Genomic DNA, 72,089 nt, shown 5'->3' on the forward strand with positions numbered 1-72,089 from the left:
AGACTGCCCTGCGCAGCTCCGATCCCACCCTGCAGGACCGAGTCCTCAGGTGGGCTGAGGAGGTAGCGGAGGCCTACCACGACTGGTAGGCGGACGTCTGGCCGCAGAAGGTGCTAAGACTGGAGCACACAGGCCTCCCTCTCTCCCCCCCGGCCCCTCCCCTTTCTTAAAAAGGGAAATAAAAGTTCATTCATTCATTCATTCATTCATTCATTCATTCATTCATTCATTCACAGAGCCACTACTTCGTAACCTACGGCCTAAACATTGCTTTGCACAAAAGCTGAATGGTGTAAGGGGACTTTATATTAGAAGGTCCGTTCAAATGCAACTAAGATGCCCAACAATCTCAGATAGTAAATGAATTCAAGACATTCTAAAACATACCAAGTCATACGCCAGGACAAGTTGCTCCAAATACTTTGCTGTGTCCCGACACATGGACGTATACTGAGGCCACGATGCTGCAAGATGAACGTGAACTCGATTCAGGAAAGTGCATAGATGACGTGACACACGCACAGAGTGACAACAGTCAAACCCGGGATTCAGCACACGAGACGTGCAAAGATAAGTATGGCACACGAATTAGACAAGAAGTGCGCAAAAATACAAATGGTGGAAGGCAGTATAGTGCTCGCCTAACTGCATACCCACTGTGGTACATAGGTGTCTTAGTCTTCATAGTGTTTATGAAGTTCCTACTGAGAGCAAGTACTCTGATGTCACATTCGCTAGCCCCTTTATTTGCTCCATATTTAGTTTTCTATAAAGTTTTTCAGTTCAACGTTTTCAGAAAGTATGCAAAGTATACAGTACGCATGAGTTAGAGGTATAATATTGTTACGAGGAAAGACCTTCGGGGATAGACCTTCGCTACGGGTGCTGGCAGATAGCAGTTGACGACATGGACCGTAAAAAGACCACATTTATTACTCCTGACGGCCTCTATCACTTTAAAGTGATGCCGTTCGGCTTATATAATGCCCAGGCTACATTTGAACGTATAATTGACGCTCTCCTTCACGGTTTTAAGTGTTCAATCTGCCTGTGCTACCTCGGTGATGTTATTGTCTTTTCACCAACTTTTACAACGCACCTCCATCCAAAATGTTACGAGGAAAGAGGTTTAAAATATACTTACAGGATATGTACAATGCGGTTACTTGCACACGAAGCAAAAAAGATGGAAAACAATTCTTGCGACATCAGAGAGCGTCGTCGTCTTCCGTACTGTACTCAGCTTCGTCTCGAGCAGCGCTTGGTAACAATACGATCATGCCCCAAAACGCATCTGTCACTGAGAAAAGCCGAGCGGTTGGGTAGACCACCGCTTGGCCTCGCCACAGTCATGCAGGCAGACATGCAGGCAGGTAGAAAGTAAGGAAGATAGACAGGCAGGCAGACGAGAAGCGTTCTAGAATCCACATGCAGCTGTCACTCTAAAAGCTTCCTGCAACCATTGTTGTTGACAGTTTTACTCCGCCGTTCAAATCCCCACCATTTAAGCGAACTCTGCGACAAAAGAAAAAAGTACATTTCTTTCCGTTGGCAAATATGCATGACTACCTTCCGGTTTTGCTTCTCTTTTTGTGTGTGTATGTGTGTGTGTCGAAGAAGCGGAAGCCATCCCCCCTAAGCAAATTATAACAAGCAAAAAGACAAGCTTCGCATAAATGCATGCTAAAAGCATGCCCCGAAGAAAGTTTTGGAAAGCTTTAGTCGATTCGTATCAGGAAATTTTTATTTTCTAGTTTTATTTCTGCGACCCTGTATAAACAGGAGTCGTTCATCGCCGGCACACTTTGGTTAAAAGCGATGGGCATGCGTGCGTCCGGGCTTCATGCACTTGCGTTTGCTGAATTTTTTCCTCGTGGTTGATCCGAGTGCACTCAGACGTGAAGAGCAAGTCGAACATGTGGTGCTTTCTGTGACAGCCGTATTCTCGCCATCAGTCAATAAAGCGTTTCCATGCAGAAGCCACTCAGGTAATGATGATGCGAAACCTTCACGAAACCTTTGTAAGCTTGGTCTCGTAATAACGCTCTAAAAATTAGCAGCTCCAAATCAAAGGCGATCTTATTCAAGGCAAGAGGCAGGCAGTCTTATTTAAACCAAGAATTATTCTTGGACGGCGCGCCCACTGAAACGTTGAGCAAATAGAAAGTATTGGGCGTAACAGTTTCAGAAGATATGAACTGGGCATATCACATTGAACTAGTTATGAAATCACTGTTGTAGTTATTATCCTGTTATCGTCATTTTTTTTTCAGAGAAAGTGAAGTTGAAAATATATCATGCCTTGTTCGAATCGCATCTGAATTAGTGTGCGCTTGTGTGGGCTACCACCATGAAGCACAATCTTCGTGCACTTCAACCTCAGAAACGAGCACTTTGACATTAAGCCAAGCTACCTTATTTCCATTCTACTGCGCATATCTTTATAAATATAACATAATACGAGAAACTAACCAAATGAATACCGGCTACTGCATTCTTTTCCTTCGGCTCCCAAAATTGTAGAACCTTTTGAAAACATACGTCACGACTTGAACGCGAAAAAAGTGACGCCCCTACCCGCAGCCAAGATGGGTGGTTAGTACCGTACAGGCGCACAAATGATCTCCTGCAGTCACTAAGACACACCCTACCAGCACTGTTAAATAAATTAGGGAAATAAAATGTTTTCGTAAGTACCTTGACTGGAAAACAAATTAGAGCGTATTTTTGTGAACTGGACTGAATACACAATAAATAAAGAAAATAGTGATTTCTATTTTACGTTCGTTACTGTATGTAATATTCATTTGCACTCAGTGTTTCATAATTCAATGTACCATAATATGATGCATCCTAGACATGTTGACTGTTGTGCTTATTTTTGAAATTTGATAGAGATCATTTGAGATGTATAATACAATATGCATCTTAGCTTTGTTGTTCACTCAGCGTAATTGATTTTTTTATAGAAGCTATATAATTGTTTGAAAAGATGAATGTTGCTTTACATGTTCCATTTTTGTTCTGCTACACTGTAATTGTATATGCGAATAAATGAGTGCTTGGTATGTTGTACGTATGCCGATAGGAGACTTACTGCTGCCATGTGAGGGCCTTCAGGCACATTCAAGCTGTATGTTGCTACTTTTCGCCTGGAGGACGCCAAAATGTTTGTTAGAAATTAAGTCATTGTCTTTCTCCTTTAAAAGGTGTGTATGAATTGCGTACGCAGCTGAGAAAAACAATGAGAGAACAGGGCAGCAGGGACACAGCTTGTGCCCCAACCACTTTTTATAAAACATCATTGTTGCACATATTTCAGTAGCGATGGTTAGCGTAATTTTGTGGAATCATTGAAAGAAGTTACACTGGAGCAAAAGAAACACTCCCCCCTTGCATATGATCTCATGAGCAGAACTCATAGTGCGTGTGATAGCATGTGTGTGTTATGTTCTATGCAGCTCGCAATAATGCCGCCCGAACAGTTCCATCTTCTGAAGATTATGCTTATTCTTCTCCTGACCATTCATGCTCGATACAAGCGTGCTAAGAGAGGAAGAAAAAAATGACTGCAAAGCTTCACTTGCGTAATATTGCTGAGAATACTATGTTTAAATTCTGCGGCCTTGTAGGAGCTTCCATCCAACTTGGAGCTTTTACTTTTTGGCTTTGATCAGACTCCACCTGCCAGAGCTACTGGTATTTTCTTGCTTTTGTTCTTAATTGAATTATGCCGTTTCTAAACGTCGTAACAAAATTCAGCTACAACTATTTGCCTAGTCAAGTTTCACTAGTTTGCCTATGAACTGTAGTTTGACAACTAGACGCCCTTGAGGCGGAGGAGACAGCTATTGCTCTATCCATCACTAACGACCTCGTTCATACCATCGTTAGCAATTCTAAAATCGCGATCTTAAATTACAGTAAGGGCACTGTTAACAATACTACGTAACAAATCCTAAACAATTATTACCACACTTCTTATCAAGCGGACAGACTTATTAATCTAGTATGCGTCCCCGCCCACTCCGGAAATCCTGGGAACGAGGAGGCGCACCGCATCGTCCGAGGTTTACCAAGCCGGGAGGCGCGCCGCTCCGACTCGGATTCTCTGAGTGTGGCGGTGACCACATATAATGAAATAAGAAACTTGTATAAAGAAAGCAGGCACACTTACCCGGGGCCTCATCGGGACCTTACCAGAGCGCAGGCCACCGTCCTTCGCCAGCTTCAGACAGACTCTTTTCTCACTCCACACAGATTGGCGATTATCACAAATGGGGAATTTAACCCCATATGTCAAAATTGTAACATGATCGAATTGGCAATACATGACCACATCCACTGGGGATGTAGGAGTTTTCCTCCCCCAAATACGCTCTTGCCAGCCCCCTCCAAACTTACCTGGGAGGCCTTACTGAGGACTACCGCCGATCTCGGGGAACAGCTGAAAATCGTCACTTGGGCCTAGGGAGTCGCCCCCAACAGGGGCCACCCTGAGACCCCCCATGATTTTCAATTAAAATGTTGTAATCACCACCAGAATTCATAGTCACAGTAACACTATGAATTAGAGCACTCCACGGGCTCGGGCTTACCCGAAAGCCCGGGCCCGGCCCGGCCCGTGGGCCGGGCCGGGCCGGGTAGAGGAGTTTTTTCACGGGCTCGGGCCGGGCTCGGGCACGGCGTGTGCTTTTTGACCCGGGCCCGGGCCGGGCTCGGGTTTTCTGACGCGGGCCCGGGCCGGGCTCGGGCTTTCTGCGAGTTATTCTCGGGCTTCTCAAGTCTGAAAAACATGTATTTTTCGGTCTCGGGCCGGGTTCGGGCCGGTTTCGAGTCGGGCTCGGGCCGGGCTCGGGCTTAAGGTAAAGGGGTGGCGAGCCGGGCCGGGCGGGTAACGTAGATTATTTCCGGGCCCGGGCTGGGCCCGGGTCTCGCCATAAATGTTTTGATCGGGCTCGGGCGGGCCGCCCAATGTGAAAACGGGCCCGGGCCGGGCCCGGGCCGCAAAAATCGGCCCGTGCAGTGCTCTACTATGAATATCCTACTTCCAATCCTGTTGACCAATATTTTACTGGGAAACAAATACTCAGTCACGCTACATTCTCCTTTAGTCTTAGTTCGTTAAGGCCATGCGACGAAGAGCCCGAGAAAATGAGCAAACTGCGTTCAAGTGTTCAATATCGCACAAAAATCCTGTTATCGTTATGGCACGCTGTCAGAATGAGCTTCATTTAGTTAGTTCATTGCCCGAAATTGATTTAGGTTGGCAAGGAAGTATTTATATTGAATGGCTTTATACACTTTTTAATATTCATTGATTTTAAACATCGCGCTTATCAATTGTTGTGAATGTTCCTGTCCCAATTTTCTGTTTTCGCGGATGGTAGACTTAGTCCTCCAAAGTAAATAGCTTGGCTTAGTGTTTAAAGAGATACAAACGTGTTTATGAAGTTTCCTAATAATATGTAATTGTCTTCTAAAATGATGCACATAAGTTGTCGGCAAGGCAGTATGGTGGTTCGTAAGGGAGTTCGCGAGCACGCGAATAAATAAGTATATTCTGTAAGCTCTATAAGACAAACTCAATACCTTCGACAAGTTTCGAAGCTGTTTGCTTATACCGGGTCATCTATTTTAATAGAAACAGATTTCTTAAATACCATTTTTCATTGCAATGATGTTGTCCTTCCTATTCGATCGTCCCTTGACCACGGCTGACACTGGGTAGTCGAGCACCTGTAGCAGTGCGTTCACGAATTACCTAAAATTTGTTAATTGACTTCTTGAGTAGCGGTTGTAATGCCCAGGTTGCAATGACAGCACTGAAGTGGGAGGCCCACACGATGCTATCAACTTACGCAATTTTAAAAACGTCACCCGTTGTTTACGTATTTGTCGACACAAATATACGCCTTCTTTTTTTTTTTTTTTGCTGCGATTCCAAAACAGGGCGAACAAACCGAACCGGAAGCATTCCCGACGCTTTCGCGTCATAGCTGCCCACTGCGGTGACCTGCTGAGGTCACAGCGCGGAATCATTGATGTAACGAAACCAAACCAGGCGGGAATTAACTTACACGCAGGATGTACTTCCATCGCTCTACGTGCACCCACTCTGGTTACGGAATTGGAAAAAGATGAATTTGTATTGTCGAATTAAAAAAAAAAAACGCGGGCTCTTAAAATTCCAGAACTTACTTCAGCCTGCTGTGACGTCCTTCTCAAAAATTGTCATTGCCATGTTGATATCAACGCAGTAATTGAAAAGGGAATGCGTTTCGAAAAGCACGCCAGCGCCACCTGGCGCCGTGCTACATCAATGCCGCCACAGTGCGCCTGTGCGTTCCCATATTATTTGTCCAAATGGCTTTGGCACATCCTTACTGCGCCGGAAGAGAATCGTCATCAAAGTCTTGTTCAGTGTTTTAACATTTAAAATGGCCATCTAGGTCGAAATAATTGGCATGAAATTATTCATTCAATTTACCTGACCACGTACGTGGATCCGCTAAGCGCGGTACAACCCCCCAGTAGAGCGACGTAAAATAGTTTCGCCATACTACGCAATAATGCGGTCTGTCTCTTGCCGGCTGCTAACGTGACTTTGAGTTGGATCGGGAGCTGCGCGATGCACCAATCGGCATCAAGTCTGAAGAAGAAGGAACCACAACTTCAGCCTAATTGATGGAGGCGAAATGTGAGAACAGTCGTAAACGTAGATTTAGTAGCACGTTAAAGGACCCCACGTATTCCGAGGTCCCCCCCTACGGCGTGCCTCTTAATCAGAGCACTGTTATGGCACGTAAAGCCCCATAATTTAGTTTTATTCGAGGTAAGTTGAAGCGTTCTGATGCAGGTAAAGCTTACACGCGTGGGAATTTTTAATAATGACAATTTGTGACATAATTGGTTGTCAGAAAAGCGCAGCTCAATTTTCCAAATAACCTGTCCGCGCAGCATCTTCCTTTAGTGCATTCGAAGGGCGGGCTCACAGTCATTTTCACTCCATCGTCTATGTACTGTACAGAATGCATACATGTGGTAGTAGCGGCCTGGACATGCCCACCTAAAACATGTGAGGGTTCAATTTATATTGAGCTTTGCAAGACCTGTAGGCTATCATATATAACACTGAGCTCGTAGCTAATCGCACATAGCACACAGCTTTTTTTTTTAACACGACAGTGTTTCATGCCGGGTTTCACGAATCACTTCCTACAGTGTGTGTAACGGATGTGACGTCGGCTCCGGCGCTGCCATCTTGGCGCGGTGAGGCGACGTCCGGCACCATGACACTAATGAGCGCCGAAAGGGAGCGCTTCAGTAGACACATTTCAGCGAACTCTTCAACGCGGTGTAGCCATATAATAAAGAACGAAGGGTAAACGGCTTCGTGACTTTGTAAACTCATCATTTTCAACGAAGTATTGTGTAATAAATAGTAAACATTATTAAAAGTGCCCGACGGCAGGATTCGAAACCAGGACCTCTAGCATGGAAACGCGATATTGAAACCATTACGCTACAAACGCATGCACCGGCCCGCGGCCCCTTATCAATTTCTAGGGGACAAGTCAGCGCGCTGAGACCTGCGCGTTTCAACGCCGCTGGCCAACAGGACGCCGCGCGCGAAGCAAGAATGCAACACGGTCGCCGTCCCGCAAATCGTGTGCCTTTCGTTGCAGTGGACCGTTAGTTCATGAAGCAAACATGCAACACCTTCTGTGAAGACATATTTCACTTTCGTGTTCTATCGATTCCTATGAAAGGGGGATCAACGCTAATTTTTTACAGCGAAGCTGTGAAGGGCTCACTCTTCGCTGGTCGCGTCCGGCAATAGAAAAAAAAACTCCCATTGGCCGTATGCTGTATGTGTGAGTGAAAGCGCGCGTCCCTCGTCCTCGCGTGCTTTCACGGGGAGCGAACGCACGGCGGAGAGCAAACGCGACTTGCCACTGGAAGTGGAGCAGTGGGCGAGGAGAGCATCGAGGCACCCTAGACTGTGCGTGTGGATGGATAGAAACTTTTATTGAGCGATGGTAAGTATCGCGGTGAGTCTTCGAAGATCGGAGGCTCTTGGTCTCGCGGTGGGGGGGGCCCTCAGTCCAGGGCTCCGCTCGCCGTCGCCGCCCTGCGTGCCCTGTCAATCAGGCTAAGCTGATCGTCCAAGGCCTCGCTGGCCAACAGCGACTCCCACCGCTCCGCGCTCGGGTGTTGGATGGGGGGTAAGGCAGTAATTGCACGACACGCCCATGTAATGTGGAATAGAGTGGCTTTCTCGGAACACCACGGGCAGCGTGAAGGGTATGCCGTGGGGTGGATTTTGCTGAGGAGGTGGAGGTTGGGGTAGGTACCTGCCTGGATAAGTCTCCAGCTGGTAGCCTCCTCTTTGGTGAGTGAGCGATGGGGGGGAGAGTATTTTCTTCGGGTACCCTTATAATAATTTAGAATGGACGAATAGTCACACGGTACTGGAACGGGTGCCTCAGGGGCAGGGTGATCGGGTGCTCGGCTTGTATACCCTCGAGCGACCCTGTCCGCCGCCTGGTTTCCCTCCAGCCCCGCGTGGCCAGGTGTCCATATGATCTTATGCCTGATCGGAGGTGTTCGAATGTGCAGCTGTTCGCCAGCGTCATGTGCCCTTAGGAGGATATTGAGCGCAGGTTGAGAAATGCGTCCTTTCAGGTAATTGCGGCAGGCGGCCTGGGAGTCCGTGAGAACGTGAAACGACCGTCCTAGCTTGTTGCCCTGAGCGATGGCAAGTGCGATGGCAACTTCTTCAGCCTCCGTGATGTTCTGGCAGTGGAGGGAGGCACTGGCTAGCTCCCTGTGGTGGTGGTCGAGGACGACCGCTACTGCTCGAGTGCGGGTGGTGTGATACAGTGCTGCGTCGGTGTAGCAAGTGGTGTTGTTCTCACGGTACCTGAGGGTTAAGGCCTCAACTCGTGCTTCCCGTCGACCCTGGTGCAGTAGGGGGTCCATGTTGCGGGGGATAGGCGCAACGGTGAGTGTTGAGCGGACATGATCTGGGACTAGGTGGAGTCGGGCTGCCTCCCGAAGGGTACCAGTGTGTCCGAGGAGCTGCAGGAGGGCGCGGCCTGTGGGTGTGAGCGTTAAACGTTGGAGCTGAGTGGCCATTTGTGCTTCACATAGCTCCGTGAAGGTGTTATGTACCCCCATGGCAAGGAGTTTGCTTGTTGGGGCACCAGGGGGGAGCTTTAAGGCCACCCGATAGGCCCGACGCATCATGGCGTCAATTTGGTCGCGTTCTTGCTGATTTAGGTGATGGTAGGGGAGGCCGTAGACGATTCGACTCACTATCAGACTTCGAACGAGCTTGAGAGTATCTTCTTCCCGCATTCCATGGCGGCGGGTGGTGACACGGGCAATCATGCGGGCCACTTGTAGCGTTGTGTTGCGCAAGAGTGTGAGGGTATGTGTGGCGCGACGGTTGGATTGCAGCCACGCACCTAGCACTCTGATGATGGAGCGTTCGGGGACGACTTTGCCAGCGAGGAGGACCCGGATGGGATTTTCCTGGGCAGTCTGGCGGGGCTGGGTTGTGGAGTGGCGAACTCGGAGCAGCTCGGATTTTTCGGTGGAGCAGGCCAGCCCGCGGGCATGCGCATATTGCTCGACACAAGTGGCGGCTTGCTGGAGGTTGTATTCTTTTTCGCCGAGGGAGCCCTGGGTAGCCCAGACCGTAATATCGTCCGAATACATGGCATGGCGAACGCCCTCGATGTGTTGGAGTTGATGTGCCAGGCCCACCATGGCAACGTTGAAAAGGAGGGGGGAGATGACCGAACCCTGCGGCGTACCCTTATTAGGGACTACGAGGGTGTCTGATCGAATCGTCCCCATCCCTACAGTGGCAGTGCGATCGGTCAGGAATGCTTTGACGTAGTTGAAGACACGGTGGCCGCAGTTCAGGGCTGCAAGGCCTTCGAGAATGGCTGGGTGGCTAACGTTGTCAAATGCTCTCTTGATATCAAGCGCCATGATGACGTTTTCACCATAGCGGGGTACGGGTTCAATGACTTCCTCTTTTAGTTGGAGGAGGACGTCTTGAGTGGACAGATGCGCACGGAACCCGAACATCGTGTGTGGGAGCAGGTTGCCATCTTCGAGGTAGGTCTGAAGGCGGAAGGTGATCACGCGTTCGAAAAGCTTGCCCAGACATGAAGTAAGGGAGATTGGACGCAGGTTCTCGATTTGCAACTTCTTGCCTGGTTTCGGGATAAGGATCACTTCGGCATGCTTCCACTCCGGGGGGATGGTGCCGTTCTGCCAGTGGGTGTTCAAGAACGCCGTGAGATCTTGCAGGGCAGTGTCATTGAGGTTACGGATAAGCGAATATGTAATGCGGTCAGCTCCGGCAGCAGTGTTGCGTGTGCTTGCGCGGACGGCCGCATACACTTCCTCGATCGTTATGGGGCGGTCCAGGAGGGCGTTTGGGGAGCCTTGATAGACAGTGTTGGCAGGGGGTGGATTGTGATCGCCAAAGCATTTTCTCTGGAGCTGGTCGAGAAGGTCGTCATCAGTACCGTCAAATGTGTGAATGAGGCGATGGACGGCCTTGTTCGTTTCAGTTTTGCTGCGGGTGGGGTCGTTGAGAGCCCGCAAAATGCGCCACGTGCGCGCCGTCCCCAAAGAGCCCTTAAGGGTGTCCGTGAATTGCGCCCAGTTGAGTTGGGCTAGGCTGGCGGCGTATTCCTCTGCTTGGGTGGTGAGCAAGGCAATTTTGACCTTAAGTTTTCGATTATGTTTTTGAGTCTTCCAGCGGCGGAGTAGACTACGACGTGCGTCCCATAGGTGGAGCAGGTGGCCGTCTACCTCGGGGGTCTGGGTGGTGCGGGTGATGTGTTTTGTATGGCGATCTTGGGTGCGGCGAAGCTGTTCGCACCAGTCTGTAAGGCTGGTGTTAGCGTCGAGGGTTTGCTCGCTATCGCATCGGAATGCATCCCAATCCGTGATTTTGGCTTTCCCGATGGGACGCCGCAGAGCATCCTCAGTGAGTTGAGTGCGAATGATATAGTGGTCACTACCCAGGATTTCCATGAGATTTTCCCTAGTGTACGTGGAGCTGCCTCTGATGAAGGTAAGGTCAGGGCAGGTATCACGACAAACACTGTTTCCGATGCGGGTGGGTGTGGTAGGATCGGTCAGGAGCTCGAGCCGGTAAGTGTCGACGGCAGCGGCAATTTGCTTGCCTTTGTGGTCAGAATTCCTGTAGCCCCAGCTTGTGTCTTGGGCATTGAAATCCCCGAGTAGGATCAGATCCTTGCCCTTGGCCAGTGTACAAGCACCTCGGATGAGGGTATAAAAGTCTGTGTGGCGTTGACGGGGGGACTATAGGCATTGAGGATGAAAAGGCTGTGCTTGCTGGTCTTTTTCCGGCGCCGGAGCATGATCTCTACAATGACATGCTCAATATGAGTGTCTGGGATGACGTCATGGGCAATGACAGTGAGCGCCTTGCTGACGAGAATGGCCGCTTTGCCCTCGGTCGGGCTGTCATAGGCCTCGTAACCTGACAGGGTTGGCGAGACACCTGGCTCCTGTAGGGCGATGACGTCTGGCGGTTCAAGCTGGGTGTTTATGTATTGTTGAAGGAGGCTCCGCTTACGACGGTAGCCTCGGCAGTTCCATTGCCAGATTTCTAAACGTTTTTGCTGAGATGCGGTGGTGCTGCCCATGTTAGTTCCGAGAGGTGGGGGGTAGGGTGAGTTGGGGGGCCTTGAGGATAACTCCGGGGCCGGTAGCTGTCTGCGCGGGGGTGACCGGGTTGAGCTGAATCGGGGGGTTGGAGGTAGGAGTGGGCGTTCGTTTCTTGCGGAGGGAGCCGCCTATTTCCGCAAAGCGGGCTTCAAGGTGTGTTTCGACATCCGCGATGCGTGTGCCCAGTTGGGAGAGTTGGCCAGAGAAGCTCTGCGTAAGTTGGTGGTGTTGGTTCTGTTGTTGTTGCGTGAGTTGTTTCGTGAGTTCTCGCAACATTTCGTGTAGTACGGTATATGTAATGGGGGGTTCCTGGGGGGATGCAGGAGGATCCGCGCAGGGAGGGGCCTGGTGTGTGGGGTGGAGTGGGGGGGTGGCGGCTTGGGTGATAAGGGCGCGTAGTTCAGCCATTTCACGGGCGTGTTCGGCTTTAAGTTGTGAGAGTTCTTTCTTAAGCTGCTGGTTCTCTTGGGCCAGTGCTTCATATTGAAGTGTGGGGGGGGGGGGGGGGGTTTGAGCGCGGAGCGACGGGGGTCTTTGCCACAGTCGACCAGCTTACCTTGGCAGCCCTGTCGGGCGGCGGGGCTGCAGGCCGGCCGGCTGGTGCAGCGGAGCCTTTCTTTTGCAGGCCGGTGCGTTGGTCCTGGGTGGCGTGGCGTTCCGGCTGGGCGAGGGAGCTGCGTTGCTCGGGCTGGGAGGGTTGAAGCTGGTCCAGACCGGCTGGTGGGAGCGGCGGAAAGGACTGTGATCGGGAGCGGGACCGGGAAGGGGTCTTTGAGGAGTCGTCATCGTTACTGAACCACCGGCGGCGCGCGCTTGGCGGCTGGCGTTGAGGGGTTCTGCTACGGCGAAGAGTTTTGAGACGTTGAGGACACTCCTTGGCCCCTGAGAGGTGTCCCTCCCCACAGAACTTGCACTGAGGAGTGCAGGGGTGGTTCTCAGTGGGGTTCAAAATGCCACACTGGCGGCACACAGCAGCGTCCGCAGTGGGGCAAACGTCCGAGCGATGACCAGGCTGGTAGCACACCTGGCACACTTGTCGGGTTGGACGGTACGGGTGGCACGCTACCTCCCCGCCGTAGTAGAGAACGTAGCGGGGAACAAGGGAGCCTTCGAAAGTTATAACGGCCGTCTTCGATGTCCCAAGCATGCGGGCGCTATGGATAGTAACGCCCTGCGTCCGCACTCGCAGGTTAGCTTTTAGTTCATCTGGAGAAGTTCCAGGGTCCAAACCATGTATAACGCCCCGTAGAGTGTTGTCAGGGGCCGCCACGTAGGTGTTGAAGTCATAATTGCTCCCACCGAAGGCGACCGCGGACACTCGACGAAGGAGCTCAGCTTTTTCGATGTGTGAAGTGCTTGCGATAATAATGCTCGACCCTGTACGGATCCGCACAATAAAGTCGTTGCCGGTGCACTTGGGGTGGTAGTTGCAGGCTGCCACCACAGCCCGAGACACCTGGTGAGTTGTGAGTGTCTTGATATTTAGGCCCTTTTTGGGGCGCAGAATAATCTTGAAGTCGTTCCGAGGTAGCGGCGGTAGCCGGCGACGCGGCCGACGCGTCTCTCCGGGCGAGCTCTTGGCGTTCGCTGCGGACGCGTCGGGCGTCGCTGCCGTTTGCGTGGTAGGAGGCGAGTTGTTTACCTGGGCGTTGCTGGCAGAGCCTGGCGGTGACTGAATTCCGGCCGGCCCGGTAGCCTGGCCTTCCAGTTCTCGTGCTCGGTCCTGGCGCTTTTGTTTTTGCTTCTGGCGCCGGGAGAGCGCCAGCTCCCAGTTTGTGTCGGACTGTATCCATTGTTGTTGGGCAGCCTGCGAGAGCAGCGGGGAGGACGCTCGGTCGTCGTCACTGGCCGAGGTAAGTTCCTCCATCTCCTGTAGGTCCACGAGCTGAGGCGTCGGGGGGGCTTGAAGGGGCTGCATGGCCGGAGATTGTCCGGCTTGCAGACCCGACGTCGTAGGTGGTGTATCCATGGGGCTAAGGAGGCTAGCAGGTCATCGCTCGCCGAGTGCGAGCTAGGCCTACTTGCGAGTCTTAGCGGGTCAGCGCCCGCTTCGTTCTTCTCGAACCGATAGGAGAAGGTGGGATGGTCCTACCGGTTGAGAGTGGGGTCCTCAGGGTCCCACTGATAAGGGCTCGAATCTCCGGCACAGTGCCTGGGGCGGTAGCGAGGTGGACCGGTCAGAACGGGCAAATGTAGCGGAGCCGAGGTGACGTGCGACCGCTCAGCCCGGCGGCCATGTTGATCTCTGTGCGTGTGCGTGCCCGCTCTCCCACAGTGGCGCATGCGTGCAGCCCTGCCTAGGGACGTGTTTATGAAGAACGTGCCGACCTCTGCCGTACACCATATGGCGGCGCACAGTAGCGACCATAAGGCCATAGTTCCTGTGGTCACTAAATCACTGAAACCCACCGGAACGTGCATATTTCTCATTCTTTAATAGTTAAAATAACAAATTACACCATCACATCAAATAGTCATATTTGGAAATACATAATTCCCACAATAGTACAGCTACGCCTGTCTTCCATCTGCACCCCAGTGGAAGGGCTGACATTTTTTTTCTTTTTCTTCTTTATTTCAGAATTCCTGGTAAACTGGTCACGATGGTGAGACCACCGAGCTGCTCGCAGTAGCGCCAACAAGAGTCCTGTCCTGGCCATTTGAGCGAAATGTCAAGCCAGGGCTGCGGCGGGCGCGGCTTAGGCGGCGTGCCTCTGCCAGGAGCGTTGGCGTCTCCCACCAACAATGACTCCGCAAACGCAACCGCCGTAATGGTCTTCCCAGACTCCGCGGTGTGGGACGGTCCTTTGGTGCAGCGCGTGGCCACACTGTCGGTCATCATGCTCTTCACGCTGGCCGGCAACGCCGCCATTGTGGCGGTGCTGGCGCGGCCACGCGCAGCGTTGCGTTCGTCTTCACGCGTCAACCTCTTCATCCTGCACCTTGCTGTTGGGGACCTTGCCGTGGGACTCTTCACACAAACGTCGGAGATTCTCTTCGAGGTGAGAAAAGTTGGTTCGTTAGCACAGCAGCTAACGAACTTCCTAATCGTGGAATGTATAGGCGCTTGTGTACGTTCATCGCAAGTGTGAAAACAGTGCAAAAGGAGATGAACAGACAGACACACAGACAGACAGACAGACAGACAGACAGACAGACAGATAACTTTATTTCGGTCCTGAGGAGCGCTACCGCTCAAGGCGGTAGAGCAGCGGGCCGCTCCCACGTCGGGACGGGTAGGCCGAGCCTCACCGCCGCGTCGCGGGCCCTCTGGACGGCCCTGAGTTGATGTGGAAGTTCTGAGCTCCTGAGCATGGAGCTCCATTCCTCTTCGGTTGTGCGTTGAGGACCCTGTAATGAGGGTCACTACCAGATCATGTGGTCTGACGTACAAGCGGCGCCACAATCCGGGCATGCTGGATCAAGGGGTTCGATGAACTGGCTGTGGGTATAAAGACTAGGATATGACCTGGTATGAAGCATGTGGAGGGTATAGGCCTGTGCTCTAGAGAGCTTCGCGTGAGGAAGGGGGAAGACCCTCCTGCCCAACTGATAATGCTTGATGATTTCATTAAAAGTGAGGAGAACGTCCCTAAAGACTGCTTGATTGGAGTCTGAAGATCCCCCAGGTTGCCCAGCGCGGTAAGTCAGTTCGCGCGCTCGGGCGTGGGCGATCTCGTTCAAGTTGACCATGGAGGCCAGATGTGATCCGAGGTGAGCCGGAAACCAAATGATTCTATGAGGAGAAATATCCCTATGACCTAAAATGCGAGTTGCTTCAGCTGATACCGATCGGGACGCAAAGGCCCTGACCGCCGCTCGTGAGTCTGTGTAAATCTGTTGCTTAGAATCGTCAAGAAGAGCGAGGGCAATAGCTACCTGCTCAGCCTTATCGGGAGTGGCGTTCCTGATAGAAGCAGAGTGGAGAACAGAACCTGTATGATGAACCGTGATGGCCGAGAAGTTGGCCGATCGGCCGTACTGCGCCGCGTCTGCAAAGCATGCAGAATGTGGCTTTGCACAAACGTCTTTGAGCAGGGCTTCTCCCCTGGCCCTCCGTCTCCCCGCATTGTGCTGCGGGTGCACGTTGCGGGGAAAAGGAGCGACTGTAATGTAAGCCCTTTGCTCCTTAGTGAGATTATGTTTGTGTTCCTCATCTAGAGCTGGATTACATCCTAGGACGGTTAGGATGCTCCTGCCCGAGGCCGAGGAGGAGAGCCTGGCCATCTGTGCTGTATGCTGTGCCTCGATTATCTCTTCCAAAGTGTTGTGAATACCCAGTTGCATGAGGCGTTCCGTGCTAGTGCTAGAAGGTAGTCCTAGCACTCTCTTGATGCTCTTGCGGATCAGGAGATTGAGCTTAGTCTTTTCATGACCCTGCCAGCAGTGCATGGCAGCAACGTAGGTAATGTTGCTCCTTAAATAAGCGTGGAACAACCTTAGTAAATTGTCCTCCCTGAGGCCACCTCGAGAGTTGGAGACTCTAGTAATAAGCCGAATCATGTTTTCCGTTTTAGCTGTAAGCTTGTTTATGGTCTGGCCATTAGTGCCATTAGCCTCTATAAGCATGCCAAGAACTCTGATGACCTCTACCCTAGGGATGAGATGACCAGAGCTGGTGCGAAGCTTTACATTCACGGCCGAAAGAGGGACCCAGCCCTTAGGTTTGACACCCCTTCTCTTAGGTCTATACAGCAAAAAATTCCGACTTACTCGGAGACAGTCGGAGTCCGGTTCCACTAAGGAAAGCCTCGGTGTAATCCACAGCCTGTTGGAGTGCAAGTCGAGGGCAGAGTAGAAAAGGAGATGAACAAAGAAAAAAAAAGAAGAAAAAAAAAACAGACACTGAATAGAGAAATGTGTTGAAGAGACGCTTGTTTTAGTCGAATAATTAAAACTTCAGAAAGGTTGTGCCTGCGCCTTGTTAGACACGCCAGCGTGAACGAGAACACTGATTTTCTATTGAAAAAGTGATTCTTACAGACATGTACAGCAATTCTTGCATACATTACACCGCTATCTGCTACATGTGATTGTGTTAATTAATTGAGACCATGCATTGTTTTTTTTTCTTATTTCAACGCTCGTCCAATGAATATTGCTTGCTTTAAATGCGAATGTAGTGCGGTTTTATATTAGTGCACCATGTATAAGGGCTCGCTCCAGTTTTGAATATGCTGTGGATTTCCGGAGGCGCTATGGGTGTATGCCACGTTGCTGCAGTTGTCGGAACATGCATCATTGAGTCTTCGGTTAATTTTTTTAAGACTGAGGGCCAATATTTATAACGTCGTCTATATTTATAGGACGCTTTCATATTAGCCGCCCGCTCCCCACTAAGGCGGCGCCAATAGCGCGCGTGTTCCTATCAGACGTCGGAACCCGAAACGAGATTTCATTTTTTTTTACTTTTCGTGTTATTTACTTTCCACGTTTCGCGATGTTCTAATCACGTAATTATTGTCAGCTCTTCTGAATTAAATATCAGTTCTAAGTCAGCACCTCCGTGGGCACTTTTATACCTCACATTCTTGTGCCACTCTCTCGCTGCAAACAAAATGAACGAACGTCTGTGGTTGTACTTCAGCGGCCACAGGAGGTAATATTAGAGTGGATGAAGATGGAGACAATGTTAGCGAAATATTTGTTCTTCAGAAGATGGTGGTGTCTGCTGCGAGCGTTCTGCTGTCGGATTTAATGAGTTCAGAGCCGGAACGATCGCTGATACATTTTTTCAGCGTTCACGCCAAGAGGACGATACATGAAATAACGCGCTGCAAGTGCTCTTGGCGAAAAAAAAAACATTAACCAGATAGCGTTAAGCGCCCCGTGTCGCAGAAAACTCGATGTCGGTGTCGGCGAAATTGTCAGTGAGCGAAAGTTTCCGTATATATTTAGGTGTGTATTTGCAACGACTGGCATTTTTTTCTTACAAAAATATAAATGATGAGCAACTTTGTGTACGAGCAATTTATGAGCAACTTTAGTGACAGAATGCTATGGCAATATATAACCCGCTTATACCGCATGTCATATAGCAAGGCGTTGCATTTTCTTTTTCTTAAATATGCAACTCCTTGCTATATGACACGCCGTATATGCGGGTTATATTGCCGCGCCATTCTTTCACTAGAGTTGCTCATACCTTGTCTTACATTCTTGACAAAGTTATTCCTCGGAACTTTATAATGGCAGCCCACAAGCAGATGTGATGAAACAAAGCACCGACAGCGCATGCCTATTATTTTACATCTTCGCGAAAAAGTAATAAAAGTGCGAAACAATAACAGAAACCTGAAAATGATGCAATCTTTTGGCGCGGCTGCGTACTACCTCCGGCATCGGCCCACGCAAGAGGCCGCGTTTCTATCAGAAAGTTCGCCTTCGTGCATAGCGTTTGCCACCAGCGTTTCCCGGTAAACATTACGGTTACATAAGGTGCATTTTTTTAAATACAAAATTTTTAAATATAATCAAAGCAGATAACTAGCGTCAATGCGTTGTACTTGCCACACCAATATTTCCTTAACGAATAATTAGCGGGAGATGGTTTCGCGGCAGCGGCCCGAGCGCTCATCGCAGCGCTGCACAGGAGAGAAAATGAGGCGCGCACGCTCCATCATTTTCATACCGCGGAACTACCGTGGCGCCTCCAGCGGAGTATGCAGCTGTCGCACCACCTGTCGAGCGCACCGCTCCGGATTCCTAGAGGAGAGAAAAGGGGGGAGCGTAGGAGAGGAGAGAGAGGGGAGGGGACGCGCATGCACTGTGGGAGTGTGGGACGCGGGCGTCGCTCCGTACAGGATTCTTAGAGGAGAGAAAGGGGGTAGCGTAGCAGAGGGGAGAGAGGGGAGGCGACACGCATGCGCTGTGGGGGTGTGGGACGCGGGACAACAGACAGAGCCGCCGGCAAGAAATGCTTGGCATTTAAAAAAGTTGTCGCAGTTTCACCTGAAAGGCGAAGCATCAATTGCGATAGCAAATTTGTAGAGAGCTATACGGAGTAATGATAGTAGCTTTATCAGCTGTATAAACTTGGACATGCAGCAGCACCGGCAGCACGCAGAACTGTTGTCGATGCCGTCGGCGTTTTGCCCGCGTTCGCAAAAAATGCGTGCGGCGTTGGTGACTGCTGCCGGAGCATCTGATATAAATAGGCACTTGGTGCCGCAGCTAAACGTCGCCTCCCTTCCCTCCCCCTCCCCCCACGGCCTTTCGTGCGTCAGAAGAAGGCGCGTTTGCTCTACATATATGGTGATGGTAAAGGAGGAAAGAGACGCCTACTTCTGCAGCCCTTAAGGGAGCACGGGACAGAACGCGCGTTTGTTCTCCGCCGTGCGTTCACTCCCCGTGAAAGCGCGCGTCCCTCGCGCCCTTTCACTCGCACATACAATGTTCGGCGGCGCGCGGCGACGATTTCATCTCCATTGACGTCATACGGAGCCTCACGGCGACGGCGACGACGTGAGGTTCCGTCGTCTGCTTTGGAGTGTCCATATAATTGCTATCGCAATAAAATATGAACCCGAAGTACCGCGGGGGAAGACGAGAGGCTCGGGTGCGAGCATTGCGAAGGAGTTTCGAAGGCAAGCTGGACGTCTACTACACGGACGCAAGTTACTCTGGATGTGGCATACACGTGGCAGTCACCACGTGTCAGGAACGGGTAGTAGGGGCATCAGTGAAAACCGCATGCACGGCAACGGCTGAGGCGACCGCGGTAGCTTTAGCTTTGAAGGACGCCGAAAGCAGAGGGACATCCGCGGCTGTTCTCACCGACTCACAGGCGGCGTGTCGCCTCTTCCTGTCAGGGGTGGTACCCCGGGTGGTGATTAGGATCATAGGCAATAAGCTCTGTAATTTACACAGCCTCACGTGGTGCCCGGCACACGAAGGTATGGAGGGAAATAGGAGGGTGGACCAAATAGCTCGAGTACCAAATGTCCGAGTGTCGGACCAGCCACGTAGGGACTTTCCAACGACTGCGAGGGATATCTTGGAACAACAAAGAGAGGAAAGGCGGGAGTTCGGCAGGCCCCATCCAAAATTGACTAGACGGCAAGCGACGGACTGGCGACGACTCCAAACAAACACTTATCCTAATCTACACAAGCTAAGACAAATACATGAAGAAGCGTACGCAAACGAATGTCCGTGGTGTGGCGAAAAGCCTACGTTGGCACACATCACACTCATGTGCGCCAGAAGACCTCCACAAGCAAACACACACAAATTTACAAAAAAAAAAACACTTTCTAAGGCAGTGGGAGGCATGGCTTGCGGACGAGGAACAGGACAGTCAGCTGGCTCTCCTGGACCAAGCTCCGCGAGCCGCTCAAACCAGTGGGGCCCTGTACTAGGGGCTCCGCCCACATTTTCCATCTTTTTTTGCCTTTTCCTAATCAAGTTTACTCTCTACGAGGCTTGTGTGAGCAATTTCCGGTTACCCGCATATGAGCCAGCTTGGTCCTGCAGTTTTCTAGTATGCGCAAATTTCTTATCATGAACATTCCATCATATCGGCTTCTAAGTGCGTTCAGTTTCCCTTGACACCAATTCCTTTCTCTAACGTCGGGTAACCAGTTAATTGTTCTATACACTAATTGCGCTATGCAGCTCTACTTTTAGAGCGCAGCTATTAGGTGCCCGTTCCTCGGTTGAGCACCGGCGTGCCTCGGCGTCCGTCGTAACCGAGCAAACAAGCACAGCGAAGGATGAAAGAGCGAACGCGGAGCGTAGCGGAGGATGAAAGAAAAGTGATACCGAATAGAGCGCGAGGAAGAAGAGGAGAAGGGGTATGCAGTGGAAGCATCAGGAGGAAAGCGGAGGAGGAGGGTATTGTGAAAGGGTGAGGAGACGTGCACAAGACGTGCTCCCCGGCGGCGACTCACTGCGACTTCACAGCGGCGACTCACAGCGACTTCTTCGCCTGCGTAGCCTCCGCAAGAGTATGCGCTCCGCGCGACCCACGTGCACCCGTGTTCATTCTTTCTGAACAATGAACGACGCAACCGGAGGAAGGGCTTCGTCTGCCGCTGGCCCCGCACGGCAGCTTAGGGCACCCTGCCATACAGATACAAATTATTAAAACGAAGTTTTCTATGTCTCACTGATTCGTCAGTGAGCGCCGAAAACGCACTGCAGGAAGGCCAACTTGCACAATGAGACTAACTGCGCATCTGCGCACACAATAGGAGAATGTGGGCATCAACGGACACAATCGTAGAACACTACAGTTCACATTCGCAGTTGTACCGATAGGAATAATGGGAACTGCAACGCCACGCTACCCAGACGAACTGTATATATCTGCACTGCATTACGCACGTCACGCAATGCATTCCCGGCCGTCATCTGGGTTGGCGCGGATGCAGCGCACGGCAGAAGAGGCTGCCGTACGCCAACGTAAGCGCGAGGGCAATCGTGCCCTTAAAGCCGATCTCGTCTAGCGGCAACGGCATGCACTCCGTGAAAGTGTGAGTGTGTGCGTGTAATCAACGGCAGCATGATTTAAAATAAAGGCTATGGAACTTAACGAAATTTGTCTTCAGTCAACTTCAACGTTTAAAAAATACAATCCGAAACAAGCAATAAATCACATATGCATCGCATCGGGTCACTCAGCATCTCTTGGGTTCGTTGCGTGGTGTTGCCTTTAGACTTTGACTTTCATTCAGTTGACACGGGCGAAAGCTTCGCGTTCAACCATCTTTCTCTAAGAAAGGGACATTGATTTTTTTTTAACACGAAAGTGTTTTATGCCGGGGTCCACCAAGACTTCACTGACGTATTTCCGTCACGGAAATACGTCATAGAACATAATACAAAGAAAGAAACCAGAAGAAAAAGTTCCACAAACATGCAAAATTTGGGAATCGAACCCACGACCTCTCGGTCCGCGACGATAGATCGCCGAGCGTTTAACCCATTGCGCCACAAACGCATTTGCAGAGAGCTACACAGACGCGCCTTATATATCTAACACTCCTCCGTGTACCCGCGCTCTTGCTCGGGGCGGTGCCGCCGCCTACGAGCAGAAAAGAGAAGTACTGCATTATGACACTAACGCGCACCGACAGTGAACGCTTCAGTGGTCTCTGCACTACGACGCCTCGATGCCAGCATTCGAAGGGACGCTGGCATCAAGAAGCACTACCAACGCCACCTAGGTGGTGGCGTTCACCGTACTCAGCACAGCGGAGCGAGGCCTCCGCAATTAGCTCTGAAAATGTTTCTGAAGTTGATCGCGGAGGCTGCAATTACGACGCGCTGTACGCGCTGATTTGACTCGGTGACGATTCAGTTACGTGCTTTGTCTTGCGCGTTGTATTAGTGTGTCAGTTACGTGCTTCGTCTTTCGCGTTGTGCTAGCGTGTGCATCGTAGTGCAGCTTCCATATGCACGACGGTTGCTCATGGTCATCGACGTTGGTAGTCGTGATGGAGGAGACGTGCCACCAGGCGTCAGCGTGGGTGCATCAACGCCTAAGGGCGCTTTAGCCACAAAACACCAATAGACATTATATATCAATGTGCAATAAACATTACACTACTTCTGTCAAGACACGTTTCACTTTCGTGTTCTATACCGATTCCTATATAAGAGGGATCAACCACATTTTTTTCTTTTGCTTCACTATAACGCGAATTCAAAACACCAAAACATCTGCGCTCAAATTTCATCAAACCGGCCGTGCGGGGGCAAAAAAAAACAAGAAAGCTCGCCTTCACGCCTAGATTTTAAAAAATAAGGGGTTTTACGTACCACAACCACGATTTGATTATGATGCATGTCGTAGTGGGGGACTCCGGAAAATTTGGACCACCTCGGTTTCTTTAACGGGCACCTAAACCTAAGTTCACGGGTGATTTCGCATTTCGCCTCCATCGAAATGCCGCCGCCGAGGCCGGGATTTAATCTGGCGACCTTGTGCTCAGCAGCCCAACACAATAGCCACTAAGCAACCACGGCGGGTGCATAGATTTTGCCGCAAGCGTTTCCCGGTAGATTACGGTTGTATAAGCTACAGTTACCGGGAAGCGGTAACTGTGTAGCCGGTTTATATATAGCCCCGCGCGTCGAGGCTCTGCCAGTCGGTGCGGTGATCGGTGCGATGCCTCAATATATCACGAAATGAAAACACGTATAGAGCTGGGCTCAAATATCGCATTAGTGAGTATCGTAATCGTGGGTGATTTTATTTGCTCCTAATATAAGGTAAGCCGTATATATAGTCTTATTACATCGAACCTTTCCTTGCCTCTTCTCCGGAGTTTGGCTTTCTTCGTCATTTCCACTCCAAATATATTTATGGATATATGTAGACAGCAATTTTGAGCACTGTGTACGTGCCCGAATGGACGACAGCACGGGAAACTAGGTAAATGCTCGAACAGACAACGTGCTGCTGGCTGCTGTCTAGCCTAGTGGACAACGTGAGTCTTTGGGCATGTGCCACTGCGTATGTGCCCAAACAGAGAACTTCGGCAGAGGGTATGAGGAAATTAATATTATGGCCGTTCTTGGCCAATCCCACGAATGGACATGTGACTGTGACACAGGAGGCATAAAGCCCTCCTGTGTTGGCACGTGCCTCCTGACACAGGAAGCACGTGCCAACACCAGTTCCAGTTCTGATTATGAGGCACGCCGTAGTGGAGGGCTCCGCATTAATTTTGACCACCTGGTTTTCTTTAACGTGCACTACAATGCAAGCAGAGAAGGGAAGCGCAGTCGAGGTCGGCAGAAAACCAGATGGGATGATGAAGTTAGGAAATTTGCAGGCGCAAGTTGGAATACGCTAGCGCAAGACAGGGTTAATTGGAGATCGCAGGGAGAGGCCTTCGTCCTGCAGTGGACATAAAATATAGGCTGATGATGATGATGACAATGCAAGCACACGGGCGTTTTTGCATTTCGCCTCCATCGAAATGCGTCCACCGCGGCCGGGATTCGATCCAGCGACCTCGTGCTCAGCAGCGGAACGCCTTAGCTGACTGAGTCACCCCGGTGGGTTTGTTCTGGTTGTGGGATCTATGAGTTTGAATTTTAACGTTGGAGGCTTGTACTTTACCACATCCACGTGTTCGATTTTCCATTCTTTTTCATGATTTGCCGACGACGTAAGGCAGCACATTCGCCCGGCCTTTTATTATGCAATCACCAACACGTACGATGGCCTGCTCCCGCTTTCGGTCGAGAGGATGCACCTCTCGTAGCGGCGCCACTTAGAGATCATCGTTGCCTAAGGGCTCCCGCAAGACAGCCTTCAGTAGATATAATTTTATCTTAGTGGAAGATGCCTTCTGGAAGCTGACGGCATCTGCGCCCGATGCCTTGCACGTGACTCGACTATCGTAAAGGCGCGTTTCCTCTGCTGCCGTCCACACTGAGTACGAAACTGCGGAATGCCCCCAGAACTTCATCCCAGTGCCACCATCTGTTCCATATATCACCGCAGGGAACGCACGCTCCCGCAGTTTTGTCAGAGTGCTGGCGTTGGGGCTGCGTTTTCTTTACGCCCACCTTTCCACGTGTAATTCGCCCTTCACCATTAAAGATACGTGGCGTTGGGACTTCAGGCTTCAACCGCATGAAGCTCTGAGGTGAATACAGTCGCTCTGAAGACACCTTTTTGTGCTTCATGTATTTAAGAACGATTTTTGGGCAACATTAAAGCTGCGTGCCCACAAAAACGCGTTATCGTCAGTAAGTCACTGTTTAAATCTATAACTTCTGACAAGCAGCGACATACATCGACAAAATTAAGCGCCCGTTTCAGTGCTTACGTAATATTCAATTCGCTTTAGTAAATTGCCTTGTAACATCCGTCGATATGTGTATGCACAAGTGCTGGCACCCGCAACAAAGAAACATTAGGACCGCAATATTCTGCATAATGCACGTATGCGAGATGAATACAGTAACTTGGTGGAAACAGCTACTCGATCCTTTCGCTACTCTAGAAAAAAATCAAACCGGACATTCAGTAGTGCGGGCATCTCGATGGAAAGCATCTTATAGGAGCGTCACATGCAAGTACTCAGAAAACTACTGATTTTACAGATTTTACAGCATCGAAATATTTCTACAGCTGTAAAAGAACAAAATGCTTATTCTGTTCTTGATTTTCCTACGTTCTATTGCATTTCAATTTAATTTTTGTCATCCTTTTCTACTTTACTAAAGTTATTACATTTGTTCGCTATCGTTTGCTCAACACAATACTTTGTAACTCTTAAGTATTATTTGCACCATTTCTTTGTACCACATGTGTTTGTATTACTCTGACAATGTTCGAACTACTAGTCAGTGTCACAGGCCCTGTGGAGCCTCGTTGGTGATCGCACACGAAGTGGTAGGAATTTAATGCGGTCGCTCCTTCTCAAACGTACCAAACTAAAAGAGTGCAAGAGAGAGCGAACGCTTGCGCCACTTTGGTGGAGCTGGTAGGTGCACGGCGGGCCAGAGAATCCGACACATGACCTCCCACAGCCGTGGCGGGCTCTCTAGCTCAAGACAATGGCTGCGGTGCTCTAACTGTTGTCTCGCCGTGGTTGCTAGAGCTCAGTCAATCTGCTTAAACCCGCTTTTCACACTGGCATTCATTTCCCCACTGTGCTTTGGAATAAATGAAGTGATGTTGTTCATTAGTTGGTACCGAAATTGCAACGCGGCGAATATTCCATAGAATATAGGAAACCATGTCACAACTATTCTAATGCTTCTCGAGAAGTCAAATAAGACAGAACATGTATGGCATGTTCACGGCACCTTGTTTTCGCATCCAGTTAGCTACGTATACTTCCAATGTGTTCTCCAATCATGGGCGAGGGCACGCTTTTATTAGGCTCAGGTTGCACAGAGCATCGCCTGCACGATGTGGACGGGCGTGGCGTCGTTGGGACTGTGTCGTGTACTGATGGACGACTTGGCAGACGAGTGTTCCGCTACGAAGTCTCGAATAACTCGAAGTCTTAGAAGTCTCCAGTTTTCCATTACGAAGGCTCACGAAGCTCTCGGAACCAAAGTATGCCGACAAATGAATTTCCCACTGAACCAACGTCGTGCCAATGTAGCACGCGCATGTCTGCGGCTTCGCTTGTTCTACTCTGGGGTGCGAATTGTAGCCTCACGCTTCAGCCACCATCGCACAACTGTCTTGTAGATACTTCGGCGTGTGTGAGCGAATTCATAATTCCCTACGCTTTGCTTGTCGCGAAATGCTTGCAGAATGTCTGTGCGCATTGGTGATGACACAAAGAGAAAGTAAGTGGCTTAGTTCTATGGGAAATTCTTCACCAATATGTCGTTCTCGAGGCGTAATCTTGATTGCCTATTGAAAATTCCAGGAGATAAATCACCATCGGCTTGCAGATATACAGCGAAGGCGCTTTAATTCCGTGTCAGCCTGCCATTCATATGCTAATGAGTTTGGCCCCGGAACGTGTTGTGTTCCGCATTTAGAAGCGACTGATACACGGGAGCTTTGAGAAAGCACTCAGTGTCACAATGTTAGCGTCCAGGTTGCCGCGTATGTCATAGACCAAGGTAAAGATAAATTCCGGTATCGTCAAGCTCCAGTGTGCCAAATGACGTGATAGCCACGACACTGCGTATGGCATGTTGGTTGATCTTGTGTGGTCCGCCATACAGGTAATGACCAAACTTTGCTGCGGGCCAGATATTAGCAAGAAACTTTTTCAGTTGTAGAGTAATTGGTCACCGCTTTGAACAGACCTGCTAGCGTATATGTGAGTCCTTGATACTGACCACTATTTTCGGACTCATATGACACCAACTCCTACGAATATTGATACTAGCACAGACTCTAAACGGTCGTTGTAGACGATGTTTCGGGTGTTGGTTCCTTCATGGTAAGTAAGATATACGAAAGACCCGACGACGGCACGCCAGCAATCGGCCCGCCAGCATGATGTCCAAGACTCATTCAACTGCAGCTGGCGCAGCGGAAAAGCCCAGCGACATCAGCTTCAACTTGTAAAGTCCATTCGTTGTGTATTCACATGGCCTGTTTTGCCGATTTTTGATCTACTTGCAGCGGCTTTTTAAGCCCATCCAGGCATAGTACTTGAGGTTGTGGAGCTCGCTCAGAATGTCATAGATTCTCGGCAGCCGGTAGGCCAACATGTCTTCTGTTGTGTTGTTCAAGCCACAATTATGAACGCGAAGCCGCAGGGTACCCTCTTCATCCTGCAGACCACAGGGGATGTGGGCCTCTTGAGGGCTTGTTGATGTCGCCAAGCATTGCTTATAATTGGGCCTTGGTGTCGTCTAAGCTCATGTGGCGCAACTCAGTAGAGGCTCTGGATCACTGGTTATGCAAGTTCGTCGGTACATAATCATGTGGTGCCCCGCGAAGCTTCGACGTCGTTGAGAAGCACTTGCAAAATCTTCAAAGAATGTATGATGTTCCAACACCTATGCTTCGACACAGCAGGGTTGGCACACAAAAATCAGCTTACGAAGTCGATTTCGTGACGTAATTCATGGCATCCACTGCATGCGCGTTTTTTAATCTTTGATTATAATACTTCAAGAGGTTGCGAGTACCTGCTCTATATGCTATATTTCATGCGCCAGGTCCAATTTTTGCCTCATTTCACCTTCATATGAATGACTCGTGTGCGGTGCCTAATTTTTGCTCTCTGTTCCACATGTCTCGGTTCCAAGATTTCGCTGTAGCTTCTAGGTTCCCACTTACTTCTAAAGCGGCACTTTGACAATGCGATTTCCTGCACGGGAGTAAAGAAAGGCTGCCGTTTATCCGGTAACAGTGTACGCCAAAATGCGCTGTGGCCATCCTCTTACCCGGTGAATATATTTCACAATCATTATGCACCATGGCAGCCTACTCCGGTTGATTCTACTCAGTCGCTGCACGCCGTCTTCACTCAATAGGTTTCTTGTTGCACTTTCGTCTAATTTTGATTAGTTTATAATTTTGTGACTTAACACTGTCTATGCTAAACAACTGCATGGGCGTGACATCTTGCAGGTATCCGGCAGTTGGGTTCTGGGCGCCTTGGGCTGCAAGCTGGTCGTGTACGTGCAGATGGTCACTCTCGCCTCGACGACCTTCATCTTGGCTTCGATGAGCTACGACCGGTACGCCGCCATCTGCCGACCGCTAGAGTCGCGATCGGGACTGCGTCGAGCAAAGGCCATGCTGGCCACATCCTGGGCCCTCGCCTTCATCTTCGCCATTCCACAGCTTTTCATCTTCGTCGAAGTAAGTGCCTGTTCAAAGGAAGAAGAAAGCACTCTTAGGTATGCACCATCAGATAAGGCATACCATATCATACCATACCTAATGCTCCCAGCGGTGCATGGTTTGGGCAACTTGGTATTCGCGTGTTGTGTTCCGCTATAGTCAAGAATACGTCAGTCCCTAAAGCCTTGAAACACTCTAGAAAGACGAACGATTGCGCATCTATGTAATGAAAGTACATCAAAGCTGCAGAATATTTTATTAGCTTAACGCTATTACCGCTATAGAGGTCATGTTTCTCCCAACCACGTTACCACAAAAGGCGGCTGGACCATACTATTTAACGATTCTTCTCACTTTCCATTCATTTCGACCTTGATCATTAAGTCGCAAATGTGGATGCCTATGAGCCCGCTTGCAACGTATACTCAATAAACGAATCCTGACGAGATAATTAAGGCGGCAAAGAAGGGTGTTGCCTGCCGTTCTATTGGGCCTCAATTACAGGATAAGACCACATAGCAGTGGCACAGAAAAGAGAATATTGTCGTAAATATTGCCTTGGTTTAAACATAACCCCGTTTTCCACCGCTATACATGTCGTAGTTATGGCGCTGTCGTTAGTTCTGTATTTCGTCCGCAGTCATCCGAAATAAAGGTGTTCTGCTTCTTTAGAACGCGACGTTACATGATAGAGGTTGGTGCGCACAGCAGTTCTTCGACGGGTCTCGCCTTAACATACAACAGTAGTATGACTATAACTGGATAGTGGGGTGTGCTTATAGAGGGTGCCCTTTCTGAGCCTCTAAATCTCGTGGTGGGGCTCTGTACTGAGCAACCGCACCTTCCACGTTCCGTTACTGCAGACAGCAGCGCCGGCTTACGTTTCCTGTGCAGAGCTTTTAGACGTTTATAAACTGCGCGAAAAAAAACGAGGACACAAGAAAGAAACACCCACGACACCACGAGCGCAGTGGTGTCGTGTGCGTTTCTTTCTTCTGCCCTCGTTTTTTTCGCGTAGTTCATAAAAGTCTGAAAGCTGTGAACCAACTAGCCCGCCAGAACGCCCTGTGCAGAGATTTTGTGTACGCAACGTTTCCAATACAGAGGCCCCCCTAAACACGATTCGGTTAGCTATCAGAGATTATCATTGAAAGGCTTTCGAAAAAAATTGTAGTATACAACCTTTTAAACTACCTTCACAGGGACCGCCTTGTTGTATACGCAGGCAAACAATAGCGTTGACTGTTCGTGGTGTCAACCCGCCTCTCTCTCTCTTTTGCGTTTTTTATTGCTTCATCGTGTAAAGTACAACAACAACAACAAAAAGAACATTGGTGGATTAAAACGTGCTTCACCCGCTTCAACATAAGCTTACACTTTCATTTGAGTGATCCCTTAGGACGCACGGGGAAGTGTGAACATTTTTAATCATACGTACGTAGTGTGTATGGAAGCATTGGCACTGACGCAGTTTAATTGGATGATTGGCGTATCGTAAATGCGATGGAGTTCTATCGGCTCGGCTTCCAGCAACCATTGTTGCCTTTCGGCATCAAAAAAGAGAGGTCTCATACTCAGCAGGTTTGTTGATTCCTTTAACCGATTGCTACAAACAGCAATCATGAGCTCCCGACTCCTGGCTTTGTTGGGACGTCCCCACGGGAATTAGATCAATCAGAATAATAAAAGTATATGCTTCGTTAAGTAAAGTTCTTGCTGTATCGTAAATATCTAGCTCATGATTCCTACACTGACTCACGAAATGTTTGTCTCCACTACGCAGAGTCGTGCTAAAGTGCGATTGGTAAACGCAACTAAATTAACAGGCTTCGCTTCTTTCTGTACATTGAGATATAGGAATTCTATTGCATGGACATTAGTCCAGAGACGTCATAACTTTTCCATATCTTTTAGCATTATTACTCGACTCAGTGAAATAAGCAAAAAATACGATTAATATTCCGCTAGAAGGCCGCGTAGCAAGTCGCAAAACACAAGGCAGCAGCTAATCGAAAACATCGATCGATGCATAATCAGTACCAGCCTTCAAGCCAGTCATTTCTCCTCTCCGCCCTTACTTTCCATCAGCGTAAAAGCAAAGACAATGTCTCTTCGCAAAATAAAGGGACGCAAAGAAAGACTACGAGCGAAGCATAAGGAATGATATAAGGACAGTTCCAGAACGACGTGCATGTTTCTTGTGCTTTGCTTTATATGTATACAAACAAGTGCGACTGAGAATGCGAGCAAAAATTATGGCCTGATCATTAGTAACAAATAATTTGAAAACACGTATGCAATTTAAAGGTGGAAAAATAAACTAAAGAACAGATAGGCTGGCAACTCCCACCGGAAGTGACATTACGCCTGCCAGCCTACTCTTGGGGAGCAAGGAATACAGAGACAGAAATTGAAGATAGGCAGAAGAGAAGCAAAGGACGAACAATATGACAGATAACAAAGACTAATACAAAGCAATGAGAAAGAACCGTGTATGACAATAGGAAAACAATAGCCTCACAGGCCTGCGCGGCACACGCGGCACAGTCACAGTGTAAGCTGGAGGAGCGAGTTCATAGGCGCCCTTTGTAAACTGCTCCCGAAGTGGCGAAGCTTCCAGGCCTCATGTTCTGTTGCACGCACATGAGGGTCTTCGTTGAGAAGCTGTCATGCCTGATTTTCGGCAGCATGCACTTGAGGATCGTAACACCTGGCGGAATACAACGCAACTGTATGCAAAGTTTGCACGTATCCACGCTACCCGGCGCGCATCTCACATCGTGTCACAAGTGTCATGATACGATATATACGCTACATGACGTGCCACCTGGTGCAATATTATGCATATGCAATGCAAAGTGTGCACGTATTGACGCTACGCGGCGCGCATCTCACATCGCGTGAGTCCTCGCGTGCTATAGGACGCCTGTATAGGGCATCAGAGGTGGTCATAGCGCTAGAAGACACGGACAAGAACGAGAGAAGAGGACGAGCGCTAACTTTCAACTGAGTGTTTATTTCGAAAAGGAACCGTATCCTGGATGCGGCCGGTTTTCATGTGCGATTATTGCGCCTTTTCTGTATGCGGGACTACAAATACGGTTCCTTTTCGAAATAAACACAAAGTTAGCGCTCGTCCTGTTCTCTCGTTCTTGTGCGTGTCTTCTAGCGCTATGACCACCTCTGATGTATATAACCAACTAGCCCAAGAAGCCATACTTGTATAGGGCAGGTTTCCGCAGCAACTAGTAAGTGGTGGTGTTGCGTAGTGGTAGCGTATATGACTCTGGCACAGAGGGCGCGGGTTCAACCTCGGTGTAGTGCGACGATTTATTAGACGGCAATGACGTCTCACACAATCGAGGTAGTCCACGATCGCTGATCGCGTGCACAGCGACAGATGCAAGAGCGCTTCTTGTTCCTCTTCTTCACTACAATGGCCCCCGGGACAGAAGATGAGGCATTCTGGCGACTTACGGCGTAGGTAGGATCAGAGGGTCATAGTATGGCTTAAGTCGGCTGACATGAACCGTGTCACGCCCGTGATGTATAAGGTCGTGTGATGGCGTCACAGGCTCGACAACATAGTTGACAGCGGAGGTACGGTCGATGACGCTGTAAGGGCCATCATAGCGTGCAAGAAGTTTGGTTGAAAGGCCAGGGCTGTGAGGTGGGATCCACAACCAAACAAGGGAACCAGGCGGAAAATGTGGGGTAGGCACGTTACAGTCATGCCGCAGCTTTTGGCGGCCTTGAACGGCGGTCGTAGGGGTACGAGCGAGCTGCCTACAGTCCTCTGCGTATTTGGCGGCTTCAGACACTGGCGTACATTCGGAAGCGTCGGGTTGGTATGGGAGCAGCGTGTCCATTGTAGACTAGGGCTCGCGGCCATATAGCAGAAAGAATGGCGAGAAGCCAGTGGTAGCTTGTGTGGCCGTATTATAGGCATACGTTACGAACGGCAAAACAGTGTCCCAGTTACTCTGATCCGAGGCAACGTACATAGTCAACATGTCACCGAGTGTGCGGTTGAACCTCTCTGTCAAGCCGTTCGTTTTCGGATGGTAGGCGGTAGACTTGCGGTGAACGATGCTGCATGCAGCGAGAAGTGCTTGTATTACTTCGGACCGGAACACACTCCCGGCACACTGGACCGGCACACTGCCGACGCCATCACATGACTGCTGAGAGAGTATACCCCCCGTATTCATAAACGCTCCTCCACTTGAACTTGACTTGCCACCGCTTTGGGCAGCGCGTTCGAAACGCGTTGAAGGTAAAAGGCGGAGAGGCCACAGCGTCTTAGACCAGCTTCTTACACGGGCCGTAACGCGCTAGCACAAACGCGTTAGAAACGCGCTAGAAACGCGGCCTTTCGTTAATGTTGGGTATTTATTGCCAACGTGGTGCGTGTGTCAATGTCCGCTTCGTGGCGTAGTGGGCTAACGCCGCGCGCTCGGAAGCGAGGGGTCCCTGGTTCGATTCCGCGCTACGCACACAACTTCGGAATTTTTTTTCTCATTTTTCTCAGACTGGTTACACACTACTACTACGACGACGACGACGGGGACGAACGGGTGCCGCTATAAGGAGCTTCGCCCCTAAAAAAAAAGCTGGCCGATTCATATCGAGCGGCTATCCTCCAATGCGTTCGGCGTCGGCAAGTAACAGCGTTCTTGGCACTGTGTCAACCTTGGTTAGCCTGCCTGCGTTTGTGGCATGCCAGGAACGCTGTCGCGAAAGGGAAGATACCTCCGAAATGATCGCTCGAGAATACCTTCCTACGGCGTAGTTAAGTTAAACCGAGTTAAGTCCTAGCAGCAACCAAGTTAATACCTAGCAGTAGCAGCCAGTAAGACTTAAGGATCGACAGTTTCGCTGTACCTAAGCTTTGCACGACCGAGCGCAAACAAGCCCCTTTTTAGTCTATCTATCTATCTATCTATCTATCTATCTATCTATCTATCTATCTATCTATCTATCTATCTATCTATATATCCTCTTACGCCCACCCAGGGGCCCCAGCTGTCGACTACCTGCTTGGGCTACTAGGAATGAGCTTCTGGTCGTGAATCCATCGTGGTAGTTCCCTTGTCATTCTAGCGTAGTGATCTTACTCTCGTCAAGCCGCCGTCATCACGCCTTCTACCTCGATCTCGTTGCCTAAGTTGTCTATTAGCTTGAGCCACTTTGTATGTGCTCATGGACGTGATGCCGTCGTGGTCGCTACATCGCCGACATTGCAGCTTTGTCACCCGACCCTTGTCATGTCATCGTCGTCATGCTGTCGTCGCCATACAGTCACCATGTATTCGTTATCACCCCGCTATACCGGTGCCGCCGTGTTTGTCTAAACATCATTCCAGCTTTGTCATCTGACTCTCGTCATTATGTCGTCATTATGCTATCTTCGTCACACAGTCGTCGTCATGCCATCGACCTCACGCTGTCCGTTTATCATTGTAATCACTTCAGTAACGTCATAACACAGTCGTCATGCCACCTTCGTTGCTTCATCGATTTTAATCGTTCTTTGTTATTCAATTGTAACCATAGCGTCGTCATTCAATCGTGCTTATGCCGCCTTTGTCACACCTATTGTCACGCAGTCGCCACCACGCTTCCATTGTCCGACCATCGTCTTAATGCCATCGTGGTTCTGCCAGCATCGCCACTTCATCTGCCGACTATCGTCATGCAGTCGTCGGCCGTCACGCCATCATCATCCTACAGTTTTGGGGGTACAGTCATCGTAACGCTATTGTTACCATAATCTAATCGTCATTACATGGTCCATATGATGCTGTCATGCAAATGTTGTCACAGCATTCTCCTTATGCAGTGATCGTCATGCATTCGTTGCATGGCGACGACTGCATGACATACTTGCCAGTTTGCTAGAAATAAATAAAATCAAAATTTTCTTGTTCATTCCATCGCCACTGCGTTGGCGTCATGCAGTCATCGCCATGCAGTCGTCGTCATGCCTCCATGCGCAAGGGTGACCGTGGCAAGCGAGTGCCATAGCAAAGTGGAACGATATCGGAGTGTGGTATGGAGCCGAGGAAACGAATGTCTCAGAATTACGACTACACGTGGTAAACAAGTGTGACTTCAGGATGATGGTCTGTCACTACCTTGCTCGATTGCTATTCGCACGTCCTTCGACAGTCATCGCAAGATGAGTTCTGCCGTTAATTTTCCAATGTTTAGTCATCTAATGTCAGCATTCCGTACTAGAACAACAAAAACGCACCATACATGCACCATGCGGCCAAAGGTCGCGCCATTTAATGATACGATGACCTTTCATTGCCCCCGTACAGGTACAGACAGGGGTGACCGTCTCCGGTCAGCCACACATGGAGTGCCTGAGCGTTGGCTACACGCGCCACTGGCAACGTCAGCTTTACTTCTCCTGGCTCACCCTCTACATCCTGGTCGTGCCGGGGCTACTCATATCGGCCTGCTATCTGCGTCTGCTGCGCGTGGTGTGGACTGCCTCGGCACCGGACGGGGCTGGCTTTCTGGTGGCGGCCGGCTCAAAAGACCGGGACCAGATAGGTGCCAGCTTTAAGGCCAACGGCAAGGGGCCGCTACCGACTTTGCGGCGTTGCGCACAGGCGCACCCGCTTCTGCCTAGAGCACGCGCCAAGACGCTCAAACTCACAGTAAGCACCTCTGGGTTCCTGCATAATCCTCTCACTGCTGGAGTAACATTCACAACACTAACAAAGCACCCAGTGAGAGAGATATTGTAATGGAGAGGCAGGGCACCAAATAGTAATACGTGCTTCACTAACCTGAGCTACTGCAGGTAGGTAAGATAACCGATTGTCTGTTAGAGTTACCGAATGCGTGCTGAAAGAAGGCAAGTGCTGTCACTGCCAGTAAACTAGGTGGTGTGATGAAAATAAGCTGTTATCGCAAACACGTGTTTTTTTAAACTGTGACCTCAAGGCCTACATTATCCTTCATGACACCCAATAGAGGGAAAGCAGAGAGCGCGAGGCATCCTAGCTAGCACAACACAAACGCAAAATTACGATTATGTGGAGTTTGTAGTTTGCACAGATGAACTGCACACTCGAAAATCTTTGTGTTTTAGGGTGCTTTTTTGTGTTTAAGGACGCGCACCATCATTTAGGCTTGCAACTAGTGTAGCCCATTTTGAATTTTCGATGTATTTTTTCACAAAGCACCATCATTTCATGTACATAAACAAAATTGCTCTGGTGATTACGAGTTTGGTCGGAGCCGTGCCTTTTTTATTTCTTTTTTGTGTGTGCACTATCACGTACCCAATCGCTCAGCATAAATATAGTTGAAACGGCTACAACCTCATAAGTAGCACGCATGCTGCTGACACTTCGCCACAGTGCCACAGAGGAGCGCGGTTGCCGCATGGTGCGTTTCACGGAGTTCGCACCATGCACCAGCACGCCATGCATTTCGGAGGCTACGCGCATGCTTCGCGACGGCGGCTCTAGGTGGCGCCAACTGTTCTTAAGTTAGGTTAGGTTAGGTTAGGTTAGGTTAGCGCCGCGCCGCTACTCGAGACAGACGGAGACGACTTCGGTCCGATCCTGAGCATAGCGCCGCCGTAGCGGCGGCGAAAAGTGGGTGATTCGCAGAACATCCGGACTTACGAGCCTGCGAAGCCGAGCAAAAGCGTTTGAGCGTCCTGAAGGCTCCAGCTACTGCAATGAACGAGTGTCGGTTGCTCCTTGGGCTGTCGATGATTCCAGGGTGATCCTGCGCAAAACATGGCCTAGTCTCGAACCACGACCTCGCAAAAACTTGGCCGAACCGATATAAAGCTAGGTGGGGTCGCCAGCTTCGCTGCTTTCCCAGTCTTCGCACCACTATAGTGCGGAGTTGCCCTTAGTTTTTTTTTTTACCGACGTCTTTGAAAATAATAAACAATAGCCGAAAAGGTTTGCCTATTGTACAGTCCTTTCCACCGTGTGACCTTAATGAGACTTCGATAGGAATAGATAAATTGGCTAATAAACTGTGTTTCTGTCACCCGCCCACAAGACACCTTATTTTCTGGTGCCTAATTTTCTGCTCCACAAGACAACCGGCATACCGTCCACCAAGTACAGTGCTCACGGAATGAAAATCGACTATGAGACTTTCGCTAGAACACTCCATTTGTGGGTACTCAAGGGTACCATGTCATGCCTCTGCGAACAAGAACTACTGAAGATGATGTGGATTGTGATCGAAGGGCAGGAGCCAAAATTAGGCCGATATCAAACAAACTGCAGATGGTGGAAACAAGCGTATGAGCATTGATTAGGCCTAAAGTGACGCGTTAAATTCTGCGAGCATTGTACTTTCTAAGGCTTCAGTGTTTCTAGTTTCAGTGGTTCTCACAGGACATCATCGTAAAGAAGTTTCAGTGGGCGTTCATGTTAATTGCGGGCTGCAAAAGTTTACCGTAGTGATTTAAACTGCCCGAGGGGTAGCAGTTCAACTTGGCGTGTTCAGTTTAAATACTGTGGATTGTCTCTGCCTATGCCTGCGAATAGAAAACACTGTCTGTTTTATTGCGATAGCAATCATGTGGCCATTCCAGGCGCATTTCTGCCGTCGGCGTTGGCGTCGCCGTGAGGTTCCGTATAAAGTTTAAGGGTGACAAAATCGGCGCCGCGAGCCGTATGCTGTATGTGCTAGTGAACGCGTGCGAGGTCGCCGGCTTAATCTCGCACACGCAAGGGAGGAAAGCAGGAAGGAAGCGCGTCGTCTTCCGTCGCGCGCAAGTCTCCCGGGAGGATTGTGGGGAGGTGGCAGGGCGCATTCTATACTCATGGCGGCCCGGGCGGCCGCGCGAGCCCGGGCCGCTGTATCTTGAAAAGCCATCTGTGACGGGGGCACAGTCCGCCATGCGTTGTGTTTTACGCCTTAGATCGTGTTGATACGAGACACCGCACGAAGGTCAGTTCCCTCGCTGCTGCAGCCGCGTTTCCTCACTCCAGCGTTTTGAGAGGGAGTTTCCCCGGTGACCGAGTGAGATGCGTTTATGTTTGCTTGTATGCGCGGGACATCATGCTTGTTCGTTTAGTTAGTATGCATATGTTTACAAGTGTGTACTGCCGATAAAACTACTATCCATACTTCGTATAGCTGTCCACTAATTTGCTATCGCAATCGATACTTCGCCTTTCGGGCGAAACTGCGACTTTTTTTCAATAAAACGTTTCAACTTGGGCCTGGTTCCTCTCGCTTGACGACAGCATAAGACATTGCCTTTAATGTTCGATCTGAAAGAAATGAATAAACGATGCGAGAATACGCGATTTGCGGCAGTTTTCCTGCTGCAAGACATCAGTGTCATTTGGGATCCCGAAATACGTCCAAACCATATAGGCGCATGCCAACATATGAAGTGATAAAAAGCTTTCTTTATGTTTTATCTCCCCATTGACACCACTTCTTAGAGCTGAAGGAATGTCTTAGCGTCTTCTACAGTGGCCTCTCAGAAGCTGATACGTGTCACGCATTTTGGTTATTGCGGCAATAATGTCAGATTCGGCGAGCGAGCCTGAGAATAAAACTACGGATTTACCGAGACTCGAGGGCCTGCTATGAAACCTAAATAAAGTTTGCCGCTTAATTCTTGGCGTTCACGTCACGTACGGCTTCTTCTGATACTATATCCGTGGTATGATGTGAAACACAGCGTCATATTGCGCGTCCGGTACTATACACACCTAGCCTTTCATATGATGTTGTTGCCTTTGGTGCAGCAAACTTGTTTTCCTATAACTGTAACTGCACAACAAAACTGTGACTTGGCTAACGATGGCATTGCCGGAAGTAAGCAGGCCGGGTTATAGGGTTTTCCAACACCTTTTCTCCATTTCTCTTCATTTTTTCTCATCCGTCCTGCGTATTTTTCGGGCCCGGTGATAGCACGGGTGCAGCTTTTGCCAGCCACTGGCGGTGAGCAAAAGTAATGAAACAGGAATGCAAAGACTATAAAATACTGTCGGACATTTTTAAAACAAGAATATTAAGGCCAGTACCACTTCTTCCTGCTGTTCTGTAATGGCTTGGCAAGATAGCGGCTGGATAGTTCAAGTTTGAAGGCAGGCACATCTCTTCTGATTTAAGGGGACATATCGTGCACATTTTTTCAAAACAATAACAAAAAACGTGCTTTTTTCTCATCATTGACTTACGATAAGAGCTTCCGCAATCTAAATTTTTAAAATTGCCGATTATAAAAGCAGAGAACGTGGCTCGTTGACCAGAAGGACGTGAGTACTTTTGTGAACGTCATCATTGAGTTCCGCTACATAGGCGGTGGGACTATCAGATTGCTCAGCTCTTTTTATATGTGGTATTCCGAGTCCTCAATTTCCTGGCGTATAACTTCGTGATTTCATTGATTGGATGAACCAGCTGAAGCAGACGCGGGAAAAGTGACTGCAAAATTTTCCAGACAGAATCATTATTGCACTGCGTGGTTCGTCAAGGGGACAATAACGACGGACAGGAAATTATTTATTGTGGATATTCGTAAAATATTCTACTTTCGTTGATTTGGTAGTAAAATTGTGAATAGTGTCACGTAGTAGTGACAGGGAAGAAAACAGTTGCCAAACTGTGAATGACGGAACGGACTTTTTATTGGGCGAACCTGTGTCCACAAAAAGCAAGTTGCACTCTAAAGAGAACGATAGCGGCAAACACAGTCGCGGATCGTCGAAATCTGATCAGCGGCGCAACGCGTCGGCTTTTATACATAAGTCATCAAAGGTTCCAGAGTAATCCAGAAAGTACTAGACAATTCGCCTCGCTCATACAATCAGATAACATAAGCGTCGGTGACAAACAGACAACGGATAGAAGCATCGATAATGTTCGAGAAGCTTCCGATACATGCAGGTGCGTCCTGCGCCTAGCGATAGCGTTTAACATTTGTTAGCCGGTGGAAAGCGGTCACCGGTGAAAGATTAACAAGCGCACATGTGAATAGCAACGAAGAAAACGAAAGTCCATTTGAGTTTCGCACGTTTCCATGTGATGGTCCATGTGATGATTTTCGCGCGTTTGCGCTGTTCCTTCGCTGTAAATGTGCACCACACTAATAATGTGCAATATTTGTTTCATACGGAGTACCATGTTAATCTTGATTATTGATAAACTTTTAACTAATTCCCAGCAATCGCAGTCAAATGTAATGACGTGACGGACCTGTTATAAGTGCAGCCGCTTCTAAGTGGCGTGGGCACCCCTACTTTATTTTCGTACAGTTTCTGGTTTACCTAGTCTCCGTGCGTGGTAAGACTGACGTTTTCGTTAGCCCAGATCGGTTACTTATAGAACTTTTTTTTTTTCGAGCAGCTTGCACTGCGGCACAAAGCTGTATTTAATTAGGCGCTCGGAGACCCTCCTCTCGTAGAAACTGCAGTAGTGGCTTAGCGAACTTATCCTCAATGCGTCAACGCCAATTACAGTATGTGTTATGCATTTGTATAGCTTCGGATCTCTTAGAATTCTCTCTCTAGTAGCCTTCGTACTTTGGAAGAGCCATAACAGTGGTGGATGTCCGCTGTATATTTACTGAATCAATACACTTTGCACAGTTCACTGCGTCCGCACTTGCTGAACCTTCGACCTTGTTACGGGGGGAGGAAGGGGTACCCCAGCCTGTATTTTCCCAAAAGAGCCTTCCTCAACCGGAAGAAGTTAACGAGAAGAGAGCAAACGCACGGGATCGATAAAGACCGAGCTTACCTGCAATTATTAGCTTGCTTAGTGGCCATTTAGATGCACTGACAGCATGAGTGAAGACTGTCATGAACTATGTGAATACACGGAAAATATCCTGCACCGTGCGAAGGCACATTGGTTCTAGTACATAGCAAAGGAATACAGTCACTACCACTACATAATATGCATTGCAATGAATATTCCGAAGGGCGAATGTGAAGCATCGCTGAATTACTCTATATAGAATATAGAAAGGGCTTCCGGGTACTCCCTCAGAAATCGTGGTTGTCTTCTTTCGAAAAGATTATGAAACTTTCAGGTCTTGATTTCAAGGAGAAGAGTCGGGCGAATTATGATTTGTGAACGCACGCGATATTTAGCAATCAAGGAGACAAGCCAAAGCAATGGAATAAACTCTTGGTGGTACATAAAGAAAGGCGGCCAGACCAATTTTACATTAGGCACGAAGACTTTCGTGAAGAAAAGTAACAAGAAAACGAAAAAGCTCACGACGAACAGGACAAATAGGTAAAGTTGCCTTCCACTCTGTCGAACTGTTCTAATGGGAAAACATATTAAAATGCAAACACGTCAAGAGAGGCCATTATTGAAGTAGGATCCGCACAAAAATTGATATAAAAAAGAAGTGAACTTTGTTTCCCGGCTCTCTCCTAAGTACTCGTTTCCTTTCTTTGGGGGTTATTTTAGGCAGTACAATTTCCGCCTTCAGATCTGCATAAAATTCATTTTAAGACGTTAGTAGAATAGTTGTCTCAAGAATGGTTCTCAACTTCCCCCGGATACAAAGAAATGAAGGAAAAATATCATTGATGACGAGCTTCGCTTACCTTCATTTTCTCTACAGGGGAAGGGCTTGTGATTTTATTTCTTTCTTTAGCTCTCTCTCTTTTTTCTCTCTCTTTCTTTCTCTCTTTCTTTCTATCTACCTTTCTTTCTTTCTCTTTCTCTCGCTTTTTCTCTACCTTTCTTTCTTTCTCTCTTTCTCTCTCTTTCTCTTTCTTTCTTGTCCTTGGTATGTGCCATTGAGCTTGGATCCTTTCTGCACTATCACCAGGATCGGCCCACTTTTCAGCGTGACACCACCACCACAACCGCCGAAACTTGTGAACCTGTAAAGTTTCGCTTAAAAGTTGTGCAGCACAATGGAAATAACGTACACTCGCTGTATGTCGAAGTGCTCGTATCTGAAATTAAAGAAGTACACGAAGGTTACGCATCGTGTTGGTAGCCCACACAAGCGCACAATAATTCAGATGCGATTCAAACAAGGCGTAATATAACTTTACATTCTCCGGAAAGAAATGATGGCAACGGGATAATACACCTGCGGCAGATGGCAGTGTTTTCATAATTAAGTTCAATGTGACATCTCCCGTTCATATCTTCTGAAAGTCTAACACCAATCCTTTGTACATGCTCAAAGTTTCAATAGGCGCACCATCCAAGAATAATCCTTGATTCAAATAGGCCTGCCTGGCTCTTGTCTTGAATGCATTGCCTTTGATTTGGAGTTTATTATTGTTAGAGCGTTGTTACGAGACCAAGCTGACAAATTGCAAAGAATACTATGAGATCTGTGTCACAGATCATAAAGAAAATGGCCAGTGGCAAATAGGCTTGTATCGTGAGCGTAAAGTACAATGATTGCATCACTTGTATTTCAGCAACATCGTTTACATAGATATAAATAACCGTGGTCCCAAAACGCTACCCTGTGGCACCCCTGATTCAATTTCCCTATACGAAGAGCAGTATTTTCCATGGCCACGCACTGCGTCCGCCAAGACAGATAAGATCAAGGCCAATTACTTTGAGAAGGGAAATTGAAGAAGAATAAAAAATGACCAGCCCTTACCCTACCGGAAAATAGGGAATACGCAAAGCTTGTCGTTTGTTCCTTCGGTGTCCCTCGGAACGAATTGAACTGACGAGTACCGCGTTGTGCTCGAACCAGAACCGGTCACACGCACTGCAACTGGCTCCGAAGTTCCGGTTGGGAAACTCGCGTTGAAACATGACTGTCGCATCGGGGAAGTTGGCGCTAGCGTTGCCCAGGCGTGCACCACCGTTGTCGGGCTCCTGGAAGGAAAGATGACGCTAACGTTTGGCCTCATCATCGCACTCCCGCTACTCGGAGTTGGCGGCTTTTCGCTGACGTTTGGCCTCAACATCGCGCTCCCGCAAGCCGGGGTTCGCGGCACTGCGCTGATGTTTCGCCTGGGCTTCGGAAGCCCTCATGATAGAATCGGAAAGTCAACGACCAGCCCTTTCCCGAGTGAGTTTGCGCCTCCATTGCTCAAACGCAGCCTTCTCCTCGGCGGAACGCACCACGCGCGGCCTTTTCAACCGGGCGCCACGACTGATCTGAGGCAGGGGAACAGTATTTCCAACCTCTGAAGCCAATTTTCCCCTAACCCGGATGAGAAATGTTGCTCGATTTCCCTAGATTTGTGCAAAATGTGGTTGTTAGGTTGGTGAATTTGATTTCTGTAATGATAAATGTTTGTTTGCGTTATGGAAATCACTGCTAATGTTATAGTTTAAATTTATTTCTATGCTCTTTTTATGATTGATATAATGAAGTCACGAGGCTAAACATGGAATGATGTCGCCGTGCAACTTGTACTAACAAAATCGCCTCATAGTTGAAGCGGTCTTAACAGAAGAAGAAGTCAGCGCGTGCATACTTTGTTGTTGTCCAAAATTGTTCTGCACCGAGAACGACATTGTATTCTACCAATGCTAACACATTGGGCAGAAACTTGGAAGTTAACAAAGTAGCTCTAAGAACAACATACAGACCGCACATATATCGATGGAATGCAAAATGTTTGGCGTAGCGCCAAGAGCCAGGAAGAGAGAGGTGTGGATCAGAAACCAAACGGGGATAGCCAATATTTTAGCTGACATTAGGATAAATACATGGAGCTGGATAATCCATTTAATGCGTCAGGTAGATAATCGGTGGACCATTATAGTTACTAAATAGGTGCCAAGGGATGGGAAGCGCAGTCGAGGATGGCAGAAAATTAGGTCGCGTATTGAAATTGGGAAATTTGCAAGCGGAAGTGGGAATAAGCTAGCGCAAGGCAGGGGTAATTGGAGACTACTTAGAGAGGCCTTCCTCCTGCAGTGGGCATAATAATTTCAGTTGGAACTCAGCGCTTGTTCTGTGGGTTTATATTCTCTGTGTTTCGTCTGTCGCACTGTGATATACCAATCGACATAAAAATTTGCTGATGATGATTATTTTGAAGTACATGGCACGAGCTGGCACCCGAATGGAGATTTCTTTTATTATATTATAGGTAAATATATCTTGTACATGGTGTATGGGCCCCGTGCGTTGCATGGCACACTGCATCGTGTATAGGAAAACCGCCTTTAACACCCACACTCATGCTCCAGGATTAGTCGGTACATTAAAAAAGATACGCGGGTGTTATTGTCCAGAAACTGAAGAGTGGTTTATGAGCGACGCCGTAGTGAAGCATATTTTCGGCCACCTGGGGTTGCTTAACGTGCATGTGAACCAAAGTACACAAGCGTTCTTGCATTTCGCCCATGTCTTAATGTGGCTGCCATGGCCAGAAGTCGAACCCGCTTCCTTGTGCTCAGCAGCGGAGCACTAAAGCCACTGAGCCATCACGTTGGTTGAGGCGGTTCATGTTGTTCCTCCGGGGAAATATGCGCATATCTTACAAAGTAATTAGGTAATCCTCAAGAACGTGGCACTTTACCACAGCCCACATGGAGAGTTCGCTTGAATTCAGAACTCGGTGATGTTTTTGAGAAAGCACTTCCGCAAATAGAAACTTTAGAAGATTCTTCTTTCCGGGTCCCCCATTCTATTACGGGCGAAGCACCTTAGAGGCGAGCCTTGTCCCTCCCTCGTGGTCCGTAGCTGTGGTTTGCATGGAGTCCGCTAGGGGCGCTGTGCTGCACAAGGGCGTTCGTTCCCGCCGCGCGCTCTCTTTCTTTCTTCAGCCATGGATGATAACGGTTGCTTCTGATAACAGCGCGCCCGCTATGGATGAAAAGGCGAGAGCGGTGGATCAACCACAAGCGGAGTCGAGGGCTCGCAAAGCTGCGGCAGCACGGCGACGCAGACAACAAGCGGACCCGGAGTCTAGGGCGCGGGAACCTGCAGCAAAACGAAAACGCCAGCAAGCGGACCCGGAGCTTAGGGCTCGCGAAGCTGTAGCAGCACAGCAACGCCGGCAAGCGGACCCGGGGCTGAGTGCTCGCGGATCTCGCGCTTAAACCGAGAATCGGAGCCACCAATATCAGGTAGAAAACGCTTCCGGCGTTTTGCCGCCGCTTCCCGCGCTCTCGAAGCCTCTGGGTCCGCTTGCCGGCGTCGCGCTTGAACTAGGGAGCCTACGTGCAACGCCGTTTTACAGCTTTGCATGTAGGCTCCCTAGCTTGAACCGAGCAGCGGCGCCACCAACCTCAGGTAGCAAGCGCTTCCGGCGTTTTGCCGCCGCTTCCCGCGCTCTCGCCGCCTCTGGGTGTGCTTGCCGGCGTCGGGGGATTCACGGTTAACCAAATGATCCCAAGGTGCTTCACCCACTCATCATCATTCACTTCGTGGATATGCAGTGATGTTTTGTGACACTCCATACCCCGTCCCCCGAGGCTAGAGTAGAAAAGCACAGACGCTTCCCACATCATCCATTTTTTCGCGGCTCTTCGTTATTTCTCCGCTATTGTGTCCGTATTTCTGCTTCCCTTACTCTTCCACCAGTGCAGGGTAGCAAAGTAGAACGTTCCTTCCTTTCCCAGCCCGTTTCTTTCGCTCTCTCTCTCTGGTGCAACTTGTTTAACCTGCCTGCCTTTCCTTTTTTACTGTCTCGATCTCTCTCACTCTCTCTCTCTTTCTCTCTGTGGGTCCATGCCTGGGCTTTCAGATAATGATGTCATCTTTTTCACGTCCTTTCGCAGGTGTGCATCATAGCGAGCTTCATGCTCTGCTGGATACCATACTTCGCCGTCCACAACGTGCGAATCCACAGTCATTACTGCATCAAGGTACCACGTGCCGTCATCGTGTTTGCCGAGACGGTCGCCCTGCTCAACAGTGCCGTCAACCCCATATTCTACGGCCTCTTCAACGTGCACATCCGCCGCGGACTGTGCGAGATCCTGTCCAGGGCACGAGGCGGCAGCCGTAGCCGCAGCTGCTACTACGGCCGCGACTCGACGCTACGTCAGCGAGGCCTGACCACGGCCCACGTCGTAGCGCTTACGACGAGTACCTGCGCTCCCGACGCCAGCTCGCTAGCCAGCCCCGCACTCAGCAACGGCCGCTTGCTCCAGCTGCAGGAACACCACGAACTGGATAGCGTGCATTTAGGCAACGTCGAGGCAGTGCCTTTGGTCGCCATCAACGGCAACGCCGTGGCAGCCTGTGAAGTGTGACCCGCCCAAATTGGGAAACAACGTGTACAGTCACCATTTCTAGATTACTCCGTCAGTTTCAGAACTAAGCCTCGGAGCTTCGCGGAAACGTGACTCACTCACATTGCCTCCTCGTGAATGAATGACATGACAAGAACTTTATTTCAGTCCTGAGGAACTAAGATCTAGGCGAGCCGAAGGCTCCCCCAGATTAAGTCGGTGGCTCCGTGAATGAATGCCTGGAAAATTTTTGTCAAGCGTGCTGCCACGTAAAACCTAATGCAGGGGGTTACACGAACTACGGCTTCTGAACTCGATCTTTCGCCACTCGAAAAAATGAAACTTTTCTCTTGCTGCTGAAATACATTCCGACGGCTGCCAACGTTAGTCTTGGAAATAGGTGGTGTATTCAAAGGGCATGTCTAATGAACCTCGGTGCATTATCTGCCGTGTTGTGCAGCACGCTATGGATCTTCCTGGCGAAATGAGTATTGGCAACGTAGGGGGATTAGGGGCAGGACAGGGTTTGGGCAACTGGCGGCAATTTAAAAGCCCCGTGTACAGTCAGGTCCCAAAATCTTTATGTAGTTATTGTCTGTGATACGTAAACTCGGCTCATCTTATTTCAAAGACAACTACTTTATTGTTGTCGCTTGCTAAGTATGCGGGAACGCCTGCGGTACAGCAAAATCGAGTGAACCGAAAAAGGGCCAAAGCGTTGCACGGGATCGTCGTGGCTGCCTCTGAACTTTGTCCCAAGAGAACGTACAGGACAAGTGCGACTACTAGGGATATTTGCCGGCAGCTGTGATTAAAGGACCCTAATGTTATTTTTTATCATTTTGTCTATTTCCTACAACTTGTTTTAGACTCTCCTGGCTCAGCACGTAGTAAGCCCACGTTAGCAACCACGGTCTATTACCAATGGCAAGTAACTTAATTGAACTCAATAGAAGCGTGACATTTGTTCTCGTTCACAACAAAAATAGCAGTACACGCATTCGTGATTTTGGAAACACTAAAACGGGCGAAAAAATAAGGCAGCTTGAGGTGCGCACTTGAGCACTTTTCAAGCTTTTTAAGACACCAAAGAAAGTTTTCGTCGGATTGCATAAGACACACGCCTTGGTAGCAATGGCCGGAAGGCTTATTCGCTTAGACTCAATTGTCAAAGCTCATAAAGTAAATGGTAATTTTTTCCACACCTTAAGCGTGCTAAACAGCTAAGCCTCGAGATCTACCAGTGCGTGTCTCGTCCGAGGCCATAATTGTTTGAGAATTGCACTCGGTTTTGCGCCTCGCCTATTGCACGAATGACGTCTAGCCTAGTTATTGAAAGATATGGGCAATACACCAGTGTGAATGATATCCATTAACGAGAACATGGAAAAAAGGATCGCTGCAATAAAATATCTTATTAATTAAATAGCAGTCTCATTGCACGTACGTATCACGGATAATTATTTATAGCGAGCTTAGCGGCGATCACTCCACCTCTGTCCGCTAAAAGTGATGGTTGTGTACACTGAAATATTGCGTGAAATAAAAGTACTTTGAAATGTGTGCAAGAGCAAAATCCTTCAGCGCATTTCCTCAGACCATTCTTCAATCGTAAAATGCAGTGCAGTGCTTGAGTGGTGAAACACAAGTGGTCAAACGCAGTGCACCAATCATTGCATACTCCTCTCTAGCCAAGAGAGAATGACAAAGACAAATACTACGTAAGGCGGGGAGATTAACCTAAGTTGTTCCTGGTTGGCTACCCTACACCTTGGTAAATGGAAATGTAGAAAGAAAGATAAGGAGCAAAATGAGAGTGCACATGCAACCACGCCGGAATCAACGCAGTTGCTTTCCATGGTAAAATACTTGGAAAGAGGCTTTTCTTTACTGCTCACTTATTCCCAGATCAGGAAATATGCGACGATAACTTGTCCTCTAGTGTCTGCTACTTTCACAAAATGCATCAAAACTGACAATGCTTCAGTTCTGAGTTACCAACACTCCATATAGTATGTCGCTCTCCCAAGAGTAACTGTCACAAAAAGTATTGTAAAAGGACAGAGAAAAAAACAAATAGTGGGCTTCAAACTTCAATTGAAGTTCTTATTATACGCCAATTTAGTAGGACAAAAAAGGAAAAAAGAGAAAGAGAGCAGAAAGCGGGTGATAAATGAGCTGCGAAAGAGCGGGGGGAAGGTTAAGCTGAATATCAACATGCAGCTTCTTCAAAGATGAACATGCAACGGGAAGGGAGAAGGGGAGATAGAAAGTTAAAAATGAAAACCACAACGAGAGAGAGAAAAAATTATGGCAGAACTCTTCTCACAACGCCTGTTGGCGATAATGCGAACAGCAATCAAGCATCTTCGCAAAAGTCTATATTCCGGAAGTCACGTTCATTTAACGCATCTAAGGGTATTGGTGAGATTTCGATTGCTTCGGCTATATGCCACATTTTGCGATATCGTCCAACCTTGCCAGGGCACTCGCTTGCCAAGGTCGCCAATGAACATGGAGGAATGACCACGACTGTATGACGCCGTCGCAGTGACGAAGGAAGGGCTATGGAAAGATATCGACCATGTATCGATATCATTTTCATAAGGCGTATAACGACGACGGCATGGCGACAATGGAATCACGATTCTGAAATGGTCACGATGGTGAAATGACTGCGGGACGATGATCGCAAGAACATCGTATGACGGTGGCGGCGGCAACCGACGACAGTCGAATGTCAAAGTTACAATGATGGCGATGGAACCACGGCGGTGGCATCCCGACTACGTATGACAGCGTGTGCATGACGACTAGTGTGGGGCGACGATGCTGTGATGAAGATGGCATGGTAACGGCATGAAGACAGTGGGAAGACAACAAATGTATGAAAATGGCGTGGCAATGACTTTATCACGAAACCTGACGACGATGGTGTGATGGCGACAGCATGACAGGGACAGCATAATGACGATTGAATGACGACAGTACATGAATACAATAGAATGAAGAGGAAAGATTGCGTTGGTGGAACGACAAAGGTGGTATGACGACGAGGGCATGATGACGACTGCATAGCGAAACTGGGATCACAAATCTAGAATGAAGACGACCGCATCTCAACCGCAAAAACATATCCAGTGGCCCAAGTTGTTCGATAGCATTGACCACTGGGCGGAGTAGAAAGGCTGTGGCGACGACAGAATGATTTGTGTTTTATCACGAAGCTTCAATGACAACGATCGAATAACCACGATGGCATGACTATGGTGGTGTCAGAACGAATGCATGACGACTGTATCACGACGCTGGCGTGACGATGACGACATGATGAGCTTCGGGTGACAAAGCTTCAGTGGCAGCGATGCAACGACCACGACATTATCACGTCCATGAGCGCATACATATCCGGCCAAGCTATAGATAGAAAACAATAGACATCACCTGGGGAAAAGCGGCGGGAGATGGAATAACAGTCGATTTCATAAAAGACGAACAAGATGTCATGCTTCAAAAGCTTGCTGCCCTTTATACGCCATGCCCCGCGACTTCAAGTGTGCCAAAGAACAGGATGAATTCCAACAATATACTAATCCATAAGAAGGGAGACGTTAGAGCATTGAAAAATTATAGACCCATTAGCTTGTTTACTTTTTATTTTATTAATACTGTGAGCCGTAAAGTTGTTACAGGGTGAATGCAGGTAATGCAACTTAAGAAGTGTATATTGCCACAGGTATAAACTTTTATACAAATCTAGTTCGATAAACTAGAAACCAACAACAATCATCACACAATCATCTAGCAGCTATGTCGATACATACAACAAATACCACAGATTTACCTGCCAACACTCATAACAGTAGGTTGGGTTTCAGACCAAATATATATATATATATACATATACAGTCGGAGCCTCCGCGAAAGACATGATAAGAAAGACAAGAAAATGACGAGAATTTCTATTCGAATAAGCAACGGTACAAACAATACTCGAAATTGAGGAGATTATCTGCTTGTAAAAGGTCATGGAGGAAGGAAACCCCAGGAGAGGCCCTGGCCAGCACGAACGTATTGGAGAAGGTGTGGCGGAAGTCACGTGCTGTTTTTCGCAAAGGAGCACTGGTACGGGTACCCCAAATGTCAACGTTGCCATGGCAACCGCGCTCCTGAAGCTTTCGCTGCTGCTCTCGGTCTCTGAAAAGTGAGATAAGATTTTTCCGCCGGTGTCTTTCCTGCAGCACCTTTTGTTCGCGAGAAAAGCTGACTTTGGAGTGTGGTGCGTAAGCTTGAAAGTTGTGTTTTGGGTCTGTGAGTGTGAGTGCCGGCCAGCAACAGATACACTCAAGCAATCACGACGCGGGTCTTCGTTGTCTTCTTCAACATGCCACGAAAAAACAGGATCGCGTCTGCTTCCCTAAAACTGCTACAGAAGTTTTGTAGGCTTTGTTTTGACGCGCGTCAGGAGCACACACTTCCCGCGGCTCGTAACAATGCAAGTTCAAAGATCGCGCCCATCTGCTCCGGCGAGCTGTAGAACCCCTGATTGGAGGCGCAAATAGAGGTGGCACACCAACATCGCTGCACTTCCGGCTTCAAAAAAGTGACGTCAGGGCCTCTCCTGTTTTGTTTCCTTCCTCCGTGTAAAAGGTGCTGAGGCAAGACATTCCATTCAGCTATTGTTCTTGGAAAGAAATAAAGAAAGAATAAAGAAAGAAACCTCTACAGTATTGTATAAAATATTCACCGAGATAATTTTCAATAGCATCAGGGCAAGTGTTGCCCTGATGCTATTGTTGCAAGTGTTGCCCTGGCGAGTGTTGCCCTGACTTCAATCAACCAAGAGAACAGGCTGGCTTCAGGAAGGGATATTCTACGATGAAAAACACCCATGTGATCAGTCAGGTATAATCTCTCTATATGGTAACCTCCCTATATGGCTTTCATGGTTTATAAGAAGACATTTTATTCAGTAGAGATACCAGCAGTCATAGAGGTACTGCGTATTCAAGGAGTACAGGAGGCATACGTGAATATCTTAGCAAATATCTACAAGGATTCTACAGCTACCTTGGTTCTCCACAAGAAAAGTAGAAAGTTACCTATCAGGAAAGGGGTCAGCCAAGGAGACACAATCTCTCCAATGCCATTCACTGCATGCTTAGTACAAGTATTCAAGCACTGAGACTGGGAAGGCTTAGGAGTGAGGATCAACGGCGAATATCTCAGCAACCTTCGGTTTGCAGATGGCATTGTCCTGTTCAGCAACAATGGGGATGAATTACAACAAATGATTGAGGACCTTAACAGAGAAAGTGTAAGGGTGGGGTTGAAGAATAATATGCAGAAGACAAAGATAATCATCAATAGTCTGGCAAGGAAACAAGAATTCAGGATCGCCAGTCAGCCTCTAGAGTCTGTTAAGGAGTACGTTTATCTAGGTCAATTACTCACAGGGGACCCTGCTGATCACGAGAAGGAAATTTACAGAAGAATAAAATTGGGTTTGAGTGCATACAGCAGGCATTGCGATATCCTGATTGGGAGCTTACCACTGTCCTTGAAAAGAAAAGCGTACAGTCATTGTATTCTTCCGGTGCTAACATATGGGGCAGAAACTTGGAGGTTAACAACGAAGCTTGAGAGCAAGTTAAGGAACGCACAAAACGCGACGGAACGACAAATGTTAGGCCTAACGTTAAGAAACAGGAAGAGAGCGGTGTAGATCAGAGAGCAAACGCGAATAGCCGATATTCTAATTGAAATTAAGAGAAAAAAATGCCGGCAGATCCCACGTCCTGTGGAATCGATGTTATGCGAAGCAGTGTGCGGGTATCCTACCAAGTTAACGAAACGACCATGAGAGCACCAAGACGTACACGGCTCTTTCATGACCTACATGACACGCATGTCACAAAATTCATGTAATGAGTCCTCAGGTGTCCCTTTAGTTACACCTATAGCGAAAGCCTTAGTCATGCTCATGACTATGACTTCTACTACCATCTTTTAGTGTTTTCATCACTTGTGCCGACATCCGAATCTATTCCAGTGTTTTTTTAGTGTTAATCTTTTTTCGCTGAGTCATTGTCATTTTTGCTTAGTCATGCTCATACTATGATTTCTACCATCATTCTTTAGTGTTTCCTTCACTTAGTGCCCATGTCCGAACCCAGTCCAGTGGTTTTTGGGTGTTAATCTTTTTTCGCTGAGTCATTGTCATTTTGCTGAGTCATGCTCACGACTATGACTTGTACCAGCATCCTGTAGTGTTTCTTTCACTTATTACACACGTCCGAACCCATTTCAGTGGCTTTTGAGTGCTATACTTTTATCGCTTAGTCATTGTCATTTTTACTGAGTCATGCTTGCTGAGTCATGACTATGATTTCTAGCATCGTCCTTTTGTGTTCCCTTCACTTAGTACCCACGTCCGAACCCATTCCAGTAGTTTTTGAGTGTCATTCTTTTTTCGCTGAGTCATTGTCATGTTTGCTGAGTCATGCTCATGACTATTACTTCTACCAGCATCCTGTAGTGTTTCCTCCACTTAGTACACATATCCGAACGCATTTGAGTGGTTTTTGAGTGTTAAACTTTTTCGCTGCGTAATTGCCATGACATTTTTTGTCATGACCTATCACTATGTTCGTCATACTTCCCAGTCATAATATATCAATTTTGGCACCTACCAACTTAATGAAACCACCATGAGAGCACCAAGATGTAGGCGGCTGGTTCATGACCTACATGACACGCATTTCGTGATATTCATGTCATGACATATCATTTATGTTCGTCATGTACTCTTCTCATAGTATGCCAATTTTGGTACATACCAAGTTAACGAAACGACCATGAGAGCACATAGTCGTAGACAGCTAGATAGATACGGTCAAAGTAGCAAATGATCGCCAAGAAATGCTTCGCATTTAAAATGCAGCTGAGCAGGCCATGTAATGCGTAGGATGGATAACCGGTGGACCAACCGTTACAGAATGAGTTGCAGAATTGGTGTCAAGAGAAGGGAAGCGCAGTAGAGGACGGCAGAAAACTAGGTGAGGCGATGAAGTTAGGAATTTTGCAAGCACAAGTTGGAATCAGCTAGTGCAAGACAGGGGTAATTGGTGATCGAAGGGAGAAGCCTTCGTCCTGTAGTGGACATAAAAATAGGCTGATTATGATGATGATGATGATGAACGGATGACTGAGGACACTGGACCGAGGTAGAAGGCGTGGCGACAGTAAGATCACCAAGTTGGAATGACGACAATGGAATGGCCATGACGTTATCCCGATCAGAAGCGCTTACCTGGTGGCCCAAGCAGGTAGCGAACTTGTGCGACTGGGTCTGAGTAAGAGATTAGATAGATAGATAGATAGATAGATAGATAGATAGATAGATAGATAGATAGATAGATAGATAGATAGATAGATAGATAGATAGATAGATAGCACACACCTAAAGGAACATTGGAGTGTCAGAGTCGTCCAACTAGGTCACTGAGCCGGAGGCACTTAAACAGCGCCTTCATCACTTTCTGGTGTGAAATCCGTGTCAGATAAAATAACGTAGATATCACAATAAACTGCCTTGTTAGCGCTTACAACCATTAGAAGTCAATCGTGGCAAACAACATCTTTTTCTTTCTGTGATATTCTTATCACAGGAAGAAAAAGATGAAATGGAAGTACGTGGAATTCCTGCCGCCAGGAGTGGAATTCTCAATTGCTGAATATTTAATGCGTGGATCAATACAGATCCCTACGAACTTGTTCGAGAATCCAGCGCAATTTTGTGAATAACCCCTTGTCACTCTCAGATATAAATCAGAGTACTGCGCCACCAGAACAACCACTGAAAACTCCCGGATAATGCTAAAAGACTCCCTCGCAGTTAGAATCGTGTCCTTCACAACGCTGTCAGCTTGAATGTGGTTGTTTTCTTAATGATACCCTTCGGACCAAAGACAATATGGAAAAGAACGGTTACATCGTTTTAATGTTACATCCAATGTCAGCTATCTACAATACTATAAAAAGGGGATATATCTATAAGGAGAACAGGAAACTTGGATTACTTCATTATACAATGTTAGCTAGTTCGGTACGAAACTGCTGATGATCGTTGATTGTGAATACAGAGCCGGATAGGCGGTTCCAATCAAGTGATGAACTGGTATTTAAAGAATCATGCATGTTTAAGTTACACCTGCCATAACGCCAACATTTTTAAAATGATCAATCTTAGCCGATATGTACGAAGGGGGTGTAATCGGCTTGTCATGAAAATTACGAATATTATAATAGATTTTATGGAATGAAAATCACTGGCGGAAAAGCTTACGACGAGAAGACGAAGGAGCCTAATTCGAGTGAGTCCTTCATGACGCTTATGCTTGCTTGGCGGCTGTGGTTATAAATAATGAAGCGAGAAGAATTATTTTGGAATCAATCAAGGGCATGAGTTAGATTCTCGGAGCCGCAATCCCATAGCGCAGCGGAGTATACTGACTCGCTACGGATTAACGTCTAGTAGATTGGTAGAGTTAGACAGGTGTGCAGGAGAGGCCACGGTGGACGTATCTTTAATCACAGCCTAATTATTAACGCCAATCGGCATGCGATAGCGGTATTAATTAGGCTGTGTTTAAAGGCACGACCGACGTGTCCCTTCTACTTTCTTTGCAGTTACGTTGGACAGATCCGGCTGTGCCTTTATAGAACTGCGTCCGACATTTCTATGCTAGTATACTAGTATGCTAGTATACGTCGGCAATAAGTCCGCTAAACAGCTAAATGCATTTTCCCCGTGGTCAGCCCTTATTGTCTGTGTGGTGTGGTGCAGCGTGCCTGTTTCGGCGTAGCCTGCGCAGATCAGCATGCTCATCAATGCTGTAACAACTCCTGCATCTGCCTAGATAGAGTTGATTCGCGCTTTCATCGCAATGAAAGGGAGTTACTTTCGCTGCTTCTCTACACGGTAGTATGACACCGTGTGCTTATCGCTCATAGAGCAACGCTGTAGTTACCCTTCCCTAACGATCCCCGTAGCGATCGGTGAAAATCCTCTCGTGTTGCAGCATTTCACAATAACGGAGATCTCGAGGTCCAAACTGCGATCCACAAATTAACAGAATCGTTAACTAACGAAAGCCGAGAAGCGCAACTCTTCTCTCTACAGTTAGTCCCGCTGACCACTCTTCAAGTCACCGTCAGCTTTCTTCCGCAAAGAAGTGCGAGTGACCCTTGTGGTGCTATTTTCTTTGTTGGCCAAATAAGTTCTTCCTTGACGCTTTTTCGGGCGACTGCTTTGATCATACCGATAGGCAGATCACTAATAACAACTTAAAAATTGGTAGCACGAGATACGGCGTCGTATAGGACTTGGTGGTTCTGCATATATCTTTAAAAGAATTTTCGGTCGTGTACGTAGAATATACGTACACATTTATACTTTGACGCTGCTTCATCTACTTAAAGTAGTGAATGCTGTATACATTGGGTTCTGCGCATATGTGATAGAGAATACCTGCGCAATAGCTCGCTTCGATGACAAGCCGTGCAAACGGCTCTTTCCTAACGAAACAAGCAGTGCATGTTTGTGTTTAATACGCTATAGAATAAGTAGAACGTACGTAAATTGCACAGTAATTCGTTTTTGAAGCGCCGAAATCAAGAAAAAATTCCTAGCCCCTCCTCCCTTGAGGAAAGGGTTTAAGCGAAGCTTGTTGTGTGTTTCTTCGGTGTTCCTCCGAACGCATTGCACTGACGAGTACCACGTTGTGCTCGAACCAGAACCGGTAACAAGCACTGCAGCGGGCTCCGAAGTTCCGGTTGAGAAACTCGCTTTTAAATCTGTCCGTCGCACCGGAAAAGTTGGCGCTAGCGTTGCTGAGGCGTGTACCACCCCTGTCAGGTTCCTGGAGGGCCAGACGACGCTGACGTTTGGCCTCAACATCGCGCTCCCTCAATTCGGGGTCCGCAGCTCTTCGCTTACGTTTCGCCTAGGCTTCGGAAGCCCTCGCGCTAGAATCGGCACGTCGACGAAGAGGCCTTTCTCGAGCGCGTTCAATCTGGATGAATTTCCATGAAATTTCTTCAAAATAAAATCTGTCCGTTACGTAAAGCAATTAATGGCTCATACCTCCTTAAACAATGGCGCATACCCCCATAAACGTGGCATCCCCATTACGACGACCGAAGAAAAGTGAAATTCTACGCTGGAATAAATAGCGGCAACGCAGCCAGCTGTGGAAGCGCACGACAACGAACGTGGGAGCAGCGGCTCGATCGCGTGCTGAGCACGAGCCACCTGTGCAGCTGTGCGAGCAGCTGGTTTGTTTAGCGTTACATCGCCGGCACAGGCTAGCCTATGCAAGGTTCGCTTGAAAAATCATGTGGCAAAAAGCCGAACAGTCTGCAGTCAATGGTTATTATTACAAATACAGGAACTATTGCAAGTCGGCTGTTTTGTTAGAGTGGCGCTAATAAATCCGATTGCTACGCTGTGTGCGCGGGTTGAATACGAATTCACAAGATTGTGTTTTGTTTCTTTTTCTTTTTTTGGCGGCGGCAGTTTGCCTGACGTGGCGAAAGCTTTTTCGCCACTTACATCTCACAAGGCAAGACGACAGGAAGCAGCGCGTCATCACTGCTGTCAGACTGCCCCGCATCGAACCATCGGGTCATACGTTCAACAAGTTTTTAGCGCCGTTCTTACATGCGCTACAGAGCATGTGAAAAACAGTGGAATAAACGTATTGTGGAAACAGCGCAATAAGCGTACTTGTACGTATGACCCGACGGCGCGTTTGATACGGCTGTCGATCGGCAGGAGGACGCGTTGCTTGCCGTCGTTTGCCATTATTCGATCCAAGGGGTGAAAATGTTTTCGCCATGTCTGAAAGACGGCCGCAAAAAATTGAGGGAGAAAAAAAGTTACTCAGGAAAGAAAACGTAACTACCGACGGAAAATCGAACACTGGACTGCGGCAGGACAGGCAGAGAGACGTTACCGCTACTTCATCAGATTTTTTTTTCTTTATTGCTACGCCACCGCTGAAGCTAAGGCCTGACTGACAGTTGCCTTTTCCAGTTGTTATATCAACTGCTGCCTCAAAATTGTTAAGGATGTCATCGCACTATTTTTGTTGAATTTTGCGTTTGGAAAGAAAATCCTTTTGTGCTTTACGTAGATCCATCTCAAATTTCTTGTCCTATAACGTATATAACGCCTACATCCGCTTCTAAACGTCCCTTTTGTTAACATAGCCAGCCCTCCGCCTCACTAGCCCTGAGTGCCATCGAAATACGCTACGGCACCTACTCTCATTTGGCGCCGCCTTCAGACCCATTCGTTCCCTTGCCCGCAAATATACAGTCACATATACCCCGACCTCTTTAGCCCACACTGTTCGCAGTGCGGCACGACCGTCACCCTTGCCCACATACTCTGGGACTGCAGCGAGGACCCACCCCCGCCTGATCTCCTTACCACTCCCTCGCCCGAAGCGTGGGATAACGTGCTCCGGAGCTCTAGCCTCCACGTGCAACTCCGGGCCATTCAACGAGCCGAGGAGGTGGCGGCCAGGCGCCGCCTGACCACCATCCCTCAGTGAAATTTTTTTCACTTAAATAAAGTTGTTTCTCTCTCTCTCTCTCCCATTTTGTTTGTGCACATTCCTAGCTCGCACATCTGATGACAGGAAGATATGGATGTAAATTGTGCACCTCTGTACTTGTTTTACCAATTCTAGTCTGAAGGTAGTGCGAAGCTTCGCGTAGCGCGCTTCCGGAAGAGCGCTATGCCAATGGATCACCCATTCCGCCGTATCTTTAAGGCGACAAACTGTATTGTCTGCGCATGTGTCCGACGTTGCTTTAGACACTTCTTATTAATTATGGAAGTGATGTCGAGAGACCAAGTTAGAGAAGTCGTCATTTCTACGCCTAGGTAACGGTAAGAGCTTACAGACTCCAGGTAAGTGCTCTTAAATAAGTAAGTAGCTAGGGAAGGTGATATTCCAGAAACACATAAGTCCTTGCATTTGGTAGTACACAATTCCATTTGCCAAGTTCTGCACTTGTTATAGAGAGAGTCGATCACAATTTAAAGGGTAGTGGTGTCGTTGAAGCTGTTATATTTTTGCGTAAGACGGCACAGCCACCCGCGAACAGTGCTGTACTAGAAGAGACAGAGATGGTTAAATCATTAACATAAATTAGAAACAGAAGGGAACCCAGAACGCAACCTTCCGGAACACCAGAGTGAAGAGCCCATGTTGAAGAGTTATGCCCACTAGCAGTTACAAACTGCGTGCGGTTAAACAGAGAATGTTCAATCCGTCTAATGAGGTTATAATCAATGTTAGGTTCATAGTGAAATTTTTAGCGCACGCAACAGACGAGGACTGTGTAGCTGGTTTATTTATGTCTGTTTTTTCCCGAAAATAAACAGTTGTGAGTAAGCGCTCGTGTCTCCCCCTTCAATGTGTTCCTGTCTATTGTGCGCGTTAAATATTTTACTCTGTGTACGTACCAACTCACCCAACTATCAGTTCTCCTGCAATGTTAAGTTCCCAGGCTTTGTTAGTAGCAATTAATGGCTTTCTCCAAGGTTTTCGAGAAGTGAAGAAAAAAGCCCAATCAGCTTGTGATCGACGATCTGATATGACATGAAGTTGCTGAGTGAAAAATGCTAGCTCTCTTTCACAAGAGAGCTTCTTACGGCAATCATGGTGCACTAAAGAAGGAATGTGTTTTAAAAGGGTGGCATAGTTAGTATAGACAATGGGCTCGATGATTTTACGAGGAATGCTGGCTAAGGATATAGGGCGACTGTTTAGAGGTGAATTACGACTACCCGATTTGTGCACCTGTACCAGGGGCACTACAACGTAAAGCTATTCCAAACTGTTTTTATTCTAATTTTCTGACGTCAAATTTACGTAACCACCGACGCAAGCATCGGACGGTGACCCGCAGCGTTGTCTGGACAACCCAATCAAACACTCCTAGTTTATAGGAGGTCACCTTTGTTGGCTTTCAAAACGAATAACCTTGCCTGCACTGATATTTGTTTGTTAACTAATTGGCTGACAAGAGTTGAGGAGCACGCTCTAGTGGAGAGGGTTTTGATGGGGCCGAGCCAGCACAGTGAAAATAGATAACCGCATGAAGAGGGTGGTGCCGGCTTCTCCGATTGGTCCGCTTCGCCTTACTTAGCTTGCTGTGGCTGGTCAAAAATCGCGGCGGCGTGCAACGGAAGGATAAGAATGCCTCAAACGGATCCTTAGCAAGGAAGAGTTGGAAGAACGATGTCGTATACGCTCCGAAAGGACTCAGTAACGTTTTAATGCCACGCAAAAAGGTTTATCATGCACAAATAAATAGATGCTCCCCGGCAGGTTCGAGTATCAAGGGCCTCAGCGATCGGTGGGCAGCCATCTTTTATTCCTTTCGGAAAAGGGCAGTCTCTGGCTGTTCAGAAAAATTTTGAGTTTTGTTAGGCTTCTTAATTCATTTTTTTTCGCGTACACGTCAGTTTGGCGCGGTGAGTTTTCCTGGTTTTGTGAGGACGCGTGACAGACTAGCGAAGTGGGCGCAGCCCGAAACATTGGACCAATAGCAGAGGGCAAATGGTAAACATGCGTCGATTCAGGAATAATTATCTTTCTTTTGTGCGGTTTGATCATGCATGATCAGTGTGTGCAAGGTATATCAGATGGGGAGCTATCGCGGTTTTCCTGACGTCGAGTGACAGACAGGCAAAGTTGGGAGTGGCCCGAAAATGTTTTGACCAATCGTGGTGGGCTATCGCAGAATTGAAATAGAAGAGTTTGGAATAGCTTTACGTTATATCGCCCAAGCTTCCCAACTTGCCAGTCACGAGTGAGGGCGCCGTCATCAATGAACTGGTGAAAAATCTTGGAAAGGCACAAAGAAGAACTTTCACTGGTGCATTTCCAAGCGAAGCTTGTATTGGCTCACAAGTTTCGGTGGCGTTGCAGTTACGTAAAAACTCACGTGTGGCGCATACCGCACTATAAATGCGGGTATATGAGCCCGGGATATGCGGGTATGAGCCAAGGACAAGTAAGAAAGGAAAGACAGAAAAGAAGAAAGAAAGAAAGAAGGAAAGAAAGAAAGCGCAGGTGCGGGAAAAGCTGCGCCGGCGCCGGATCACGTGACGCGAGCGACAAATCAAGCTCGTTTGGTGTGTCGCGGGGAAGGAAATAGAAGGAAAGGGGGTTGGCGCGCGCTACGCCGGGCTTCGCTCTCGCCTTAGATAAGCTTCCGCTTGCAGATGGGATGGCCGCGCGTGATGCGTTCTGCCGAGGAGCAGGCTGCATTTGAGCAACGGCGCCACGAACTCGCTCGGGAAAGGGCTTGTCGTCGACGTGCCGATTCAAGCGTGAGGGCTTCCGAAGCCCAACCGAAACGTCAGCGTCGTCTTGCCCCCAGGAACCAGACAATGGTGGTGCAAGTCTCGGCAACGCTAACGCCAATTTCCCCGGTGCGACGGAGAGGTTTCCACGCGAGTTTATCAACTGAACTTCGGAGCCAGCTGCAGTGCGTGTGACCGGTTGTGGGTCGAGCACAACGTGGTACTCGTCAGTGCAATTCGTTCCCAGGAACACCGAAAAAACACACGACAAGCTTCGCCATTTCCTCGACAGGGGAGGGGCTGCTGATTTTTTTAAAACTTAGAATTACCTGAGTCATAACTCGCGCTTGAAAATGTTTTTTAGGGATTAAAATTGTTTAGAAATATCGGAAGATGGAATGATGATACAATTTGTAAGTGGGTAAGCGTAGTCTGAAGCACAAGTAGGTATCGCGTCAGAGGATCAGATAAAGTTGCTTCATAAAGCGTCGTTCATTATAACGGCGCATTCGTGATCAGAAATATCGGTACTATTGGTATCGACTAAATGGAGTGTGTTGTTATGGTTATGATTGATCTTGCGCAAGAACTTCTGTGGTTTGTCATTTTCCATAGATGGTAACGTGAGTAGCTTCAAGTTAGTTATGGCTTGTTTGAGGGCAGATACATAAGCGTTATTTACGGCCTCATAGTTATTTATTGGAACACTGGTTGACCAGTTATTCGCAAGGCTATAAGAAACGTTTCTGTATTATACATCATTTTTAGGTGGCTATCATGCCATTCCACAGCAGAATGACATGAAATAATGCACAGATCGAGGGATATAGTTATATGTTGGTTCATGACCTTTGCTAACAATAAGGTTCTAGTTAGTCTCAACGGTTTTGTTATCGATGCCATCCATACAGCTGGGAGACTAATGTGTCAGCTCGATGAAAATTTTGTCAAAATTAACTCTGTTACAATTCCTAACGCGCTTAAACAGTTTTATTGTCTTCTTGATGGGAATGCGAATATCAAGTGAAGGAGCCAAACGATCACTTAATCCAGGCAAGTATGATAAGCCGGAAAGAAGATCAGCTCGCATAGTAATTATTACGTCAAGTATATTCGCAGTAACATTTTACGCGAGTAAGCTGAATTATAACTATTTATAAAATAAAAAAAGTAGAACAGAAGTCGAGGAATTCTTACCCGCCACAATGGCTTAGTGGCTGTGGCTTTGCGCTTCTACAGACGAGGTCGCGGTGACGAATTCCGCCGCAGCGGTCGGATTTCAATGAGGGCGAAATCTAAAAACGCCCGAGTCCCGTGTATTGCGGGCACGAGACCTCCTGGTGGTCAAACTTTATCCGCAGTCCCCATTATGGCGTGCCTCATAATCAAATCGTAGTTTTGGCGCGTAAGATGCCAGAATTCAATTCAAGGAATTCTTGACTTTGCGAAGACTACGGTGACAAATCGGGCGGATAAAACGACCATAGAACGTGTATATCGGAAAAATTGAAATCACCCGCCAAACACTACCGGTGACAAGGGACACTGACTAATAATAGGACTGAGTACGTCGTGTGAGTTGGAAACGAAGTTAGGGGGTGGGTAGACAAAAATTTCTAGCATTATATTCTGGTGGCGCGTACAACGCATGCCCAGACAGTTTCTAAATCTGTCTTGACCTTAATTTGGATTTATTTCAACGTTTTAGATATGGCGAGTACAACGCCTCCCTCTTGACGTTCAATGCGATCACGACAGTAGATTGCGAAACGCGATGTGTCATGATATATCGCATGTTCGAGTACAGCAGTATTAAGCCAGGTTGTCAGAGGGATGATGCCAGAATCAGCAGTATCTCCAAGGGAGTGTAATATATTGCGCTTAATAATAATCCTCCTACCGTTAGTTAGTAAAACGGACTCACTGTGAGGAAATGACGATCCATCACGTCCCCTCCCAAGGCCGCGTGATGAAGCAGAATGAAAGAATCGTCATATGCAATTGCGAGACACGTTCAGTTGGCAACAAGCACGAATATTATGTGGCTCGATTGTTTGGTATTTGCTATTATACGACACCAACAAACAATGAAGCCAAGAAAACGAGATGTGAAATTACTGTTGTTTAATTGAAACTGTGCAACTGATATAGTAAATGGAGAGGGGGTGGACGAAAAAAAGCAGGGTACTCTTTACTCCTGGTACTTTCTTGCACATTTTGCTCCGATTTAGTAGACAGCTGGTGCAACGCAATGTTCACTTCATGGAGTGGAAAAACACTGCGCCTCAGTGCACGTGTAACATTGTCGCTGGCAACGCGTCTTGATGGAAGTCATGTTCTTTCTGTATTGCACAATTTGCGCGCTGAATGGTGTACACAATTATTTCCGCATGTTTCGCACGCGATTACTGCACCTAATATTGGCAGCGCTTAGCAGGAATTATGGATATTTTTTTTATCAATGAAGCAGAAATTACCTATACAACATGCGTGCGTTCACCCGACATCTGCACTGTCTTTATTCTTTATGCAGCAAAATTCTGTCCTGAGGCGTACACCTCGTGAAGGATATAAATAGATAATGCGTGAGCTGTACCGTCATCTCAAACATGAAAATTTAAATTACTTTCTGGGGTTCTACGTATCAATACCACGATCTCTATCTGAGGCACACTGTAGAGGGATACTCCGGAATAATTTAGACTCTTGGGGTTCGTAGCCGAGCACCTAAACCTAAGTATACAGGCGTTCTTGCATTTCACCTAAATATAAAATCTGATACCACAGCCGAGATCAAACATGTGACCTCAAGCTCAGCAGCGCAACCCCAGAGCAACTGGGCAGCCGTGGTGAGTCCAAGGAGGCAAATAATCATACTTGTCAGCGCAACCTTCTGGCATTACACACATCTCCACAAGAGAGATTTTCCACTGAAAGAAGGTAGAAGTGCGTATTCTAGTCTTTCTTTTATTATCGTCACCGTGATTTTATTAGGAACCACCACATTCCACTTAGTTTTGCACCACATAGTAATGTCGCCTTTGGAATTCATAACGCGCATTCAGCATTGATGTTATTCTTGCTGGTTGCTGTTTCTTCTAACGAATGGGCGCAAGACTAACAGCAACGTAGCACTTATCGATCGGCTCATTCTGTCAGCTTAGAACAAGGCAGATGCTTCGTCAGCACCTTTGCCGACAATAACAAGGCGGACAGGAACGAAAACTGTGCATGGAATGTACTGCGGCTGATACGCGAGCTAGACGTCGGTACATCCGGAACGCGAAACGAAATCAAAAGCACGTAAAGACGGTATACAGTGGTGGAGCAAGCTAAGTGTAATGAAGGAGCCAAAGCCAAAAGGGCACTACGCATACTGCGAAAGTGCAGAACGAAAGTTAGCGAGAAAGGCTGAGACTATCGCATGGCTGAAAAGGCGGTAGGGCAGACTAATTGATTGCTGAAGCGTGAATTCGTATCGGCAGCATAAAATTGAACAATACAGGCGCACCAAGAAAGAAACGACATAACCGGGATGAGTGCTCGCCCTGTCTTATTTTCTTTCTGTATTTGTTGGCGTTCTTTGTTCAGTTTTGTGCGGTGAATATATAAACGAGGTCAGTAGTCGATCATATATGTTCGGCTGATGGTTTTTAGATAAGGCTTCAGATGCGGAAACATTCAGAATACCCGTCTAAAACGACTGCCACGTAGAAGAATCTCGAGGAAGTCCTGGGGAAAGTTTGTTGTAAGATGTGGTGGCTTGTAACATACTCCGCAGTTCGTGCTAAAATGCGCTTCATTCCACTGATTTTTATTGCGATAGCAATTATATGGACACTCCAAGCGTATTTCTGCCGTAGGCGCTGCCGTCGTCGTTGCCGTCGCCGTGAGGTTCCGTATAAAGTTCAATGGCTATAAGATCTTCGCCACACGCCGTATGCTGTATGGTCTAGTGAAAGCGCGTGAGGGACGCTCGCTTTCACAGAGAGCGAACGCAAGACGGAGAACTAACGCGACGTCGACGTCTTCCGTCCTGCGAAGGGCCGTAAGGAGATAGGAGGGAGGGAGGGGAGACAATGTTTAGCTGCGGCACCAAATGCGTATCTTGCGTCCGCGCGCAAGGGGAACTGGCGACTCAATCTCCCACGTGAAAGGAGGTAAGCGGGAAGGCAGTGCGGGAGGGAGGGGGTGCGGCTTCTACTCTGCCACCAATGCGTACTTGTACTTTGCGCGATCTTGAAAGCGATCTCCACACGGTTCTTACCTTTGTATGCACTGTGCTTTCGCCGCTCAGTTTTCGTTGAAGCGATAGACCGTATGAGCCTTCGCTCGCTGCTGCGCGCTTGCTGACGCCAGCGTTTTGACAGTGGTTGTTTGCGGTCATCGAGTGTGATCTATTCATGTTTGGTTGTGTGTGCTGACACCATGCTTGTTAATTCAGTTAGTAAGCGAATGTGTCCACGTTTATGCAGCTGATAAAACTACTAACCCTACTCCGTGTAGCTCGCTACTCATGCATCGCCTTTCGGGTGAAACTGCGACTTTTTCGTTATGGAAGGTGCTCGGAAGGTGAGCATATTCTATGTGGTGCGTTGCTACAATTCGTTTTGCTGATATCTGAATAAGACATGCAGAAGAGGAGGCGTACGAGTGGCTTGGTTGGTTGATGCGTTCAGGATAAGGGCACGCCGTAAAAATGCTGAATCTTGAGAATGAAATACACAACAATGCCTGCAAGAACAATGATGATAAAAAGATGATTTATTTTAGTATATGTTATGGAACAGGTTGGCGGCTTATAGTCACCAAGCCTCCATGAGCTCATTAGGTTTTAGTGCACCTACTTCCGTTTACCGTATTTCCTATCTTTCCTTTACCTCCAATCTCTTTGTTAAGATTTTTCCAACTGGACCATAATTTTTTTGTTGTCTTGAACTTCAACGGTTATATCTGGACCTAAAGGTAAATATTTTATTAAGATGGTCTGAGTTTAATCAAAACGATGCTGTCTTTATATGAAACAAGTTATACAAATAAAATCGCACTCAATATAGCACAGAAAATGAAAAGAAGGCCTGCAGCGGCGAATGAAAACTGCAACAATCGCAAATGCACAAAAAAAACGAAAACAATCGACATGTCCTTGATATTCAAGATCCTCACAATGCACCTCAAAAGCGTAAAAAGGATTATGAAAAGATCGTATACATTACATATTATATAGCCATTTTTTTGGAGACGGAACGTTGCAGACTGAATGCTAAGTTGCAAAATGAAACGTAGCGGCAGTCGGTGCAGAAGAAATACAGGCACTTGGAACATTATATTACTTGACAAACGTTGACGTCAGGCCTTATTGGTATAGGCTACAGTAACAGGTATAGAGCGCTTGAATCGACTGCGACTAAGAATGAAAAGTCATTGTTATGTAAGTTTCCAATGGCGAAGATAATAATAAAAATGTGGTTGATCCCTCTTATATAGGAATCGGTATAGAACACGAAAGTGAAACGTGTCTTCACAGAAGTAGTGTAATGTTTATTGCACATTGATATATAATGTCTATTGGTGTTTTGTGGCTAAAGCGCCCTTAGGCGTTGATGCACCCACGTTGACGCCTGGTGGCACGTCTCCTCCATCACGACTACCAACGTCGATGACCATGAGCAACCGTCGTGCATATGGAAGCTGCACTACGCTGCACACGCTAGCACAACGCGAAAGACGAAGCACGTAACTGACACACTAATACAACGCGCAAGACAAAGCACGTAACTGAATCGTCAGCGAGTCAAATCAGCGCGTACAGCGCATCGTAATTGCAGCCTCCGCGATCAACTTCAGAAACATTTTCAGAGCTAATTGCGGAGGCCACGCTCCGCTGTGCTGAGTACGGTGAACGCCACCTAGGTGGCGTTGGTAGTGCTTCTTGATGCCAGCGTCCCTTCGAATGCTGGCATCGAGGCGTCGTAGTGCTGAGACCACCGAAGCGTTCACTGTCGGTGCGCGTTAAGGCCGGAATACATGGAGCGAATAACCGGCGTCCGAGCGAAGAACTTCGTCGGGCGGCGAACGTCCGACGGCCGGCGTCAAGAAATTTGCCGTCCGCAGCCGATCTGCCTGTCCAAACATTTTCGTCGGGCGAACGCCGCCGCCGGAAGCGTCTAGCGCGCAGCGGTGGACGACAGCCAATCAGGAGGCACTAGTTCCGGTCGCAATGCATGCTGGTGTTTCGCGCGCGCGCGCCTTTTCGCGTCGTCTGCAATCGCGTTGGTGTTGCCGTGTCTGCATGTCTCTGCACCGATTGAGTAGTTCCTAGTATGATCTCTCAGGAATCGCGTTGTATTTGTACATCCCATATCCGCTGATCTGCGAGGAAACAGACAAGCAGTGCAAGCTCTCTACAACAACCTTCAACAGAAATCTTCTGATCTCAGAGGCCACATGCTGTCGTCATGCCTATCTCCCGACTTCCCCGATAGATGGCGTTGGCATCGGATATTTCTTTCGCTAGGCTTAGACGCGTTCGAAACGAGAAGCGATCTCGAAAACTACTCAAGGTTATCCATAATACTCTGTCGTCGAAGCGGCCTGAGACTAAGCGAAAGCCGTTTACGCAGTCATTTGCTTCCAACTAAGTGAATTCTACAAGGACAACGCCAAATTCAGTTCGAAGCGGGCGGCCGGGACCGCCGCCAACACGGCGGCCAACGCGCGGCGGCGTTCGCCGCATGTATTGCAACACAGCAAACATCCTGCGTCGTGTCGCCGCGTCGTTACTTGACGCGTGAAGTTCGTCGAGAAAGTTCGCTCCATGTATCCCGGGCTTTAGTGTCATAATGCAGTACTTCTCTTTTCTGCTCGTAGGCGGCGGCACCGCCCCGAGCAAGAGCGCGGGTACACGGAGGAGTGTTAGATATATAAGGCGCGTCTGTGTAGCTCTCTGCGAATGCGTTTGTGGCGCAATGGGTTAAACGCTCGGCGATCTATCGTCGCGGACCGAGAGGTCGTGGGTTCGATTCCCAAATTTTGCATGTTTGTGGAACTTTTTCTTCTGGTTTCTTTCTTTGTATTATGTTCTATGACGTATTTCCGTGACGGAAATACGAATATAGATACTTGCGAATATCTGTGGGAACGCAGCGACAAATCTAGGCCTTAAGTTTATGATCTTTAATGAGCACACGAGTAACTTCGTGGTGTCAATTCAACAGCAAGTAATACCCATAGTGAAGCATTATAAGTACCTCGGCGTACACATAAACGAAGGAAAGAATTACTCAATTTCCGTGACGGAAATACGTCAGTGAAGTCTTGGTGGACCCCGGAATAAAACACTTTCGTGTTAATAATATTAGCAATATATTAGGAGTGTTACATGAAGAAGAATTAATACAAAAAAATGGCTGTGGTTTAGCTCTGCTTAAACCTAGTCGAGTAGTAGTTTAGCTCTGGTCGCTATTTGACCAGAGCTAAACCAGCCACTAACGATGATTAGAGGCTAAACGAGTCCGTCTAGCGGCATCGCTTTCACGCCGTTTGGCCAACCTCCTCTTCACTTCATTTCTACGGCGATCCCTGGCCTCGTGCAGGCTGGCCGACTTCTCACCATCCTTACTTCGGCCTCAACTATGGATGCGGCGACGCGAGCTCTCCCCGGTTATCACAGCTGCGGAGCGCGGGGTGTGACGTCATACAGAGGGCGCAGCGCGCGCCCAACGGCAGGAGCGGCGGCCACGCGGCGACCGCGGCGAGGCAAGTTGCCGGAGAATCGACGCCCGTGGTGTGACGTCACACAGAGGGCGCTGCGAGCGCCCAAAAGCTCTTGCGAATACTTGCGAATATAGATACTTGCGAATATCTGTGGGAACGCAGCGACAAATCTAGGCCTTAAGTTTATGATCTTTAATGAGCACACGAGTAACTTCGTGGTGTCAATTCAACAGCAAGTAATACCCATAGTGAAGCATTATAAGTACCTCGGCGTACACATAAACGAAGGAAAGAATTACTCAAGCAACCACCAAGATAATCTGAAAATAAAGGGGAAGCGGAATGCAGCATTATTGAAACACAGAGCACTGTGGGGCCACAATAAGTATGAGGTGGTGCGTGGAATCTGGAAAGGAGTAATGGTGCCAGCGCTAACATTCGCAAATGCCATTATATGCTTAAAATCGGATATATTGGCGGGTTTGGAAGTTAACCAAAAATCAGTAGGCCGGTTGGCTTTGGGAGCACACGGTAATACGACAAATGAGGCAGTGCATGGAGACATGGGTTGGGCCTCTTTTGAAGTCAGAGAAGCACAAAGCAAAATTAGTTTTGAAGAAAGGCTCAGGAACATGGATGAAAATAAATGGGCTGCTAAAGTGCACAGGTACATGAAAAGCGTGGACACAGAATGGAGGAAGAGGTCAAGGAAGTTGGCAACCAAGTACAGGATAATCGAAACTGTAAATAGACAACCAGGGGTCATCAGAAAGAAAGTGAGAGAAATAGAGACCGTGAATTGGATGCAAAGAATGGAAACGAAAAGGACAATGGAGATTTACAAGAATGAGAAGAAAGAAATTAGAAGGGAAAATCTGTACGATAACACAAAGGGCAGTGCCTTGCTATTTGAGGCTCGAGCCGGTTGCCTAAGGACGAAAACATATCGGAACAAATATTCGGAATTAGATGAGACATGTGTATGCTGCAGTAAAGATCCAGAGACCACTCAGCACATCCTAATGGAATGCGACGGGATCCACCCAGCGATAACCGTAGGTAACGTGCAACTCCCAGAAGCGCTTGGGTTTAAAGTGGAAGGAAACATAAACAGATCAGCCGTAGAGATCAGCAAGAGACGATTAGAGTACTGGTGGAAAAAAAGTAGGGAAAAGATGGATGCGACCTGATCTCTTAAAATCATAGGCAGTGGTACAAGGTAAATTTTGAAAAAGAAAAATAATGATAGGTATACAAAAATGCTAGATAAAGAACATGTATAGTATACCTGATTAAATCAAGCAGGCTAGGTGACTATTTGTCGCCGCCCCGTTTCAAAGGGGATGCCAATAAATCATCATCATCATCATCATCATCAGCTCCAACGGCAGGAGCAGTGGCCGCGCGGCGACTGCGACGAGCCGAGTTGCTGGAGAATCGAGGGCCGTGGTGTGACGTCACAGCAGCCACGGCTCAAATTGCGGCGACGGCGCAGAGGCGAAATCCTGGCGTAATGAAGCTATCGCTACAAAAGAAAAGGCGAAAAAAAAGGTGTTGAACACGGCGACCTAAAATAACATTAGTGCAAATGCGCAATTGCTAATACGTACCTGACAGCCTGTGAACGTTGCAATTCATAAAATTTCCGCAAAAAGAAACGCTAGCGGGAGGGGGGGGGGGGGGGGGGGGGAGATAGGAAGCATTTTCTTCGATAACATTGCTCTCCACACACAATTTTTCTGGGATACATAGGAAGTTATTGGCGACAATTTAATTTTAGACGGCGAACACAAGCAGCCGAAAATTTTTAACCGCACACTCACAAGCAATACATTGCTGTTATAGCTTTTCAGTTACACTGCTGTTGGCAATTTGCCTTGCTCAGGAACTTGTATGAATAAAACGGTTCGAAGGAAGTACCCTTCTGGGACATTAGGCGTCTTCGGTTGCCGCAAAATGGCAGCATATATAAAATCAAAATTTTATTACGCTTCCGTGTTTTCCTTTTTTTCAGCTTTACCGCCTCATCTTTCAAAAGCTTACTTTCCATAAAGCTGGCCGCAAAATTCAATCAATCGTAGAACAATGCCAAATTAGTAAACTTGACGAATATTTTGGGAGAGTTGGCAGGTATGCTAAAATGCATGCGCTGTATGCCTCGTGTTCCCCGTAACGTGCCCCAAAATATAAAAAATATGCAAGTGCGACGCAGCTGGACCGATAAAGGTAATGTTTGCCGTCGCTTGGACCAAGTCCGAATGTTTCGTATGTGTCCGAATTACATAATTAATGATAACTGAACTTCCTTATGCAATATATTCAGCGCGAAAGTCTCAATCTGAAGATTGTAGGCCATCCTGAAAAATTGCCCATCCAGCCTTCATTTGCTCAATTGGTGCTACGTAAAAGTTTTTTTTCCAAGCTCCAAAAAGAGCGCGATTGGCGGCACTTTTTATGGCAGGTTTTTTTGCACATATTTGGCCACAAAAAAAGTGCTGGCACATTTTGTGTTCCTGTATTTCCGTGTTTGCTCACAGTGCCAAATCACCGTATAGGAGAGTGCTCTTTAAAAAGCGGTTCCTCGGTTGGAATGCGCCTAGTTGTGCCGTTGCGAAGACTAAAGTCGTAAAGAACTCAATATAATGAACCTGTCTACAAGACTAACTTCCCTCTTTATCCTGTAATGTTTATTGATGCCCCCGCGGAAGTAGAAATACGATTCTCGCTGGTTTTTTTCTGGCCTTATCTGAGTCTTGCAGTGAGAGTCCATAGAAAGAAAAGGTGCTTCACCCACCGGCACATATACACACACACACAAAAAATGAAGAAAAAAAAAACGTGCCCGCGGGGTATGGTAGCGTTTGCGGCGTCATCTGGAGAAGAACGTTTAGTTTTATTTGGAGTGGCTGTAATGACTTCCACCGAATAAACTGAAGCTCTCGCAGGCTTTCTGGGATACGCAGCTTTTTTATCGTTAGAGGAAATCACTGCCATTTCTCATTCCGAACGCTCACCAACAGTGGCCGCAAATCAGAGCATCGTTTAAATGCTCAGCTTTCGCACGTGCCCACATCGCCTTCAGAAAAACCTGTGGTTCGCTTTATGGTTGTCTCTAGCTCACTTCCGTTGGCTGGTGGTGGTGAAACGCAATACTGTGCAGCGCTTTTTTTTTCTAGCATGAACGCTTGTGGAGATTCTCAATATCTACTTCTTCCATCTCTTCCTCCTCTTTTCCACCCTCCCCCCTTTTCCCAAACTAGTTTCTGCAGGTTAGGGGACGTGGAGAACAAGTGTACTATACTCGTCAGTGCAGATATTAGTTGTCCCATAGTAGCATCGACGCCTCCCTAGCTGCCTAATGTATATAGGGCCGCTCTCATGTGACATCTTTTGACTAAGGACAGATACAGGACTCATGGAGAACGGAAACATAACAAGGACATCAGACGTTGGTGCTGGGCGAGTGTGTTCATTTTAATGACAGCCTGAAGGGGGCAAATACATGACTCCGTTTTTATGTCTCCTATTTTTTTCCCTGTATCCACTGCATCCATATATGTTTGCGCCCGTCAGGCTGTCAATAAAAAGTGTAGTTTGCCGCTGCGTGGGTGAGGTCGCCGTTTGTGGCACTTCCCTTCTACGAAGAGTGCAGAAGTAACAAGCCCGGGAAACATGCTATTGCGCCCGTATTGCACTAAGTGTTACAAATGAATATTGTAGGGATACATGTTAGCAACAGTCAGCTCAATAATTTCCCTCAGAGTCACCGCTAAGCTAATTGACATTTGTCAGCAGTTTTGTGCACAGCGGTAAAATTGCTCGGCAGTCTGATGGTTGCCAGCATTTCTGAATTTAGAGTCCACTGATCATATCCGGGCATGTCAATCTCAACGTCCAATAAGTTCACATTGATCACGCTTGCCTACGCACTAACACGTGTACGAGATCACGTTGATTGCGCCACACACGCATAGACTCATACATACATACATACATACATACATACATACATACATACATACATACATACATACATACATACATGCATGCATGCATACATATATACATACATACATACATACATACATACATACATACATACATACATACATACATACATACATACATACAAACATACATTATCATCATCACCGCCCTATATTTATGTCCACTGCAGGACTAAGGCCTCTCCCTGCGATCTCAAAATACCCCTGTCTTGCGCTAGCATATTCCAACTTGCGCCTGCAAATTTCCTAACTTCATCACCCCACCTGGTTTTCTGCCGTACTCAACTGCGCTTTCCTTCTCTTGGTATCCATTCTGTAACCCTAATGGTCCACAGGTTATCCATCCTACGCATTACATGGCCTGCCCAGCTCCATTTTTTCCGCTTAACGTCAACTAGAATATCGGCTATCACCATTTGTTCTCTGATCCACACCGCTCTCTTCCTGTCTCTTAACGTCAGGCCTAACATTTTTCATTCCATCGCTCTTTGTGTGGTCCTTAACTTGTTCTCGAGATTCTTTGTTAAACTCCAAGTTTCGGCCCCATATGTTAGCACCGGTAGAATGAAATTATTGTACACTTTTCTTTTCAACGACGGTGGTAAGCTCCCAGTCAGGATTTGGTAATGCCTGCCGTATGCACTCCAACCCAATTTTATTCTTCTGTAACTTTCCTCCTCATGAGCAGGGTCCCCTGTGAGTAATTGACCTAGATAAACGTACTGCTTTACAGACTTTAGACCATACATGCACACATACATACATACATCAGCCTATCTTTATGTCCACTTCAAGACGAAGGCCTCTCCCTGCAATCTCCAATTACCCGCCTCTCCCTGCAATCTCCAATTACCCCTGTCTTGCGCTAGCT

At 47.8% G+C, this 72,089-nt stretch overlaps 2 protein-coding genes across 5 annotated transcripts in view; one reads left to right on the plus strand and one right to left on the minus strand.

The window, feature by feature from the left end:
- The window catches only part of LOC125944739 (cytochrome P450 2J2-like), a 287,966-nt gene extending 286,651 nt beyond the window's left edge, over positions 1-1,315 (minus strand). For all 4 annotated transcript variants that reach the window (XR_007466424.1, XR_007466425.1, XR_007466426.1 and 1 more), the window contains exons 1-2: positions 1,145-1,315; positions 388-464 (exon numbers count right to left, since the gene is read on the minus strand). The gene's annotated coding sequence lies outside the window, so the exon portion shown is untranslated. The remainder of the gene's footprint in view (positions 1-387; positions 465-1,144) is intronic.
- A 13,180-nt stretch (positions 1,316-14,495) lies between these two features.
- On the plus strand, positions 14,496-45,172 carry LOC119450387 (cardioacceleratory peptide receptor). Its single transcript, XM_037713823.2, has 4 exons — positions 14,496-14,726; positions 27,743-27,976; positions 34,285-34,629; positions 44,651-45,172. The coding sequence occupies exons 1-4, from the start codon at positions 14,496-14,498 to the stop codon at positions 45,125-45,127; spliced, it is 1,287 nt and encodes a 428-aa protein (XP_037569751.2). The 3' UTR covers positions 45,128-45,172.
- The last annotated feature ends 26,917 nt before the right edge of the window (positions 45,173-72,089 follow it).

This window comes from Dermacentor silvarum, chromosome 4 (assembly GCF_013339745.2).
Source record: "Dermacentor silvarum isolate Dsil-2018 chromosome 4, BIME_Dsil_1.4, whole genome shotgun sequence".
NCBI classification, from domain to species: domain Eukaryota; kingdom Metazoa; phylum Arthropoda; class Arachnida; order Ixodida; family Ixodidae; genus Dermacentor; species Dermacentor silvarum.

What these genes read in the sequence shown, in the direction of transcription:
- LOC119450387 (XM_037713823.2), top strand. Translation starts at nt 14,496, where the DNA reads ATGGTCTTCCCAGACTCCGCGGTGTGGGACGGTCCTTTGGTGCAGCGC. An exon ending in AGCTTTTCATCTTCGTCGAA is followed by an intron (nt 27,977 to 34,284) that starts GTAAGTGCCTGT and finishes GCCCCCGTACAG; the next exon opens with GTACAGACAGGGGTGACCGT. An exon ending in CCAAGACGCTCAAACTCACA is followed by an intron (nt 34,630 to 44,650) that starts GTAAGCACCTCT and finishes GTCCTTTCGCAG; the next exon opens with GTGTGCATCATAGCGAGCTT.